The sequence below is a fragment of the Rhipicephalus microplus genome, chromosome 6, assembly GCF_043290135.1.
Source record: "Rhipicephalus microplus isolate Deutch F79 chromosome 6, USDA_Rmic, whole genome shotgun sequence".
Taxonomy (NCBI): Eukaryota; Metazoa; Arthropoda; class Arachnida; order Ixodida; family Ixodidae; genus Rhipicephalus; species Rhipicephalus microplus.
In genome coordinates, this window is record NC_134705.1 from 73065275 (window position 1) to 73137363 (window position 72089).

Here is a 72089-nt window from a genome sequence, read left to right on the forward strand (position 1 = left end):
TGGGCATAGGGCTCGCCAGGGCAGCAGAGGTAGGGTGGTCATTTAGAGGCTGCAGCAGGAGATGAGACAATGACGTTGGGTTGCGAGGGGTCGTGAAAGCAGCGATTGGGCAGGAAACCAACCATCACAGGCTGTTGCAGATCCCTGCCCTGAGGGGCCGCAATGATCGGGATGCATAACTATGAACACAAGTATGAAGTGCCTTTCCTAACATACTTCAACAGCCCCGTCTTGATGAAGCGCTGAGCTTTTTCAGACACCTGAATACGCGAATAGAAATACCAACATCAAAATAAGTTCTAAGCACTGCAGTATAACATATAGGTGAGCTAAAACAATGAAAAACAATGACAGCAGACGTTATGTTGTACTATCCAGATCAATGCCGTATGTCCATCATACAAAAATGAACAAATACTTCCGTGGGCATTGTGCCAAAAACATCTGCCACAGAAGAAAGTATTTAAGTATAGGTTTCAATGAAAGTTAATTGAAACAAGCTTGTTAAAATGATTTTCAAATAAACATAAGGTTTTCATGATTTCCAAATATGATTTGGTTGCAAGCTAGGTGAACTGGTCTGCAGTTATGGTCTATAGCTGTATGAATTTATAACAGGACCACAAGACACACTTCCACACGAACTTTAACTCTGGATTATTCTTGGGCAAACGTCAACTAATACTACGCAAGAGGATGACTGACCACCAGATAGCCAACACAAGATGAATCTATGCAAACCCCATTTCAACACTGACCCTTGTTGATTATTGCAAGGCTCCTGTGGTAATATTAAAATGGTATCTACAAATTCTATGAAAGATATGTGCTCATGTGGTTTCTTATGTTGTTCTTTTCGCAATAAATAAACCTCCGAAATTTCACGTACTTTTTGGGACTTGCATCGATGCGAAGTCATGGTCTCATAGGAGACCAGGACTGGATAGTTGGCTCGCCAAAAAACAGCACTTGGCAGACAGTCAAGACACAACTCAGCCACTCATACCTAAAAGACCGTTTGCACGGGAGGCACGCACGTTTGCCGCTGCCATGCTTCATTTTGAAACGAACAGCTAGCTCTAGAAGCCAATGTGCCAGTAATACTGCATTGTAGTTTAAAAAAAGACTTTGTCCGAAGACTTTGACTTGGGCGCGTTGGTACATAAAGGGATAGGCTTCAGTCTCTGAGGTTTCCGAGTCCTTGGTTCAAAAGTCTGAGTGATTTGAAAGAGAAAACGAACGAAAGAATGTGAAGAGGAAGGTACGAGTGATTCCCTACATGCATAAAATTTCGCACAACTCTAAGAAGGTAGGGTCGGAGCACAGTGTTCAGGTTGTCTACTCAGCACACTGTAAGTTGTCGAAAATGTGCATCATGACTAATCGGCAAGCGTTACTCCAATGCTCGACTCAGCACAAAAACAGGTTGACTGGGTGTGAGTCGCATGTGGTGTATGACATTACCCTAAGCTGTGAACGCTGTTGCATAGGGAAAATAGGTGAATGTTTTAATGAACGTGTAACGGAGCACAACCTGAATATATGCAATAAAGCTGGTAGCCACTTATGCGAACACTGTAAGCGTTGTGGCTGCATACCATATTTCAACGGCACCAAATTTTCGAAAAGAGCGAAAGATAGTACTGAACGAGAAATTGTTGCAACAATTTTTATTAAAAAGGTTGTCATCAGTGTGTAGGCACGGTTTTTGTCACCCTAACGGACGCAGAGGTTGACTTTTTAGATGGTTTTATTTGAAGTTTCGTCTCAATCTTGCAAGTTTTTTCGTGTTTTGGCATTTTATTCTACCTGACGCTCGTTTTGCTTGACACAAATTATTTCGTTTTCACAGAGCATGTTTTGACGCCCTGTTACGGGCTGTTTTAATTCACATGAGTTTGTTCTCGTTTGTCTCTTTATTGCTTCCGCATGCTTTTGGTTTGTAGAGCGCTTGTCATCCGGGAGCGCAGGAAAGAGTTGTTTTAGTAAGTAAGACCGACTTCTGTTCTCTAGGTTGTCAAGTATTGTTGTTCAATCCCTAAGTACTTTTCGTGTTTTTTATCTTATTTTAAACACTCACTTGAATTACCGCAAGCACACGTTAAACATTTCACGCCCTGCTCCTCAACACATTTTATTTTGAACGTGCCGTTTTTGTAGTGTATATCATGTGCCGTCTTTTTTCCGAAGTTTAGTTTGCCTTGTGTGATGTAGCTGTGCATTATCTTTGATATTTCATCCAACTGTAGCATATGCAATTTCTTTTTGCTTATAGATCTCGAGGACCATCCATATTGTTTTTTTTATTATGCACCTTGTGTATTGGTAATACAGGCAGGGTTCGGTAAATAAAAAGACTGGTTCAAGTGCAAATAAACTCATTCGTAAGTCAGTGCTCGTCCGTGTTTTGTGTGTCTCCATTTGTCTTCGTCTAAATTACGCTGAAGTCTATCCAATTTTGTCCAGAGGCTGCAGTCACATAAATGGCACTTGAAAACGGAGAGAAGCTCTGCAAAGCGGACTGCATCTATTCACGTGGCATTGAAGAGACAGTGTTGTAAAGTGATGGCAACTCTATCGCGATAATTTTCTGGTTGGGATTTCATGCTGTGGTAGTACCGGCTTATATGCCTGTGCGGCGACGATACCCCACTGCGCACTTCTGTAGCAAAAAAAAAAACGAGGAAGTAGTAGCTGTGGCATCCACTTGTTTTTGTGGCGCCTTATGTATGCCCTTTCTGCGGTGTATATGTACGTGGACGTTGATCAAGCAAACCACCGTGACAGCATAACACGGGTAGTGTCGCGCTCCTGTGCTTGACTGTGCGGGATGGATCTCCAACCACAATGGCTGCATTAAGGCAGGGAAAAAATATAAAAAATACCCGTGAACCAAGGAATATGTGCGCGTTAGAGAACTCGAAGCAGTCAGAATCTTGATACGCACACTACGGCGTACCTCGGAATATCTTGCTGGCACACTGAAGCCTGGCAATTTTTGATGTTGAAAAGACATGTTCATTTTGTAAGACACAGGCAGGCGGAAAAAACTGAAACTGTGTGTCAGGTGAACTGAACAAGTAAACATCGAAGACATTTGACACTTCTCTAACGATGCATAAATTACGATGTTACTTAGCCACGGCAGCCAGTGAGAAAAACTGTTACCACATCGGCTGGATCAAGAACGCTAAGCTTTGAGTATGCCGCTGCTTTGCTCGTAACAACAACCCTGGGTTTCACACAAATTAGGTTAAACAAAGGCACTTCAGCATCGAGTGTTTACCGCTAGAGTACCTTTTTATAACAGCTCAAAGGCGTATAAACGTCTCCCCGCACAAGTGTTGTGGGCAAAGCAGCGTTCCTTTAGACGCCACTTTTCACACACACAAAAACAAAACTACAAGCCTATAGTTTCGTTCATTTCACGCGGTGGCAGCAGATAAAGTTTGGTGGTGATGGTCAAATGGATGTACGCATGAAAACTTTGTTAGTCTTGAAGTTCACTATTCAACACTCAGTGAGCCAGGTAAAAAGAAGTTTACAAAGCCTTTTGTTGCATATTATGCTCGTTTCATTTCCGGCAAAACACCCTTCGAATTCGACTGTATGGCCCTGGATCCACTGGTGGCTGCCTTCACTATCGAATAAATAAAGCAGACACGTGCCATGTGGTTTATAAACGAGTCCGACAGCACTACAAAGTAGAGCGAGAACAGAATTTCGCTCAGCTGACCGCTTGGATGCAACGCTGCCTCCGCTTTCTACGCCCTCCCTTTCCTGTAAGCGTGCTCCTTTATACATACTGTTGCACTTGAATACGCAGCAGTGCCGCCAGCGCCCTTCGGTTTTGTTACGGCGATGCGCGCACGCTCCTCCTCTACCAGCTGCCACTCTCGTCTGCGGGAGCAGCTGAAAAGTGGGCGCTCTCACCACCAGGGTGGTCGTGAAAACTCCATCGCTGGTTCCTATATTAGCAACGTTTAGGATTCGAAGGTGTGGGTTCTGGAGAAAAAAAACCTTTAAAAAGAACTTCGACATGATAAACTTTAAACGACCACTTTACCTTGGAGGAGCGACAGCAGTGAAACCTGATAGGCACATCATCAGCACTACGGGTAGGATCCAAAATCACTGGAGCTGGCCGGACTGCGAAGATGCAATTTTCTACTCAAAAGAAACCATTCTGTACTCAATTTAATCACTAGGTCAGTAGGTAAATGGCATGTCTTTGAGAGAAAACATCTTGATTGAGGAGGTACTTGTATGAATATATTTTCGTACAATTGTGAGGTTGCTAGATGAGAAACCAGTTCCAGATAACTCAAATGAACTTCTGATGGTGTAGCTCTGTGCTAGACTTTATTTTCCCAATCATATTCAGCCGAAAACAATGTTGTCACAAAGTCACCTGACACGATGTGGCAACATTGTAACAGTATTTACACCAATAGAGCAACTTGTAATAAAAATTCGGATCAGTAGAACACTCCGTCGGGCGACGGAACGTTTAATAAACGTTGTGCCACTATTCATTTGCCTTTGCATTGTCAGTTCTCCAGCAAGCAAAGGAAAACATGCCAAATCAGTCAGAAAGCAACCCCATTTTACTGTAGTACAGGTCTTCGACATCTAGGCTAAATTCATTGCATATTTCTGGATCTTCTGCAGCCGAGATATCATGATAGCCCTTGAATTGGGTACAAGAAAGGAATCATATAGCGCTACGTCTTGCCACAAAAGGAACTCATGACCACTGTTAAGTCGCTAGAACACGAGGTCAATGATGCGACCAAGTTCAATGAAGTTATAGGGCTAAAATATCAGTGAACAGCTTCACAGAACCTCTGATGTTTTCTTTGAAATATACTTTGGAAAGCTTTTACAATCAAATATTGCTTCAAAGCCGTGTTTGCAGTTACTCGTGTTGCACCAGCACTTGGCAATATTTTCTTAAAGGTAGACTAAAAAAACCAATGTCTCAATTTAGACGGACACGCTGCACACCGTGACCTCTCATGCCTCAAGTTCATTATTAGATGAGAACATTAGGTTTAAAGTTCATTTTTATATTTTGGGATGTTCAAATTTTGAAATGGTATTGTATTTTCGCTACAACGGCTTGGTGAATATTTCTGAAACTTCATACCTTAGGTCCATCACACAAATAGGTGACAGTGTACTTAACTTTAATGAATTATTAGCTACGTAAGACCAAGTACACGCGCTTAAAGTTCATGATGTCACAAGGTTTCGTGCTAGATAGAGGTGGCATCACCACCCACATTTTCTTTTCGCGCGTTTTCTCACTTACCAAGCGTTGTGGCCCGATACAAATTGTATTTCTTGGATTGAAAAATTGTACTTGACAAAAATTTTTTTGGCTTTAGTGTCTTTAAAGATGTACCGAGACGATTTTAAGACATCGCAAAAAGGCACATTTTAGTTTCCTTGGTATAGAAGTAGGATTATTACTTACCACGCAATAGTCAGCCAGCTTGCACAAGATAGTTACCTTGATTTTAAAGTTTTTGTTGCTGGGCATTGGCAAGCAATGGAGTGTACATTATCATGACGAGTCAACAAGGTTCCTTCGAGTTTGCAAGCGGAGTCTTCCTTGCAGCTAAAGTCACAGAAATCACTCTCATGCTCAATAGGGACAATGCACTCATCATTTATATGTACCACGAGCAGATCACTTATCCACCATCAGTACGTAGCGAGCCTAGTTCCCGCAACGTCACATGGCCTTATAATGTCAACGAGTACCCACCCACTTGATATTGAAACTGAAGCGTCTTTTGAAGGTAGAGCTATTAAAATATATGCGATGCTTTCCTAGGCAACACAGAACTCTCTTTTTGATACCACTCCTCTTGTATACAACAACCATTTATTATTATTAAAAATTCGTCTCGGTACTCCTTTAAATGTTGCCAACAAGATGAATCAAGACTTTAATATTAGATGGTTTGGCAGTATGTATTTTGCTTTGGTACATGCACGGTTACTTGATCAGTTGTGAAGAGGACAATATTAACGAATGTATGGTAGATCACGGCTGGTCTATAGGCGCTCATTCGCTCTCTCCTTTTATGGCTTAAGCAGCCACTGCGAGTAAATTATAGTTGCTTTTATACAGTGTCAGCGCACTCCGTATAAGGGCGTCGAGAGACAACTCTTCAATACGCCCTTTGTCGCATAAGAATTGCATTGTAAATCAGCTGCCCCGGCCACTTTTGCGTGCCACATACTTTTTCTTTTGTAGGAAGCACTGAGAGTAGTAGAGGTGTGTGTGGGCACAGCCTGAATTTTTCGGCACACATGCATTGTGTATTGAATACGCACAAGCAACAGCACAAACATCTTTTTTTTCACGGATTGAACACAATCTATTCACTGATTTGAAATAGCTTAAGGCTCGTGTGGTTATATTTATCAGTTAGGTGCACGTTAAAGAACTCCACATAGTGGAAATTTCCAAAGCATCCCACTATGGCGTCCTTTTTAAACATATCAGTGTAATACCTTCCCTCGAACAAAAATCCTTGACAATCGTAGTTCATTCTTGAGCCATACATTGACGATTCCCTGCTACCGGCCTGTCTGGAAAGTGTGGACAAGAATCACGCAGAAGGGTGCGCGCTAATTCTGAAAAGTTTCTCGGGATTCTTCTAGTTAATTGTATAAATGATAATGGATAAAATGACATGCTATTTGGCTTTGTTGACATGCCCACACAAAAGCATTTCTGGTTAGAAATAATGTCGCTAATTCAGCTAAAAGCATCAAGACAAAGTTATGCCAACAGCGCTTTTTTTTCAGGCGCAATGAAAATATATTAGTTCTAATGAGAACATGTTCTGGTTCTCTGAAACTGTATTGTTCCCCTGCATCTCTGGCGAGCCATATTGCATATCGAAATGTTTCACATTTCTTCATCGGCACTGCAGATCGCATCTGAGATTGTGTGAGCTTGGGGTTGTTTTTTTTTCTTTACTACAACGACTTTCCAAAACTTTATTACTACAAGCTCTTTCATGTTTCTAACTTTTGTGTTTTCATTTTGAACAATTTTCATTTTCATTAATATTCTTATTACTATTTCTATTACTCCTACTAATGCAAGTGCTATTCACACCTACTTGTGAAAAATAGGGACCATCCCTTTTATGCTTTTACTTTCACCTTTTTGAAGGACTTCTTTCAATAAACACGAAATGTGATACCTTGAACAAAAATGTGCAACATTTATTATTTCTATGAGCACTGGCTGCCAGCATGTGGAATCGAAGTAAACGTTCCCAAAACTATTTTTCTCAGAAAAAAATTATTACGTTGTCTGTCATTTCGTCTGTCAGTTATTGACGCATCATGTGGCCGAGCCTTCTGAACGCGACGCACAATGGTACTTGCGTGCAAAATGGAATATTTATCAGTCTCATATGTTGTCTCATATGTCTAAATGTCTCATATGTCTGTTTATCAGTCTAAAGAGTTGTCTCATATGTTTCCCAATATGTTTTGACTGCATTGGAACCAACAGGAAGTGCAACAGTAGAATTGACCCTGAGAATTATTTGAGTGCGCTAGCCTTTTTTTTCTAATAGATGACGGCGAGTTAGTTTGGAGTGAGACTGCGGCGATAGGTACATGTACAGTCTCCTTCCCGTACACAGGCCGTGAATAAAACGAACGTGCGCCTCCAGATCGGCCGCAGGTAGATATACTAGGGACTAAAAAGAGAAACAATGGCTTGACTCAGATTAACAAACTGAGCTCTGAAAGCTCCAATGCTACATGTTTCACTGTCATCATTTCATTATCATTAAATAAATATCATGGTCGCCGTTTCGATGGTGAATTTTGTACTTGAAAATTTGCTTGGAGGGAAATAGACGAAACAAAATTCGGAGCAACTTAGGGAACAGCAAAATGTTACTTTTGGAGCACTAAAACACAAATGTGGAGCAGGTTACGAGCAAAAAACATTTTTTACCCCAAAAAGACCTCCGTCCGAGCAGCTTAGAACGCTTGGATTATATATATATATAAGTATATATATATATATATATATATAAATATATATATATATATAAATATATATATATATATATATATATATATATATATATATATATATATATATATATATATATATATATATATATAAGGGAAACACGTGTATACCTGATGGCTCAATTTTTCCGTGTTTTGACACAATAATGACATCCAACAGACAATAATGCCAAGGAATCCATAGAGAAAGTTATTAAACCCAATGTAATGTATATAAATACAAAGAAAAGAGGGTAAAAAAATTACGTGCCATCAGCAAGAATCGAACCTACGACCTTTGAATTACGCGTACGATGCTCTAACCACTGAGGTATCACGGCGGCCATCCTCCATCCACTTTTTCGGTTTACATGCGAATTGAAATGTGGAAGTGTCAGTCAGCGCCATCTGTAGCCAAGCGGCGAGTGTGGAACACCCTTTTATGAGCCTGTATGGCGTCAGGTAGCACGTGAACCTATTAAAAGCGGGCAGCGGATCAATAAACCCTCGTATACAACCTAACGGCACCAAGTCGGCCAGTACGAGACCCTCGTTAATGAATAAGGGAAAATAGTGTATACCTTGGGGCTCGTTTTACCGTGTTTCGACACAATAATAATGACATCTAACAGACAATAATGCCAAGGAAGGTATAGGGGAAGTTATTAGGCCAGTTGTAATGTAAAGGAGACGAAAGAAAGTGGGTGAAAAAATAATAAAAATCTCTTATTCATTAACGTGGGTCTCGTACTGGCAGGCTTGGTGCTGTTAGGTTGTATACGAGGGACTATTCGTCAGCTGCCCGCTCGTGATAAGTTTACGTGCTACGTGACGCCACACAGGCTCATAAATGGGTGTTCCACACTCGACGCTTGACTAGAGATGGCACTGACTGACATTCCAACGTTTAAATTAACATATAAATCGACTAAGTGGATAAGGGGATGGCCGCCGTGATAGCTCAGTGGTTACAGCATCGAATGCGTTATTCGAAGGTCGTAGGTTAGACTCCTGCTCACGGTAGGTTGTTTTTTACCCACTTTTCTTTGTTCTTATTTACATAACAATGGTTCTAATAACTTCCTCTATACAGTGCATGGCACTATTGTCTGTTAGATCTCACTAATACTGTGTCAAAACACGGAAAAACGAGCCCCAAGGTATACACTATTTTCCCTTATTCATTAACGAGGGTCTCGTACTGGCAGGCTTGGTGCAGTTAGGTTGTATACGAGGGACGACTGATAAACTGCCCGCTGCCAATAAGCTCACGTGCTACGTGACGCCACACAGGCTCCTAAAAGAGTGTTCCACACTCGACGCTTGGCTAGAGATGGCACTGACTGACACTCCAACGTTTAACTTCACATATAAACCGAAAAAGTGGATCGGGGCGTAACCGCCATGAAAGCTCAGTGGTTAGAGCATCGAACGCGTTATTTGAACGTCGTAGGTTCGATTTCTGCTCACGGCAAGTTATTTTTCAACTCACTTCTCTTTGTTATTATTTACATTACATTGGTTCTAATAACTTCCCCTATATATTCCTTTGCGTTTTGTGTTACTTTTGTTAGTACTCATTATGTATATATATATATATATATATATATATATATATATATATATATATATATATATATATATATATATATATATATATATATATATATATATATATATATATATATATATATATATATTATATAAGTATACCAAAAACAAAAGTGATGCTGGGTCCGGAAAAGATTATTCGTATAGGAAAGAAGACGCACGTACGAAGTGATTTTATTGGCGTTTCGGCCGTGGATCCAGCCTTCATCAGAATAAAGTTTATGGCTCGAGTGCTGGTTATCATACATGTGCATATCAGTAAGATACAAATATGAAAACCGGCATGAAAGGCGATATATGGGCATATATATATATGCAAGTCACACAATATGAAGACCACCTAATCTACGAGTAAAAAGATATTGCTTCCATGCACAAACACGTGGCGAGCTCGTTCTTTACAAATAAAAGATAAAACATAAAACGCATAAAAGATAAAGCACATAACATGAAGAATAGTCCGACCGGTAAAAGCAAGAAAAAAAAGAAAAACTATAAAATAATAATAAAAATGACAAAGACGTTACAAAGCTGCTACGTAATCAACGGATACAGACAATAAGTGTGACTTGCTGAGCAAGGTTGAAAAAAGACTGACAGGGTGATACAGGTTACGCAGATAGGCAACTAAGTTTTCCTACGTTTTCATTCAAACCAGATGCGACGGCGTTGAACTTATAGATGAGGAATGATTCACAGGCTTTTCTATCATAATTTGTGCGGAAACGAGATTCTAGTAATGTGGCCTGTAGATTTTCAAAAGAGTGGCCAGGGATATGCACGTGTCTTGAAATTTCATTTCAAGACACGTGCACCTCCCTGGCCACTCTTTTGATATATATATATATATATATATATATATATATATGTATATATATATATATATATATATATATATATATATATATATATATATATATATATATATATATATATATATATATTGTGTCAAGGAGCCGTGACGCGGCCCTAGACAGGAGACTTTGCGTTGGAATTGAACTGTTTATTTGGGCAAACCTGTGCAACTGAAAGTCCGATTACAGTAGCAGTTGGACTGATAGCGGCGAACGGAGCGTCGGCCGTCAATCAACTACTGACAAGCGGCGAAGTGCGTCGGCATTTATACCCTTGCCATCGAATGTTCTAACGTTAATGCTGGCGGTGGCATAGGTTCCAGAATAATCTGTACAGTTCTCAGAGTGGGCGTGATGTTATCGAAATCATCTACTAAAGTCCGGAAGCTTCTCGAAAACTGCACGCGCGTTTTGTGCTAAAAATTGTGTAGTGTTTTGGGGCGATAACAAAACTTGAGAAATGGAACGTGTCATTGCTTCTCTCTGAAAAGAGGCATCATCCCGATGCTATAACTAAAGATGTGGGTACAACAATAATGCAAGAATGTACAATGAATAAATTACCATACAATAATAGCACAGAAAACAATGTTTCAGTTTGTTAACGCGCATGAAACGGCTTGAGGCGCGCGACATGGACGACTTCAGGTCGCGATCGGCGTCGTTGAGAGTTCGTGATGCCATCGGGGACAACCTCGTAATCAAGTGGGCCGAGACGTCGAGCCACTCTGTACGGCCCGAAGTACCGTCGCAGAAGTTTTTCACTTAGTCCATGTCGGCTTATTGGCGTCAACACCCAAACACGTTCACCTGGCTGGTATTCCACGAATCCTCGTCGAAGATTGTAACGGTGGTTGTCGTTCGTCTGTTGATTCTTGATGCGGAGACGTGCGAGTTATTAGGCTTCTTCGGCGCGTTGAAGGTACTCACTCACATTGAGTTTTTCTTCGTCAGTGACATTGGGTACCATGGCATAGAGCGTCGTTGCCGGACTCCTTCCGTAGACTAATTTGTATGGAGATATCTGCGTCGTGTCCTGCACCGCCGTGTTGTATGCGAAGGTCACGTATGGAAGAATGGCGTCCCACGTCTTGTGTTCGACATCGACGTACATTTCCAGCATGTCGGTAATCGTCTTGTTTAGCCACTCGGTGAGGCTGTTGGTCTGTGGGTGGTACGCTGTCGTCCGGCGGTGGTTTCTCTGGCTGTATGCCAAGATCGCTTGAGTTAGGTCAGCAGTAAATGCCGTTCCTCTGTCTGTAATAAGGACCTCCGGGGCACCGTGACGTAGGACGATATTTTCGACGAATAACTTAGCTACCTCGGATGAACTGCCTTTTGAAAGGGCTTTTGTCTCGGCGTAGCGGGTGAGGTTGTCGGTAGCTACCACGATCCATTTGTTTCCGAAAGCCGACGTCGGGAACGACCCTAGTAAGTCCATACCATTCTGCTGGAAAGGTCAGTGAGGTGGTTCTATTGGCTGCAGACGTCCCGCCGGCCTTGTCGGTGGTGTTTTGCGTCGTTGACTGTCCCGGCATGTCCTCACATAATGAGTGACATCGGTGGTAAGACGTGGCCAATAGTACCTTTCTTGTATCCTCGCGAGCGTGCGAGAAACACCGAGGTGCCCTGCTGTTGAATTGTCGTGCATGGCCTGCAGGAGTTGATGATAATATGTGGGGTGTAACGTCCCAAAACCACTATATGATTATGAGAGACGCCGTAGTGGAGGGCTCCGGAAATTTAGACCACCTGGGGTTCTTTAACGTGCACCCAAATCTGAGCACACGGGCCTACAAAATTTCCGCCTCCATCGGAAATGCAGCCGCCGCAGCTGGGATTCGAACCCGCGCCCTGCGGGTCAGTAGCCGAGTACCTTAGCCACTAGACCACCGCGGCGGGGTGCCTGGAGGAGTTCTGGTCGCAGAGCTGAAGGCACCACAAGGACGTACTTGGCTCGAAGCGGTGAAAAGTTTTTCTTTTGGAGAAGATGGTTTCGCGAAAGAACGACGCAAGTGCGCGCTTGAATACCTTCAGGACTTAGGTGGTCCTGCCTTCGAGGTATTCTATTAGGGCCTTAAGTTCTGGGTCGGCCCGCTGTCGTTCAGCGAAGTCGTCGGTAGTAATCGTTCCCAAGAAGTAGCGGTCATCCGGGCCGTCGGGTGGTGGTTCGTCGACGGGCGCACGAGAGGGACCATCGGCGTCGAAGTGTTTCTTGCCAGACTTGCAAACGACGGCAATGTCATATTCTTGAAGTCTCAGGCTCCATCGTGCGAGGCAACCTGAAGGATCCTTCAAAGTGGCTAGCCAACACAAGGCGTGGTGGTCGCTCGCAACTTTGAAGGGCCTGCCGTAGAGGTAGGGGCGAAATTTCGACGTAGCCCAGATGATGGCAAGGCACTTGTTTTCGGTTGTGGAATAATTGGTCTCTGCTTTGGATAGCGATCGGCTGGCGTAACTAAGGACCCTTTGACGTCCGTCAGCCCGCTGCACAAAACGGCGCCAAGACCTACGCTGCTTGCGTCAGAGCGTATTTCTGTCTCGGCGAAATCGTCGAAATAAGCAAGTAACGGAGACGTCTGGAGGCGATGTTTAAGCTCCTGGAAAGCGTGTTCCTGTGGCGTTTCCCCCTTGAACTCCACGTGAGCCTCGGTAAGGTTAGTGAGTGGATCGGCGAAGCGGGCGAAGTTTTTCACGAACTGCCTATAATAGGCACAGAGGCCCAGAAATCGGCGCACCGCCTTCTTCTAGGTGGGCGGCGGGAAGGGGGCAATGGCGGCTGTTTTCTTTGGATCGGGACGAGCTCCAGAATTGATTATCACGTGCCCCAGAAACAACAGTTCTTCGTACGCCAATCTGCATTTTTCTGGCTTGAGTGTGAGTCCGGACATCTTGAAGGCTTGAAGTGCAGCTTCAAGGCGCTGAAGATGCTCATCGAAACTCGAGGAAAACATGACGACGTGGTCCAAGTAAGGCAAATCTGCCACTTCAATCAGGCCAGTAATGTATCCATAACACGTTGAAAAGTTGCAGGCGCTGAGCAAAGCCCGAAGGGCATCACCTTAAACTTGAAGAGGCCGTCCGGTGTTATAAACGCCGTCTTCTCTCGGTCTCTTTCGTCGACTTCGATTTACCAATAGCCAGTCTTGAGGTTCATTGACGAAAAGTACTTGGCGTTACGGAGCCGATCAGGTGCGTCTTCTATTCGTGGGAGAGGATAGACGTCCTTTCTTGTGATTTTGTTCAGGCGACGCTAATCGACGCAGAAATGTAGGGTCCCATCTTTTTTCTTCACTAACATAACGGGGGACGCCCATGGACTCTTGGTCGGCTGGATGATGTCATCCCGCAGCATTTTATCAACTTGTCTCTTTATGGCCTTATGTTTTCGCGTCGAAACCCTGTACGGACTCTGACGGATTGGTCTGGCACTTTCTTCGGTTATGGTGCGATGTTTCGTGATTGGGGTCTGCCGAATTTTTGATGACGATGAAAAGCAATCTTCGTATATCAGGAGCAGGGCCGTGAGCTGTTCTTGCTTATAATTCGGAAGTCTGGGATTGACGTCAAATGCTGTGGAAGGGACTTCGTTCCTTTGAGCAGGTTCCGCAGAATCGGCGAGGGCGAAAGCACTGGTGGCCTCCATAATTTCTTCGATGTATGCGACCCATGTTCCTTTGTTCACATGTTTGTACTCATTGCTGAAATTCGTGATCATAACCGTTGCTTTTCCTCCCCACAGCTCTGCAATTCCTCTTGCGACACAAATATTTCGGGTGACGAACAGATGCTGACTGCCTTCAGCGACGCCTTCCAGGTCAGGTGATTTAGAAGCGCCGACTGAAATAATGACGCTGGAGCGAGGCGGAATGGTGACTTGTTCTTCCAGCACATTCAAGGCATAATTTCCTGATAGCGTGGGCGGCGGTATTTCTTCTTCCGTGGATAACGTTATCGACTTTGTTCTTCGGTTGATGACAGCACCATGGAGGCATAAGAAGTCCATACCAAGGATGACATCTCTCGAGCAACGCTGTAGGACTATGAAGTCGGTAGGATAAATACGGCCGTTAATGGTGACTCTCTCTGTGCAGATTCCTGCAGGCGTTACGAGATTTCAGGGCCTTCCCACGCTGTCCTAACTTTCTCTAACTAAGCGGCGAACGACCCACTGATGATGAAATAGTCGGCTCCAGTATCGACGAGAGCGGTCACACGGCGGCCGTCGATAAGAACGTCAAGTCGCTTGTTCGCCGTCTTGCATTACAGTTAGGGCGTGGCGTCGCGTCACAGCTGCGTCGGCTTGTTCCGCTGCTTCTATGTTGCGTCGTCCGGCCACCTTCGGTAAGTGAGCTTTTGCCGTCAGGGCTTGGCCTGGTTGGCGTTGTGTTCGGAAAGCTCCGTCGCGGCGTCCTCGTCGTCGGAGGATCTTCGGTAGTTCGTCGCACAGCAACCGCACCTCCATTGGTTGCTGCCCTGATTTTCCCGGATACGGGCTAGGAGACCGGCCCCGCATTGGGCCAGAGTACTGCCGGGGGTGTTGTGACATGTGGCGGCTGGGCGACGGCGAACGAAAAGGACTTCGTGGTGTCCATTGAGTTCTTGTCAGGTAGTCGGCGATGTCACGTGGCCGATCTCCTGACTGCGGACGCGGTGCATTGACGGCGAAGCAACGCAGTCCCATTTGTCGGTACTAGCAAGAGCTGTATGTGTGCTCGGCCTCGCCGCAGTGGTAGCAGAGTGGGCGGTTGTCAGGTGCACGCCAAACGTCCGTTTTCCTCGGTGCACTGTGCTGGCCCGCTGGGGAACGGTAGGACGTCGGTAGGGGTGGTGGCGGCGGTGGCGTCTGGCGACGAAAGTGCGACGGGGCGGCGTTTTGGCGTGGACGGGGAGGAGTGTTGTGGTGCACGGCAGCGGCGTAGCTGATAGTTTCTGGCTCGGACAGCGGTGTTTGGAGAATTTAAAGCGATTGCCGAACTTCTTCTCGCACAATGTCGGCGATCCAATCCACTTGAGGCTGCGCCGAAGGCAACAGTTGGCGCAGCTCTTCCCGCACAGTTGCTCGGATCCTTTCACGCAGGTCTTTGGATTCTTTGGCTTTAGGAGCAGCGCACTCTTGAGTCTGGCGATGATTATACTGTCTGGTGCGCATGTCCAGGGTTTTTCGATGGTGGTCGCCTCGGATACAAATTCTTGGATGATATTCGGTGGATTCCTTATTACTCCCGTGAAGAGTTCCTGTTTGATCCCTAGCATGAGAAAACGAGCTTTCTTCTCTTGGGGCATGTCTGGGTCAGCGTGACGGAATAGGCGGGTCATCTCTTCTGTGAAAATTTCAACCTTTTCACTTGGTAACTGAACTCGGGTGTCTAGTGGAGCAGCGGCCCTCTCTTTGCGAGTGACGCTCGCGAACGTTTGCAGGAATGCGCCGCCAAAGACCTCCCACGTTTGAAGCGCGGACTCACAATTTTCAAACCGGGTCCTTGCGGTGTCTTCCAGGTAGAAGTACACACGACGGAGCTTTTCTTCATTATCCCAGTGGTTGAGGGCGGCCACGCGGTCGTATGTTTTTTTCCAGGTCTCCGGGTCTTCGAACGATGACCCAGGGAACGTTGGTGGTTCCCTGGGTTGATGAATGACAATCGCGGGCTGGGACGCTCCGGTTTTCATTGTCGCTGCAGTCGAGGTCATGGCTTTGGTCTTCCGCGCCTTGTCTTGTAGAAACCCGTACTCCAGTAGGATACCTTGTTGTCAGTGGCTTGTTCACTGCTCTTGGTTTGCGTCGGTGTCTTATCCGCGACGTGGGCTAGGTTCACGGCTTGATGGGGGCGTCTGGTACATGAACGAAGCAGCACCTCCACCAGATGTCACGGGTTCGTGACATGGCCGAAGACAGGAGACTTCATGTTGGAATTTAACTGTTTATTTTGGCGAACCTGTGCCCGGTAAACGGAAAGTCCAATTACAGTAGCAGTCTTGGACTGATAGCGGCGAATGGAGCGTCGGCCGTCGATCAACTACTGACATGCGGCGAAGTGCGTCGGCATTTATACTCTTGCTATCGATTGTTTTAGTGTTATTGCTCGTGGTGACTTAGGTTCCAGAATACTCTGTACAGTTCGCGGAGTGTGCGAGAGCTTATCAAAATGATCTACTACAGTCCTGAAGCTTTTCGAAAACTGCAGGCGCGGTTTGCGCTGAGAATTGTGTAATGTACCGGGGAGACAACAAAACTTGAGAAATGAATCGTGGCAATATAGTACACCTTATGTTATTTGCTGGGGAAGTCTTTCGAATTCCTGTGTACTTGGGTGTACGTGAAAGACTCTCTAATAGTGATATACGTAATTGTGCTTACAAGTGGGCATAAATGGTTAGTGCGTATGTCACTACACTATTACATGGACGAAATTAGGGGAATTTGGTCATAGAATATGTAAGTGCATCTCTTATCAGTACATAACACACTCCCTCAGTGACAATTGTGGCATCCATACTCTCATGAACACAGCAGATGTCAAACATATCAGAGACATCATAGGAGCTGTCAGCATTGTCATTGATGCCACGTCACATAGCCCAATAATCATGTGTATCTGTCCAAGAGAAATATACACCTTCAAAAAGACGCAACTGATTGACATGACAACAAACTCTGTCATCTGAAATTATTATAAGCTTTGACGCTGCTAGACATTCGGTGGTGCAGAGTCATTTGCCAGTAACAGGAGACATATTTGCTTCAACACATTCTGTGACCTAAGAACTGACCATTTATGCCCACTTGCAAGCACAGTTAGGCATATGGGCATGACTGGACTGTCTTTCACGCCAAAATACACGAGAAATCGAAAAGCTTCCCCAGGCAGAGAACGTGAGATGTATGGCATGACGTGGGAGTACGCACCGCCTGTGTCGAATGCTTTGCATCACTTCAAGATTCAGTCACAATGTGACATTGCTGGATTTGTTTTCAGGCCGGAGCAGTTGATCTAGCGACGTTTCCGAGGACCTTATCGGGCCATTGACTATACTGCTGCTTTGCAAAAGACAAACTTGTATGTTTTCTGTTAATTGCATGGTTCAGCGTTGGGTAGAATATATTCTTACTCCACTTATTACTAGGTTACGCGCTGTTACTCCTGCATTTGTAGCTGCTGACAGCATCACTCATGTGACCCTGGGTCCCAACAGATAGAGAAAGCCAATATGGAACGAGAGTATTTCACCAAGCCCTACCTCCCAATGAGCAATGGAATTAACGAAACGTATATGCATGATATTCATGGCAGACATTGGTTGCAGCACTGTAAAACTTGCTTTAGGCGTGACTGTAGGTCAACCCAGTGACCAGGTTCTTTTACTCTGATCGACACGACGCCCACGTTCCTTCCAGTGACTACACACCTCGTCTATTGTACATCATAAAAATGCTTCTACCAAGAGCTGTGTGCGAGCGCATTAGAAAGCACATATGGTAGTATTGAACTTTACTCCTGTACACGCAGGCATAATAAAATGATATGGACTAACCATTCCTCATCAGTGTCGTGCTGCCAACTTTAAAGAAACCTTTCCCTCAAGTAACTTTTACTGAAGTTTTGTAAAAGAAAACAGATGATTCACTTTCTATGCAAAAATCATCATTAACGCACAAATGGCCTGAAACAGCGAAAACATCTCCCTTACATAGCTTAACTAAACAATCCTCACAGTTCCATGATTATTATTGCATGTTAAGTTGTTATCAAGTCAGTATAGATAATAATGCTTCTACTAGTATCACACTTCCAGGCAAAGTGAAAATACTTTTTCCATATTTTATACATTTATTATATGTGAAATAGTAATTTAGGGGCAAAACAAAGTGCACCATTGAATTTTCGACACCTGAGTTATGATAAATACAAAAATAACAGCTGTGATTTTATCATATGATTTAGTAAATCTATCCTCTACACGGGTTTGCAATTGTGCTAGTCCTCGAGTGCCACAAATAAAAAGTGAGAAAATAATTTAAAGTTTCTATTGCCTGGTACTTATACTCAAGTGCTATGAAAAACAAAGTGTAACATCATGTTTGCTGTGAGCTTGACTCCTTCAAAAAGACCTCACCTAAAGAACGTTCAGAAACTATTCTACATACCTGAATTTTCAATCACTTCGAATAAAAGAGGGGGTGGCCTTCTATCTTGAGCTTTGTTTTAAATGTAAATCAACAAGCTCGTGGTCGTAAGTCATGCTTAATTGTCTTTCATAACTCATTCACATCAAGAAAGCACTGAAGGTAAAACCATATTTGCAAAAATGATAAAGGTGGTGCATGTGCCCCTGAACAGCAAAAACCAATGTTCACGTAACCAATGTGATGAATGCTCTTAACCTTGCCGTACATTAAACAGCCCTCCAAACATTTTGAGAGGTGTGCTTGGTGATAACTCTGACATGGTTTAGTTATACCAGTATAGGAACCAGAAAGCTTGAATAAGACTGACAGATTGAGTCGGTATAGATTTATTATATTAAAACAGTTCAAGAAAGAAGATTAGGAACAATTGAGCCACAGACACACAAGTGCCAATTTACGGCTAAAGTTTGTTCAATAATACAGAAGAGAACTCTACAACCACATGACAATATGCAAAATTGACCAGCAATATCGAAAAACTTGGCAGATCCAATGTACAGTGGAATTCGATGAAATGCGAAGCACGAAGAAAAAATGTTGACATGCCATCTTAAAACTAGCGCAACGTTACAAGCTAGAGGTAAATTATGCCTTACATGACTTCCGTGTCATAATTATCAAGTTTCGATGTGTTGTTTACCTTTGTTATCTATTAACGTCACGTGATACCAAATTTAGTATGTGTGGACCTAGCGAAACTGCCGCGAGCCCACTATTAGCATAGTATGTTGTCATGTTTTTACTTACAAGCGGGTCAGGATTATCGTGTTTGCACCATTCATATAATTTGTCATCCCTTTATGTCACCTAACACTGAGTTTGGCACATGCAGAGCCAGCAAAACGGCCGCGAGCGCATCATGAAGGGACCGATATACACCAATGTAGCGTTTACGCGCGCGTATGCTAGGCACAGCGACGCTAGGTTAGCGGAACGTGAGAACTCCATAGTCTGACGTCAGGCGCGACCGGCGCGACCAGCGTCCGTCCGCGCCGCCCAACGGCAACCGGTGCGAAATTCAAGGCGATGCGTTACTCATACACAACACTGCGTCTCCCTCTTTTCATGACGAAGAGACGCCAGATGCGCTTAACCGCGCTTACGTCAAAGCAACGCAGCGCGGCGCACGCCTGTTAGTATATGGCGAAAATGGCTCCTGCCGTCGCAACGCAAGCGTGATGCGACGAAATGAACATAGGCGAGTGCGTGAAACGCCTCTCGTCGAAATATAATGGCACCTTGACTGTGGCATGTAGTCATGTTTTCTCAAGTCCTGCATGTCAAGATTATCATATTTGCACAAGTCACACAGCTTTTCCATACGTTGACGTCAGGTAATACCGAATTTGGCAAATGTGAAGGTGGCGAAATGGCCGCAAGTGCATCAAAAGGGTGTCATGTAGTCATGTTTTTACAAGGCGCGCATTTCATGATTATCAAACTTGGATGTTCCATTCACATATCTCGTCCGATCATGTCACGTAAGATCAAGTTTGGTACATGTAAAGCAAGCGTAACGGCCGAGAGCGCATCATAAGCGTTTCATGTAGTCGTGTTGTTACATGACACGAATATAATGATTATCATGTTTGCACCAGTCACATACCTTCGTCATCCATTCACGTACCATAATACCAAATTTGGTTTATGTGACGCTAGCGAAGCGGCCGTAGGCGCATCATGAGCGTGGCATGTACTCAAGTTGTTACAAGTTACGCACATCATGGTTTTCGTAATAGGGTCTGTCGCTATTTTGCCTTGCAATCATGTCATACCATACCAGTTTTGCAACGTGCCATGTAAACGAAACCACCATAAGAGCTGCAAGGCCAGGAAATATATGACATTCGTGACGTACATACCTACATACCATAAAATAATTTTCATGCAATGACTAGTCAAATATGTTCTTCATACAGTCACGTTGTGTCATACCAAGTTTGGTATCGATACATGTTCGAAACGGCCAGGAGCAGGAGAGCTAAAAGTTGTAGGCGGCTAGGTACACAGACAGACAGACAGACAGACAGACAGACAGACAGACAGACAGACAGACAGACAGACAGACAGACAGACAGATAGATAGATAGATAGATAGATAGATATTCTTAAAGATGCCGAAGTTATGTAAGAAATACTTCGCATTTAAAACAAAAATCAAGTTGTACACAAGCATGATCGAACCCTTCAGTGTAATTGAAAGAAAGCTGATGCATGATTGTTTTTCATTTTTAGTGTACCTTCTCAATTAGTCCTTTCTTTATTCCATATTTACAGGACAACTCGGAAAGCTTGTGCTCACGCACGTGACTCAATAGTCTTTTTTCTTCTTTGTCCTGCCAGTAGAAAAACCTGAAAGCTTACTGGATTTCAAGAATACATATAGTAGTTCTTCGCCGACTTGTTTATGTGACAATTCACTAGTATGAATTCTTTTCGACTCCACTGTTGCCATAATTGGTGTGTATGTTCTGCCTGATTAGTTTTTTTTGGTTAACTCTAGCACCCTGAAAAATGCCATTATTGAGACTCCCGGCAGCTTTGGTGCAATTGTCACTGAATTAGTCGCTGACATTAAGTCAATGCAGTGAATATGCCTACTGTTCTCTTAATCAAACACACATTCTGGGCAAATCAAGTAAGAGGACAGCTAGTGAAGGCTTTTTTCATATCGAAATCGTTTCGGAGCAAGGGACAGCATTAAAATATAAAAAAGGCCGTATAAATTGAGGTACGTGTGAGCCCTATCTATATGCATTTAAATAATAATAATAATAATAATAATAATAATAAAAATACACATGACAGCCGAGTCTGACAAGAGCTATAGAAGAAAGATCGTTTATCGTCATTCTATGATGAGCGTCCAAGCCTCACTTTAGCTTAAGCAAGCCTGGCTTTATCCACTCATTGCATGTAAAAGAGACAGCTCGAAGACAGTACCAGTATCTCTAATATATACACAGTGTGATTAAAGCAACAATTTTTCTAACACAGTTCAAATGCTGCAATATATAAAAGACATCTCACAGTTTACATGCCTCTCTTGCTGATATTTATGTTTTTCATGCCTTTCATTAGGTGCAGCTACTACACTAACATGTCAACATGAATATAATGAAAGACTCAGAAGTGAAAGTTGGTCAAAGATGACCATGCAGGTCACTGCTCCGTTATACGAAGAACATTATGTGCAAGCAGCCCCACCAGTGCCCCCTGTCTCCTTTATTTTAAACGCCCTCACAGCAACGGCGAAGGTGGTCAGCTTATTAAAGAGAAATTGGCGAGACGGTTTTTATAAACGTGGAAGAAACAGCTTGTTAGGCCTGTAAATATGAGTAGCTTGTATACACGCCTGCTTGACATCATGGAGATGGCAGCAGGTCATCGGAACAATCTTATCTTGTTTAGGAGGAAGAGATTTCGGTTGAAAACTTTGAGTTGGAGCCAGTGTTCAAGATTTCATGTGGCATCCACTCTAGCATAAAATCATGGTTGGTGGTTGACGTATTCATTGTGTCACATAGTAGTCTGCCTTTGTCTCTTGTCCACTTGCAGTCAGCACTTTCGAGGGTATCTTCAAGACTTGTACTGAAGTCATTGCTAGGAAACTAGGTCCAGGTATTTTGCATCGGTGCATAAGAAAGGGGTTTGAGTAATGGCTTTCTTCTTCATCATTGTGTTTTTTTTTAATGTTCTTGTGCAAGAAAGACATTGAAGGTAGGTTTTTAAGAACTTTGATTGCTGTGCATGAACTGCTGACATGACTGAAAGGCTTTTCTTCTTGTTGTGATCTTATCTTGGTGAGGGCCACACAGCCTCCTGTTGCTTTCTAATATTTCGCTTCATAGGATTGCTCTTTGCATACTTTTTCAGTACTTTGTACTATTATGAAAGCAGGTACTAGCAGGTGTTGACTGTGATGCCTTTATTTGCTGTTCCACATACTTCTCGCTAGATTTATTTTCACACCAAGCAAGAAGCCAAAGTATGGCGGTAACATTGGCTTTGAGTTTTCTGTTGTTCTTATTGTATTTTAGCCAGGGTCGGTGCCAGGATTATTCTATACCGGGGATGCACCCACGATAACCGAAGTCCTTCAGGGGGAGCAGCAAGGCGAGGAATTTCCTTTTTACGGCCCTTGCGGGTCGCGGGATCGAATACCGGCTGCGGCGGCTACATTTCCAGTGGAGGCGGGAAAGTTGTAGGCCATGTACTAAGATTTGGGTGCACGGTAAAGAACCCCAGATGGTTGAAATTTCTAAAGCCCTCCTGTACGACGTCTCTATTATTCATATGGTGGTTTTGGGACGTTAAACCTCAAATACCAATCAAATTAATCGTTTTATTACAAAGAAATACAAGCAATCAATTATATTTTTTTATCGGCTGAACAATATTTCGATGAAAGGAAAAGATATCTTGTCGACCCAATTGAGATGCTAGGATTAGAGACCAATGTAGCACTAATTTTATCATCTTGAGGAATTATATTAGGTTATAGCCCCAGAAAGGTTGGCTCTGCTGTGTATGCATACATAAAAAAAACTATTACCTTGTTTCTCTATTAATACTTTTATTTCTTGTTCTGAGACTACGTGATTGCCTGACCGCTATCTCGTGTAGCATTTTACGACAGTTACAATTTGTTTCGTATCTGACTGAAACTCCATTGGATGCTTTGAAATACAAACCGAACTGACCCTACGATCCTGCCGCCCGGTTCTTGACCGCTTTCCCTCTATGGGCGAGTGCCGCCAATACAACAGGAACATCATGATCTACATCATAATCAGAAAGCGTGCCAAGCCAATGGTAGTTTCCCGTGTTTTCCCCCTTTTTATTGTTTTATTTTTCTCATGTACGTCATGTCTCCTTCTAATCTAATTTATTGCTCCGTCTTTCTTTCGTATAGCATTGTCTTTCAATATTATCGGAGGTACGGCGTGGCCAATCTTTTTTGTGGGTGGCATGAGCCATGTTTTTTAGGCGACAAAACAAAAGTCTCTGTCTCCTCTGCTTGACGTTGTGAAAATCTTGGCAGCTCCGCTGTGGAATGCAACAATAGCTGCAAGGGAAATTAGAATCCGGATATTTACACAGAGATTGAAAATGGAAAACGTAGATGTCAACAAATCATCTCCTGTTATTCGCGATATCTGTCATAACTGCTCTCGCACCGTTCAGAACAACGGAAATATTTATTTTGGTGAGATATACCATTACTTGATATGACTACATGCGTAAATATACAAATCAGGCATGTTTTTATAACAAAGCGAACACCGCAACATATAATAAATGCATCCGCCGCGAGGAGGCTGATTAGAAAGAAAGATGTATCAGTCGTCAATATTAAATATCTTTGCCTGAGCATTTGAGGGCTCCACTTCAAAAAAAAATTCTCAGAATACCTGCAGAGTTTTCCGCTGATGTAAACAATTGTATATATAGTACACGTGTTCTTTTGTCACCCTTGCAGGTCATGTTCGGAAACATCCCCAGAAAGAAAGTATAGAACGCGCAGCTTCCAAATGATTTGATGGAGCTTTGAGCTGCGGCAACTACAATAGTTCAAAACGTACCCAGCAGGTAATCAATACCCAAACTGAACATTTCATTTTGTTTCAATAGTTCTGGTAATTTTCTGTACTAAATGCTCTGGTGGTGTATGGGGAAAATTATTCGTAAGTTTACATCGCATGAAGCTATAACGTATTACGTGACGCCAAACGGGCTGGAAAGAAATTTTGTTTTACTTTCGCCGTAACGGCCAATGGCCCCGCTCGCAGATGCTCCTAGTTTTAAACGCACATATGTACCCTAAAAAGCGAAAGTGGGTATGACCACCACCGAAGCTCCCTGGTAGAGCATCAGACCCGTTACTTGAAATTCCTAGGTTCCGTCCCGGCCGGTTGCAAGTTATCTTTTCGATAACTTTAATTTTTCTTCTTTACACTGCCATTACTTTTATTAGGATTCCTCATACAGCCCTTGGTAATGATGTATTTTATTTCTCACTTCTATTGTGTCGAACAAAGAAAACGAGTGCCTAAATTTACCCTTTCATTCTTTTTGCTTCGAAGTACAGAGTGTTAGGCACTAAAACACCTTAAATCGAAGTGGCAGGGTACAATGCCAGCGTTTCAATTCAGCTCAGTTCAAATTCATGGGCAATTGGTGAAGTGAACGGGCGTAGCACCACACTGGACGGCACAACCCGAGGAAGTCACCTCGGAACTCGTTATTCTGAGTTGGCGCCGCTACGCTTTCGTGGTAGGTGCATTCGTTTCACATCATTAAGCTCTCACAGAGAAGAGAGCTCTTCAGTCTGCCTGTAACATGGCAGCAGGAAGCACGCGTACGCGTTTAAGAGAGTAGATAGCCGCGATGTCGATATTTGTTACAATATTTACGCTTGAAGTGGCTTGAATCATTGTGGCAGGCGTAACGTAATCAAAATAAAAAGAAATCAGTATTTGGTGTTCGCTTGAACTTCTTCGATAGCGATTCTTTGAACATCGTTTTACACCTTCCCTAAAGCCTCCTGTCCAGCGTCTGCATTCTTACGTACCGGGATTTCCCCCTGTCTTGTTACTCAGTTCATCTGCTAGGCAATTCCTTCGTAACAAAAAAGCAGCTGTGAAGATCTGTGGTATGGAAGTCATGTCACCATGTGAATCATATAACAATTGATGATAGATAACTTGACCAATCATATATATGAAACAACTGTATTGTGAAAACCACTATCATAAAAACAGGTAACACTCCACTTTGTATGCACATAGGCCTAAATAAGTTCGAAGTTCTAAGCATAAACACGGGTATTATCACCTTCGGAGACAACGCGCAGACACAATGGCATCCACATTGCAGTACATCATATATCACTCAGTCATGCTTGACATATCTACAATAAGCAAGTACTTTTGAAAAAAGATCTTCCACAACAAATTCGTCAATGATGTTGACACAACCTCGAGCGGTTAATCAAGAAGGGTAATAAAAGTAATCTTAAAGAGAATAAATGAAGCGAGTACAATTAACAGAGGCTGTTAATCACTAATATTTCACTGCTGTCAGCCAAGTAGGCTCGATGGCCTGTCGTTTACTGTTCCGACACGCGTCTTTTTGCCTGAGCTTTCGATGAGTGAGTGATAAAAAGTTATTTCATAAGCATCAAAGAGTTTTTGCACGCACTACAGTGATAATTGATGTCACTAATTACGGCATTGTGGTTCAGGCAATGCTTGTATTCTTTTTTTTTTGATTCCGAAGCATTTCTTTGCTCAGTGTAAGCACATTTAGGCTCTATCTATCTATCTATATATCTACCTATCTATCTATCCATTTATCCATCCATCTCTCTATCTATGTAGCTATTCATCTATCTATCTATCTATCTATCTATCTATCTATCTGTCTATCTATCTATCTATCTATCTATCTATTTATCTATCTATCTATCTATCTATCTATCTAAATGTCTATCTATCTATCTGTCTACCTATCTATTCGTCTATATGTTATCTATCAATTTATGTATACATCTATCTTTTTATCTATCTATCTCTCTATCTATCTATCTCTCTATCTATCTATTTATCTATCTATCTCTCCACTTTCACCTCTGTGCTCTCATTATCAACCGCTTAACTCGAGGTAAACTAAAATTTGTATGAGAGGGTAAAATGGTTTTGTATGAGATGGCAAAATAAAGTTATGTGTTTTCTGTCCTGCATCGCATATGCAATTGCCTTTCTCAGTACCCTGTCTGTGAACAAAAAAGGTGGAAGCAAAGTTACCGATCGCAGAAGCAGCTGGTGTCACGTTTAACTTAACAAGTGTCCCCGTTTTACACCTATTAATATCTCGAGCTGCCTCTAACTAGGTGCTAGTTAGAAAAAATGCTACTGTTATACCTGCAGGTAGGCTATCATTCCGTCCTGGGTGGACATATATTGTGTAAAAAGGAAGAACTTTATGTTCCGCGATGGGTCACGCCTTTAGCGAGAGGAGGCGAGCGCGAGCTGTTGCCCCGAGTGGTGTGATTCCAGGGTTGGTAGCTGCCGCCCACTTTCCGCATCAATAGACCTCTTGTGCAAGTACTACTTACGCATATAAACCCGTGTCAGAGTGGTGGAGGTGCGGGGTAACTCAACCTGAAACTCCGCAACAGGAAACTACCTGCCATCCCAGAATTGGCTCAAGAAAACACCCAGCAAGGTTCGACCCCGCCTTCGATGGTCATCGTGCCCACTGCGCTACGCGTGCGGGATCCACCTTTTTTCGACGGTACTGATGAGCAAGATATAGAAGATTCATTGTCGACATTTGAAAAGGTAGGTGGAAAAAACAAAGGGGATGACCCTTCTAAGCTTCAATATGTACCCTTCTACTTGAAAGAGGTAGCGAGGATCTGTTTTAACAAACGCCACTTTGCCACATGCGGCGCTTTTAAGGTACGCCTTAAAGATGTGTTCGGTCGCCTCGAGGTACGCAAGCTTCGTGCCGAACAGCGCCTACGGGGACGCGCACAGTTTCAGGGGGCCGGTTTCACAAGCTATATCGAGGTTGTGCTCGAGTTGTGCAAGCGCCTTGACCCTTCAATGATCGAAGCAGACAAGACGAAACACATCTTGAAGGGAACAGACGACGACGCCTTCCAGATGCTGCTTGCCAAGGCCCCACATACCATGTCCAAACTCGCCTTCTTAGCCAGAGCTTCGAGGAGTTGCGCAAACAACGGGTCATGAAACGGAGGCCAGCTACTACGAATAAACTCTCGTGGCGTTGACCTTGAGTGAAGACCACAACACATTATTGTCGGAAAACAAACGATATGTGCGCGAGGAAGTGGCTCGACAACTTTCGTGCCTGTCGTATCTACCAGCAACGAAACCCACTTCTGAGTGTCTCGCGCCCACCATCGCGCAGGTAATACAGGCGCAAGTTGCTAAGGCACTGCCGTGTGATTCTCAGACAGCACCCGCCAACACACTTTAGGCTTACGCTGCTGTTGCAGCTACTCCACCACGACCTCAACTTTGGCCGACTCCCCAGCCTGTACGAGTAGCAATGACACTATTTTTAGTAACACAACAGCGCTATAACGGCAACACTTGGCGCACAGTTGACAATCGCCCGATATGTTACGCCAGCTGATATCCAGGTCACGTGGCGCGCTTCTGTCGCCGGCGCTTCGCAACGGGTTTTGATGCGGCTCCAAGGTACTCTGACTATTTTTTCCTGGCCCCGTACAACGCGCAACAAGAACTGCCCATCAATGCGACCAACAATGAGTGAAACGCGACCCATCACCTAGCCGTCACCCTTATAAGGACGCCGAATCCATGGCAGATGACCTGGCGCATCGGGAAAATAGCCTGTCAAACCATACTTCTTCCGTACGTTTTCATGCATCACCGTCCGGTGCACACACTTTCGACAGTAAAAAAAGGCTCAGATGCAGAGAACGTCGCACGCTACGAGGTGCAAGAACCACTCGCAGTGAACAGCGAACAAGAAGCTAGCTGCTCCGTGTCATTTATGTGCCACCGAAGACTTGCCAAAATCTGCAGTTCAAACCTTGTAATGCCACGTCACCTGTGGTACCTTCATGCAGAGCTCACCAATTCAAGGATCAAACAAATTCAGAAGTACGTCAGGCATCAAACCTCGTACACAGTTGTCTTTCAGAAGCGTTCGTAATGAACCATGTCTCTGATGCCTCTGAAGAACATGCTAGCAATGATGACGCAATACCAACTATGCCCGACAAGCAAGACACATGCTCACCATGCATTAGCTGTCTGCAGGACGTGTCAAACCTTGAAGGAAAAGAATACCCAATTCCAGTCGGGGTGCCACTACTGCCATCTCCTGAGCAGCATCAGCAAAGCAAAGCTAAGTTCACAAACACATGCGACAACAAGAGAGACTGCAACGAGGGCATCGACGAACGAAAAATTCAACGAAATCACACTCACCGATTGAAGAACATCGGAAAATAAGATCTTTATATCAAAGACCCATTCATGACATCAGATAATTTCACACAAAGAAAAGCCACCAGAGACACTCCCTGGACCTGCTATTACACAAGCTGCACCACTAGAGTAAACACCGACAAAGACGTGGAAGCCCTGCTTGCATACCTTAAGCACACATTCAGGGTCGGTCGAAAAACACGAAAACAAGAAGCACTGAGATTGCACCATTCGCGACAAAAAATACATCCTCGATGACATCCGAGCTGCCGATGCAACAATGCGTTCCAACCTTGCTAAGTCGCCAGAAGAGTTCAAGCAGTATTGTCAGTATCCATGAGTAGCCGGCTTCGTCCGTAACGCAACATTCTAGCTTGTCCAACAGAGCCGCCATACAAATCACTGGACTTCTCCCTCAGCCTTGAAGATTTAGTGAGATTGCGGAACTCCTATATATATATATATATATATATATATATATATATATATATATATATATATATATATATATATATATATATATATATACAAATCACTGGACTTCTCCCTCAGCCTTGAAGATTTAGTGAGATTGCGGAACTCCTATATATATATATATATATATATATATGGGGTAATCATTCAATGGGCCAGTTAGTCTTCGTGAAGGTATGGAATATGGCACAACGGGAGCGTTGTCAACAAGGATAAATATATTTATTTCCCAACAGGTTCGGGAGAGGTCCTCACTTCATCACGGGATGAGTTACACTGACTTGAGCTTTCAAACTTCGTTGCTGCCGCGTCCCTCTCGCCTTGAAAGATGTTGGCGAGAGTGAGAGGGAAATAGAAGAAGGAAAAAAACAAAAAAAGGGGGAGAAAAAAGACGAAAAAAGAAAGAAAAGAAAGAAAGTAAAAAAGAGGAAGAACCACTGTCAACACTGAGAACGAAACCAACTGTCCGTCTACATCCACATACGGTTCATATCACGTGCTGTTCAGTTCTGGACGTGTGTCGGGCCACCCAAGATTGTCGCCGCGGTGCCGGGAGGGTGCGTGACGGCGTGCGTAAAGAAAGGGGTTTCCCCGTAAAGGGTCGGTCGGCGGGCGGCGGGCGGCGTGCGTAAAGGAAGGGTTTCTCGTTAATGGGTCAGTCGGCTATTTACCTTTAATATTCGTCCGTTTCCCTTCAATGGCCATCAAGTGGTAGGCGAACGTAAACACTTTGTATGTGCATATGGAAAAAAAGGAAGAAAAAAAACAAGAAAGGACAGTGTACACGTACGAGTCAGTCAGAAAAAAGCGTGGTCTCCAGCTATCAATCTTTGTCACCAATTTTCTCCTGGGTTACTTCTCGGAGGCAGATGAGTTTTCCGGGGTCCTCGTTGATGCTGGCTACTAATGTACGAAATTTGAAAATACAATATGCCTCACGCTGTTCGCGCTCGCGTCTGTTTGAGAAACCGGACTGCGAAAGAGTTACGCTGATATTTTCAAAACTGTGGTTTGGCAGGCGCAGATGTCTAGAATAAGGTAGCTTCAGCAGTGAAGTGCCGTGGTACCGGTGATTATTGAACCGCAGCCGAAATGGCGTGTCTGTTTGGCCGATATATTCTTGTCCGCAGATGTTGCAATGTAGCATGTATATTACGTTACTGGAGTCACAATTAAGGCTTTCACCTATGCAAAATTTGAAATCCGAGAAGTTGGCTTTGTATTCACGCGTTGTGACCATCTGTGGGCATACCTTGCATCGAGCTTTTCCGCAGGGATGGCACTCTGATTGAATTTTGGGGGTGTTTGTTTTTGCTCTGACAAGAATGTCCTTCAGATTTTTATCCCGGCGGTACACCACGTGAGGTGGCTTCGCGAAAATAGAAGTTAGTCGTTTGCTTTGCCTGATTATGTTGAAATGGCGGGAAAGTATGTTGTTGATTCGTAGCGCTGATAAGGAGTAAGTTAGTACAAGATTCGTTTGGAAAGTCGTTTTAGATACTCTGTTGGGTCCCTTAATTATATACTTCCTGTTCACGTTGCGAGCACGTAGTATGGCATCGTCAATAATGTCTTCCGGATAATTTTGTTCCAATAAGGAACGCTTTAGGTGTTCCGCGTGTCTGTCAAATTCCCGCATATTGGTGCATATTCTTCGGTACCGGTAGGCCTGAGAAAATGGAATACCCGTTTTGCAATGCTTTGGGTGGCTGCTGCTGAAATGTAGGTACAATTGACGGTCTGTAGGCTTTTTGTAAAGGTTTGTTGACAAGAAGTCATTTTTGACCTTGACCGTGACGTCCAAAAAGGTAATGCTAGTTTTGGAAATTTTGTGCATGAATTTTATTGACGGGTGGCATTTGTTAAAATCCTGTAGGAAGCGGAAAAGACGTCCCTCATCATGGTTCCATATCATAAAAATATCGTCTAAGTATCTTCTGTAGTAGAAAGGTTTCAAGGTGCGTCCCTTAATAAATGGGATTTCAAGGGAAGCCATAAAGGTGCTCACGAAGTTTGGGGCCATTTTCTTGCCCTTTGCACTGCCACTTAACTGAAGGAAATGCTTGCCGTTGAATTCAAAATGGTTATAATTTTGTACAAGTTCAAGAAGTGTAAACAGTACCTCGCCACTTACACTAGTTGATGAGTCAGATTTTACATATTCAGAAACCATAGCCGCTAATCCGTCATGGTGGGGTATGTTGGTGTACAGTGAGCAGGCGTCCATGGTCACCAGAAAACTGCCGCCTGGGATGTCGAGACTTGAAGTTTCGCAGATGAAGTGGTTTGTGTCCTTTAGGTAATAGGAAAAATTCGGGGGGATGTTTTTTATTAAGGAATTGATGAATTCTGATATATTTTCTGTTGATGTGCTGTTACTGGATACTATCGGACGTCCCGGACTAAGTGCCTTGTGTATTTTGGGCAGGAAATAGAATCGACCGGGAACAGAATGCGCCGGTAACATTGCTTTTAACATTTTGCCGGTAATAATCTCGTCCCGGCGGAGATTGTTTTAGGGTTACTTTTACCTCATTTTCAAATTTGGGAGTCGGGTTCGTTGGAAGTTCTTTGTAGAATTTTGTGTCTGATAGCTGTCGTTCCCCTTTCTTTAAGTAGTCCGACGTGTTTAGAATTACCATGCAGCCCCCTTTATCAGCCGGTTTGATAGTAATTTCAGTGTTTTTTTCATAGTTCATCGAGTGCCCTTCATTCTGACTTTGATATGTTGTTTAGAAATGGCCGATTTTTTTCATACGCTCTGATGATATCTTTTTGAACTGCTGATATATACATATCGAAGTGTTTGTCCCTCTGCTCACCCGGACACCATGATTTGTCACCACCAATCACTCTATTCTCGTCCGTACAGTCCTTGCGATCATGAAAGTATTCACGGAGGCGGAGATTACGCGCAAAGTTATCGAGGTCTTGGTACAGTTTAAATTCATTGAATCTACCAGATGATGGACAAAAGGTCAAGACTCTCGACAAATGTTGAAGCTGAGCGGGTGTGAGTGTTGAGTTTGACAGATTGAGGACATTTTTCTCATAAGTTTTCGGCTGCTCTTGGCTATCACGTGGCACAGGAGTGTCAGCGTCATATTCAAGAGTAAGGATGTTTTGATTAGGATTGCACTGTAGTTTTGAGTTCCCATTTTCTCCTCAAAGTTAGGTTGTGGTACGGGTTGTCCCTGGCATTCTTGTACGGCCTCATTCCTATTTTCCTGTTTCAGAGCAGTGGAGCTACTGCAGTCCCGCTTGAATTTTCTATCTTTTACTACTGAAATTTCGCCTCTCTTCTTTAGTTCATGTCTTTCCAGTTCTCTTGCCTCATGCTCTCCGAGATTAGATACCAATTTCTGCGTGGCCTCCGTGACACTGTATTCGGCGGCCTTACGCTCACTATGGTCCGCAATGACCCGAGTCAGTTGCAAGGACGCTTCTAGTAATATTTTTTCCCACTTCCCCCTTTCTGCTTCACTTAGTGTAGACATTGAGGGGTTGCGCTAGGCGGAGGCCCTTAGGGGCAATTTCGTGAGATAGATATTTGGTTAGTTGTTCCGCGTGTTTTTCGTATTGCTACCGCTTTTGAATGATGAACCGTATGTGGATGTAGACGGACAGTTGGTTTCGTTCTCAGTGTTGATAGTGGTTCTTCCTCTTTTTTATTTTGTTTCTTTTCTTTTTTTCGTCTTTTTTCTTCCTCTTTTTTGTTTTTTTCCTTTTTCTAGTTCCCTCTCACTCTCGCAAACATCTTTCGAGGTGAGAGGGACGCGGCAGCAACGAAGTTTGGAAGCTCATGTCAGTATAACTCATCCCCTGATGAAGGGAGGACCCCTCCCGAAACAGTTGGGAAATAAATATATTTATCTTTGTTGACAACGCTCCCGTTGTGCCATATCCCATACCTTCACAAAGACTAACTGGCCCATTGAATTATTACTCCCACTGACCTGAACCATGGCTGCCAGTACATCATCAACGGAGCGTTTGTCGCGGAGATATCCAAATTACCCTACGAAGTGTGCCATCATCGGGGACTCAATCCTGCGGTACGTCCACACGCACTTCAGCCCGAACGACTCATCGACGCCGTGCTTCATCTCCTATGATGGTGCTATGTTTTCGGACAATCCGGCGCTACTTGAGTACCTACCTTACCGGGTGGACACGTTGTTTCTGCATGTGGGCACCACGGACATCCTTAAGACCAGCTCTTTAAGATCGCTGGATTTGTTGAGGGAGGCATTGAAGCAAATGAGGCAGATGCGCCCGAGCATCAAGACACTGCATCTTAGTCTGCCACTACTTCGCGCACCCAATCGCAGACGGCGGGACTCGAACTGGCGATCAATGAATCGGTTTAATATGGAGGTACAGCGATTCAGCCGAGAGGCCCGCCGTCTCTGCCACTACGGGTTGTTGGGAGCAGGCGTCTATTACGTCGAACATGGTTTCTCAACACTCCCGCTGCGCCGCTTCCTGGCTGCTGACGGCTTACATGCAAGCTTCGAGGGAGTCGCGCTGCTGGCACAGCACACGAGGGTGCAGCTGCGATGGACGTCGGCGGCATGGAGATCGGCGGCAATCGCTTGCACGGACAACTCCAGTGCCAAGCCCCCTCAACAACAAGGAGCCGAGCGACACACAGAGCCATCCAGGGCACCAGCAGTGACGATGTCGCCACTACCATCAGCGAGGCCAGCGAGCCAGCGAGTCCCACCAGTGAGTCAGAGATCGGCGGCAACGGCTTGCACGGCAAACCCCAGCGCCAAACCCACTCAACAACAGGGAGCCAAGGAACACAAAGAGCCATCCAAGGTCCCAGCAGTGACGACGTCGTCACTCCCACCAGTGAGGCCTTACAACACCAAGCGGATGAATGCGGCGAAGACCAAGGCGGCGGCTTCCAAATGACACGGGGAAACAAAAGGTAAGGGCAGTCTTAAACACGCATGGTCCCACTCATTTCTATCGATGAGAAAAATCATTGAAAAGCGGGTGCAATACGAAAAACACGCGGAACAACTAACCAAATATCTATCTCACGAAATTGCACCTAAGGGCCTCCGCCTAGCCTGCAACCCCTCAATGTCTACATTAAGTGAAGCGGAAAGGAGAAGTGGGAAAAAATATTACTAGAAGCGTCCTTGCAACTGACTCTGGTCATTGCGGACCATAGTGAGCGTGAGGCCGCTGAATACAGTGTCACGGAGACCACGCAGAAATTGGTATCTAATCTCGGAGAGCATGAGGCAAGAGAACTGGAAAGATATGAACTAAAGAAGAGAGGTGAAATTTCAGTAGTAAAAGATAGCAAATTCAAGCGGGACTGCAGTAGCTCCACTGCTCTGCAACAGGAAAATAGGAATGAGGCCGTACAAGAACGCCAGGGACCACCCGTACCACAACCTAACTTTGAGGAGAAAAATGGGAACTCAAAAATACAGTGCAATCCTAATCAAAACATCCTTACTCTTGAATATGACGCTGACCCTCCCGTGCTACGCGATAGCCAAGAGCAGCTGAAAACTTATGAGAAAAATGTCCTCAATCTGTCAAACACAACACTCACACCCGCTCAGCTTCAACTTTTGTCGAGAGGCTTGACCTTTTGTCCATCATCTGGTTGATTCAATGAATTTAAACTGTATCAAGACCTCGATAACTTTGCGCGTAATCTCCGCCTTCGTGAATACTTTCATGATCGCAAGGACTGTACGGACGAGAATAGAGTGATTGGTGGTGACAAATCATGGTGTCCGGGTGAGCAGAGGGACAAACACCTCGATATGTATATATCAGCAGTTCAAAAAGATATCATCAGAGCGTATGAAAAAAATCGGCCATTTCGAAACAACATATCAAAGTCAGAATGAAGGGCACTCGATGAACTACGAAAAAACACTGAAATTACTATCAAACCGGCTGATAAAACGGCTGCATAGTAATTCTAAACACGTCGGACTACTTAAAGGAAGGGGAACGACAGCTATCAGACACAAAATTCTACAAAGAACTTCCAACGGACCCGACTCCCAAATTTGAAAATGAGGTAAAAGTAACCCTAAAACAATCTCCGCCGGGACGAGATTATTACCGGCAAAATGTTAAAAGCAATGTTACCGGCGCATTCTGTTCCCGGTCGACTCTATTTCCTCCCCAAAATACACAAGGCAGGTAGTCCGGGACGTCCGATAGTATACAGTAACAGCACATCAACAGAAAATATATCAGAATTCATCAATTCCTTAATAAAAAACATCCCCCCGAATTTTTCCTATTACCTAAAGGACACAAACCACTTCATCTGCGAAACTTCAAGTCTCGACATCCCAGGCGGCAGTTTTCTGGTGACCATGGACGTCTGCTCACTGTACACCAACATACCCCACCATGACGGAATAGCAGCTATGGTTTTTGAATATGTAAAATGGACTCATCAACTAGTGTAAGTGGCGAGGTACTGTTAACACTTCTTGAACTTGTGCTAAATTATAACCATTTTGAGTTCAACGGCAAGCATTTCCTTCAGGTAAGTGGCACTGCAAAGGGCACAAAAATGGCCTGAAACTTCGCGAGCACCTTTATGGCTTCACTTGAAATCCCATTCATTGAGGGACGCACCTTAAAACCTTTCTACTACAGAAGATACTTAGACGATATTTGTATGATATGAAACCATGATGAGGGAAGTCTTTTCCGCTTCGTAGAGGATTTTAACAAATGCCACCCGTCAATAAAATTCACGCACAAAATTTCCAAAACTAGCATTATCTTTTTGGACGTCACGGTCAAGGTCGAAAATGACCGCTTGTCAACAAACCTTTACAAAAAGCCTACAGACCGTCAATTGTACCTACATTTCAACAGCAGCCACCCAAAGCTTTGCAAAACGGGTATTCCATATTCTCAGGCCTACCGGTACCGAAGAATAATCACCGATATGCGGGCATTTGACAGACACGCGGAACAACTAAAGCATTCCTTATTGAAACAAAATTATCCGGAAGACATTATTGACGATGCCATACTACGTGCTCGCAACGTGAACAGGAATGATATAATTAAGGGACCCAACAGAGTATCTAAAACGACTTCCCAAACGAACCTTGTACTAACTTACTCCTCATCAGCGCCACGAATCAACAACATACTTTCCCGCCATTTCAACATAATCAGGCAAAGCAAACGACTAACTTCTAATTTCACGAAGCCACCTCACGTGGTGTACCGCCGGGATAAAAATCTGAAGGACATTCTTGTCAGAGCAAAAACAAACACCCCCAATATTCAATCAGGGTGCCATCCCTGCGGAAAAGCTCGATGCAAGATATGCCCACAGATGGTCACAACACGTGAATCCAAAGCGAACTTCTAGGATTTCAAATTCTGCATAACTGAAAGCCCTAATTGTGACTCCAGTCATGTATTATACATGCTACATTGCAACAACAGCGGACAAAAAAATATTGGCCAAACAGGCACGCCATTTCGGCTGTGGTTCAATAATCACCGGTACCACGCCACTTCACTGCCGAAGCTACCTTTATCTAGACATCTGCGCCTGCCAAACCACAGTTTTGAAAATATCAGCGTAACTCTTTTGCAGTCCGGTTTCTCAAACGGACGCGAGCGCGAACAGCGTGAGGCATATTGTATTTTTAAATTTCGTACATTAGTAGCTGGCATCAACGAGGACCCCGGAAAACTCAACTGCCTCCGAGAAGTAACCCAGGAGAAAATTGGTGACAAAGATTGATAGCTGGAGACCATACTTTTTTCTGACTGACTCGTACGTGTACACTGTCCTTTCTTGTTTTTTTTCTTTCTTTTTTTCCACATGCACATAGAAAGTGTTTACATTCGCCTACCACTTGATAACCATTGAAGGGAAACGGACGAAGATTAAAGGTAAATAGCCGACCGACCCATTAACAAGAAACCTTCCTTTACGCACGCCGCCCGCCGCCCGCTGACCGACCCATTACGGGGAAACCCCTTTCTTTACGCACGCCGTCACGGACCCTCCCGGCACCGCGGCGACAATCTGGGGTGGCCCGACACACGTCAAGAACTGAACAGCACGTGATATGAACCGTATGTGGATGTAGACGGACAGTTGGTTTTGTTCTCAGTGTTGACAGTGCTTCTTTTTCTTTTTTACTTTCTTTCTTTTCTTTCTTTTTTTCGTCGTTTTTCTCCCCCTTTTTTGTTTTTTCCTTCTTCTAGTTCCCTTTCACTATCGCAAACATCTTTCAAGGCGAGAGGGACGCGGCAGCAACGAAGTTTGGAAGCTCATGTCAGTAAAACTCATCCCCTGATGAAGGGAGAACCCCTCCCGAAACTGTTGGGAAATAAATATAATTATCCTTGTTGACAACGCTCCCGTTGTGCCATATCCCTTATATATATATATATATATATAAGCCGAATTCACACAACGAACGTTTCAGCCGTGAGCCAGGCCTCGTCTCGTCTCCCACTCTTCATAGCCTCACACACACACACACACACACACACACACACACACACACACACACACACACACACACACACACACACAGAGAGACACACACACACAGATATATATATTGTGGTAAAGCCTTTGAACAGTGGGTCGTCCTCTTCAGCGCCTTCTAGTGGGTCGCCCTTTTCATAAGAAGAAGAGCAGCTCGCGCAGAGAGTCGATCCCCGCATTGACTGTCGCTGTCGATATAATCATCGCTGAGTGTCCGCCAATAAACCGCTTAACAATTTGGTGGAGAGTGCTGAGAGTGCTTTGCCCTTCAAACACCTTCGGTCCGCATTCGATGCCCTTGGAGCTTCGATCCCGTACCGTGCCTTCAACCATGTACCAAGACGCCGCCCAGCAAACGCTTCCTGCTACGCCGACGCCATGTCCCGGTGTCCCCCGCATCCGCGACCCTCCTGTCTTCACCGGAGCGGATGGCACCGACGTCGAGGACTGGCTGGCCATGTACGAACGCGTGAGCGTCCCCAACCATTGGGACGAGGCAGGTAAACTCGGCAACCTGTTTTTCTATCTCGCGGGTGTGGCCGGCATGTGGTACAACAACCACGCATCTGATTTCCCGACATGGTCCGCTTTTAAAACCGCTGTCGTCGACGTGTTCGGCCGCCCGGCCGTTCGTAAGCTGCAAGCTGAACAGCGTTTACGTGAACGAGCCCAGCAGACCGGCGAGTCCTTCACAAGTTATATCGAGGACATACTTGACTTGTGCAAGAAAGTCGACCTGAACATGTCAGAGGCTGACAAAATCACGCATGTTCTAAAAGGCATCGCCGACGATGCCTTCACCATGCTCCTGGCAAAGAACCCCCGCACTGTGGCAGAAGTCATCATGTTATGCCAAAGTTACGACGAGCTGCGGCGGCAGCGCTTGATGACCCGTCGCCCACCACCACGTGATGCTGATCTCTCGGCCTTGTCAGCAGTTCCTGACCACGCAACCTTGCTCGCCGAAATCAAGTCGTTCGTGCGTGAGGAAGTTGCCCGCCAGGTCTCTCTACTGGCTTTTGCTTCCCCACAACATGCTCAACAGCCATCAAGTACACTTCTACCTCCGCTCCGCCGAGCCATTCAGCAGGAAATCGCGGAGGTCGTCCCTCAATACCACCAGCCGCCTCCTGCATCAGTGCCACTCAGCTACGCCCAAGTTGTTGCAAGGCCGCCCCCACCGATTTCTGCAACTGTTCCCCTAAATTACACCGAAACCGTCGCAAGGCCCCAGGCCTTTGGAGAAACGGTCTCGCCTACATACGCCGGCGTCACCCACGTGCCCCGAGTGCCACCTACCATACACTCATATCAGCAGCCGGCTCGCCAATCGCGTTCTGCGACATGGATGCGACCCGCAAACCAGTGGCGCACTGCTGACAATCGCCCCATCTGTTTTGCTTGTGGTTGCGTCGGTCATGTAGCACGCTATTGCAATCGTGTGCAGCAACTGCCGGTCGCCTCCAACTTTCCCAGCCAGTCAAGCCGCTCTTATGACCAACCGCCGCCTATGTCACCGTCGTCCCACCCCGTTCCGTCTACCCGCCGTTCACCATCTCCACGACGTCGCTCACTGTCGCCAATGCGGCCACGTCCACTCGAGGGCGACCAGGAAAACTAGTCGTCGCAGTCCACGAGGCAAGGACTGCGACGCTGTCGAACTGCGGAAGCCCTCAGGAAAGCCCGTCGAACGTGATAGAAGTGCTTGTGGATGGCATTCGTGCATATGCCCTTGTAGATACTGGAGCCGCCGTATCCGTGATGGACGAAAAACTTAGCCGATTACTGCGCAAAGTGACCACGCCGCTTTGTGGGCTCTCCCTCCGTACAGCCAGCGCCCAAAGTATTCACCCTACGGCGATGTGCACAGCCCGCCTTATGATTCAGGACGTGATGTATGCGGTCGAATTCATCATAATTTCTTCATGCTCTCACGACGTCATCCTAGGATGGGATTTTCTCTCCCGCCACGACGCCGTCATTCATTGCGCACCAGCAGAAATAGAACTCACGCCATTCTCTTCTTTGACGCCGGCCGACAGTCCATCCGCTGCAAGCAAGTTACTCGTCAGAGACGACACTCAAGTGCCTGCAAACTCGTCCGTTGCGGTGTCGCTCTACTGCGCAAGCCTTTCTGACACCGCTGCACTCCTCTCACCATCTCATCGTGTCTTCATAAAAAAAAGCTTGCTGGTTCCTTTCGCGACCGTGCAACTCACTCACGGCAGCACCACTATTTTTGTTGTGAACTCATCTCCGTACGGCGTTACGTTGGTGCGAGGGGAATGTCTCGGCAGCGTGGAACCCATTGAAGACGCGCAAGTTATGGATCAACCCGATGAGATGCACTGCTCAAGTTCCTGTACGCTTGGTGCTGTTTCGACATCTGCTTCATCATCCGATGATATATTCGGTCCCTGCATACCCGACGACCTTATGCAGGGCCAGCGTTCCCAGCTTTTGGGCCTGTTGGAAGAATTCCGCTCTTCTTTCGATGTCGCTCAACCTTCTCTCGGCCGCACATCCACCGTTACGCATCGCATCGACACAGGCGCACAGCCACCGCTGCGGCAACGTCCATATCGCGTATCTACCACAGAACGCCGTGTAATCAACGAGCAAGTCGACGACATGCTTCGCCGCGATGTTATTCGCCCCTCTAGCAGCCCCTGGGCATCTCCTGTCGTTCTCGTCACGAAGAAGGACGGTTCTGTGCGGTTCTGTGTGGACTACCGACGCCTCAACAAGATCACTCGTAAGGACGTGTATCCACTGCCGCGGGTAGATGACGCGATTGACAGCCTGCAAGGAGCAGAATTCTTTTCATCCCTCGATTTGCGCTCAGGGTACTGGCAAGTACCTATGGCTGAGGACGCTCGACCGAAGACCGCTTTCGTCACTCCCGACGGCTTGTACGAGTTCAACGTTATGCCGTTTGGGCTGTGCAATGCGCCCGCCACCTTTGAGCGCATGATGGATACAGTTCTGCGTGACTTAAAATGGCACACGTGCCTGTGCTACCTCGATGACGTCGTCGTTTTCGCCCCTGACTTCTCGACGCATCTTCAACGCCTTCGGCATGTTTTAACGCGTCTGAGCAACGCCAGTCTGCAACTGAACCTAAAGAAGTGCCAATTTGCAGCTCGGCAGCTGACAATACTCGGCTACGTCGTGTCCAAGGACGGAATTCTCCCTGACCCAGCCAAGCTTCAGGCCGTGACTGAGTTCCCCAAGCCGACATCCGTCAAGGAACTGCGCAGTTTCGTAGGACTGTGTTCCTACTTTCGGCGCTTCATTCGAAACTTCGCGACTATCATATCGCCGCTGACGAAGCTTCTCGGAAGTAATGGGCCTCTCCATTCGTGGTCATCACAGTGCGACGACGCTTTCAGAACACTTCGTCGTTTGTTGACGTCGCCTCCCATACTCCGCCACTACGACCCTACGGCCCCTACAGAGGTACACACGGATGCCAGTGGTGTCGGCCTCGGCGCTGTCCTTGCGCAGCGCAAACCAGGGTTCCCGGAATATGTCGTGGCGTACGCGAGCCGTACGCTTACTAAAGCCGAGACTAATTACACAGTCACCGAGAAGGAATGTTTGGCAATCGTCTGGGCCCTTGCAAAGTTCCGACCTTATTTGTATGGTCGCCCATTTGATGTCGTCACCGACCATCACGCACTATGCTGGTTGTCGTCATTGAAAGATCCCTCAGGCCGTCTCGCCCGGTGGGCACTTCGCCTGCAAGACTATGACATCCGCGTGCTATACCGCAATGGAAGGCAACATGCTGACGCCGACGCCCTGTCGCGCTCTCCCTTGCCTGACGACAATGCCAACAACTCAGTGAATCACCTTGCCATTTCTTCGATTAGCATTCATGCTATTGCTACTGAACAGCGCAAGGATCAGTGGATTGCATCACTGATAGACTTGCTGACTGATCCATCCACTCCATCCACTCGCGCGTTGCGTCGTCAAGCCCACCATTTCGCCGTTCGCGACGACCTCCTCCACCGACGCAATTACAACGGTGACGGCCGCCAGTGGCTACTAGTCATACCTCGCAGTCTGCGCTCTGACATATGCGAATTCTTTCACTCTGATCCGCAATGTGCACACTCCGGGGTATCGAAGACTTACCACCGCATTCGTCAACGGTACTTTTGGCGCGGCATGTACCGCTACGTGCAGAAATTCGTTCGCTCGTGCATAGAATGTCAGCGCCGCAAAACTTCAACGCAACTGTCACCGGTAGGTCTGCAACCTCTACCTTGCCCTGCCAGGCCGTTTGGGCGCGTTGGCATCGATTTGTATGGGCCACTTCCACTAACGTCAGCTGGTAACCGCTGGGCCATTGTCGCTGTGGACCACCTCACGCGATACGCCGAAACTGCCGCTATCCCCGCGGCTACAGCGAGCGATGTGGCCTCCTTCCTGCTCCAACGATTCATGCTGCGACACGGTCCACCTCAGGAACTGCTCAGTGATCGAGGCCGCGTCTTCCTGTCTGAAGTCGTCGAAGCCATTCTCAAAGAGTGCAACGTTGTTCACCGCAAAACTGCTGCTTACCACCCGCAGACGAATGGCCTCACGGAACGCTTCAACCGTACGCTCGGCGACATGCTTTCCAAGTACGTCGCCGCCGATCACACAAATTGGGATGACATTCTACCCTTCGTCACCTACGCATATAACACCGCCCCTCAAAGCACTACTGGCTTTTCACCTTTCTTTTTATTATATGGAAGGCACCCGTCGCACACCATCGACACTATACTTCCGTACAAGCCAGATCCGTCCGAGTGGGCGCCTATTTCTGCTACAGCCAAGCTTGCTGAAGAGTGTCGAGAGCTTGCAAGGACCTTTACAGCGCATGATCAAGAGCGGCAAAAAGTCATTCGCGCTGACGCCAGCACTACTGCGTCCACGTTCCTCCCTGGAGCGCTCGTCTGGCTCTCGATCCCTACTACTGCAACTGGCCTATCTTCAAAACTATTGCCCAAATATGAAGGCCCCTACCGTGTCATCAAATGCACTTCCCCAGTCAACTACTTGATTGAACCCATCGAACCATCTTCGGACATGCGTCGTCGAGGACGCGACATTGTTAACGTGGAGCGCCTGAAGGCCTACCATGACCCGCTCATTGTAACCACCTGTTAGGTCGCCAGGCGGCTCCCTTTTCGTACCCGGGGTAGTTGTGGTAAAGCCTTTGAACAGTGGGTCGTCCTCTTCAGCGCCTTCTAGTGGGTCGCCCTTTTCATAAGAAGAAGAGCAGCTCGCGCAGAGAGTCGATCCCCGCATTGACTGTCGCTGTCGATATAATCATCGCTGAGTGTCCGCCAATAAACCGCTTAACAATATATATATATATATATATATATATATATATATATATATATATATATATTGACGCAAGATACATTTATTGTTCGCGCACCAGTCGCTGCCACACCCTGAATGTTGCTTGTGGTGTGCGTACAAGAGAGAACAAGTGAAGCGCCCGTGAGGACTACCAGGATCGATATTTACAACTCAGGCACGTGTGACCTGCGCGGAATAAGTATTGATGACGAGGTACTGAACTGGAAAGAAGCCAATGTGTTCTGAACGTTGACATCTTTCTTTAGCTCGGTCGTTTGTGGGACACAAGTTCACCCGAATATCTATTTGTATAGAATTATCTTTTTAACTATGCGTGACAAATCTGGTGGAGGAGCCGGGGTGTCAATCCAACCTCTTCTCAATTTGGAGTAGGCAATGCGGAGCAAAGGAGCCTCGGACCCACCGAGCTGACCCCTGTTCACCAGCGCAGCAGCCGTCGCCTACGTGGTCAGGACCCCGAGTTTTCCTTTTGCATCATGCAAGAACAGTTGCAGTCCCCAGCGGAGGTGCTGCTCAGATGACTTCACTGGCCGCGCACACACAAATTGTAGTAGATCCGCCGATGACGCCCGAACTATTCCACGGTCACGCACACGAAGAGACGGAGGACTGGCTCGAGCAATTTCAGCGAGTCGCAAGGGTCAATGGCTGGAATGCTGCTCGGAAGCTACGGCGTGTTTATTTTGTGTTGGAGGATTCTGCAGGAACGGGGTTCGCAACCACGAGGCTGCCATCTCGACCTGTCTTGACTTCCGACGGGAGCTACTTGCCGCCTGTCTGAATCAGGATTGCAAGGAGAGGCTAGACCATTCTCCAAGCTCAAAACCAGCGGAGCAATGAAGCTTGGCCTTGTATGTAGAGTTCATGTCTCGTCTTTTCCGCCGAGCAGACCTTAACATGAGCGAGGACAAAAAGCTCCGCGATCTAATGCTATGCATAGGAGAGTAATCTTATGCCGGTTTGGTTAGGAATGCGCCATCCACCGTCGCGGAGTAGTGTTCTGAGGCGGCCACAATGGAAAAAAATCTTCATCGACAAGGCAGAATGCACAAGTGGTATCTGGGCATCGCCTCCGTTGACGCAGCACCGACTGCCTTGGGAAACAGCATGGAGTTTTCACTAGAACTTGTGAGGTATATGGTGCGAGAGGAGCTCCAGAGGCAACGAGTTCATCAAAATGCTCCAGCTGTGTCGTCACTGGCCGACGTCCTGCATCAGAAATTCAGACTGGCGGTTAGGGATCCTCAGTCTATTCGGGAACGTCAGCAGTATGCCCAGCCAGAAGTGTCATCATTGTTATCGCAGAGACTCTCATATACCTTTCCTCTAGTGCAAGGACCCCTCGTATGTAGGGACTGCTGACTGTGTGAGTTTGCGCATGGTAAAATGATATTGCTTTAGTGCAGCTCAGTTTGAGCGTGAAGGCACTTACACTGTAGTCTGTTTTTTTCTCCTTCTTGACTGTATAGTATATTTTGTTCGTGCTCCACCTGAGCTGCGCTGAAGCAATATCATTTTATCATGCGTAAGAACGTAGCAGCCACTTCGGTGTACAGCACTGCACCTCCAAACACATACCCGCCACCGGATAGGTGACCAAAGATGACTGATATATGGCGAGCTCCTGACAGGGTACCTCTTTGTTACCACTGTAGAGACGCCGGCCTCCTGTATCGAATGTGCCAGTACCACAAGGCAGGGCTTCGGGGATTTGCAAGGATTGCACCTAAGCCTCAGAACTGGGACCGTCCTTTCAAGATCGAGCAGTACCTGTCGTCTCTTCAGTACTCTCATGACCATCAGCCACATCAGCCTCGCTATGACACCACCATTGAGGTATCGGTCACTGAGTCCCCATCAATCACCAGCCTCCCCACCGCCAAGCGCCGTTTCCCAAGCCCGCGTCAGGAAAACTAATTCCAAGGACCTGTTGAGGTAAGGCTGCCACCGATTCTGAAACAGAACCTTCATCGCTGACTCCGCGTGATAACGACAAAATAAGAAGCCAATACAGAAATCATGACATCGCCTCCGACATGCGTGTAATTGTTGACAGCTATGAATTGAATGCACAAGCCAATTAAGGTGAGGACTACTCACTAATTAGTAGTGAGCTCGCCAGAACACTCAACAAGGTACTCACTGTATGGGTTAGAGCTCAAGTTCCCACCACGGGGGGACACCTCTTCGATCAGAACGGAACGTAAAAGGCAAGAATCAGAATCAGTGGTTTCACATACGTCACCAGTTTTATTGTTATGCCGGAATGCTCTCGAGACGTAATCATTGGTACTGACTTCCTGAAGGATAATGGTGCCGTAATAATTTGCTGGAATCATGCGTCTCATTTTCAAACAACCATGCAATGGCGATTTTCGAAACGGAAGAAAAAGTCAATGATCTGTGTATATCGCACGACGACGTGGTGGTGCCCCCCCCCCCCCCCCCCCAGAGTCCAGGGTAGCCGTACGGGTAAGGAGCAATGCGTTTACTGACTATAAAGGGCTCTCTGACAGCTACACTGCGCTCATACTCAAAAAGGGAATCTGCATGGCAAGGGGCCTTGTGCAGCTTAGTGAAAGATGTGCTAACGCCTTGCTAATAAACTTTGCGAATTTTTAAAACCCCTTACGAAGAAGACCTTTATTGCAAGTATTCATGATTTCATCCATGTTGCGAAACTGAGCACCTCTGTGACGTCACCACCTGATTTCAAAGACGTCAATGCTGTACTGGAATCTATGACATGGACCGACGACTGTTCCCTAGCCAGAAGAGAGAAATAGAAAACATAGTAAGAGAATTCGCCGCGTGCTTTTCAATGTCATTCAAAGTACAACGAACGCCCATTACAAAACACCACATCATTGTCGACAAATCAGTCAGACCCCTCTCCCAGCCACTCTCCAAGGTGTCACTAATGAAACGAGAAGTGATTAGAAATCAGGTCCAAGAAATGCTCAAAGACGATGTAATTCATCCGACAGCGAGTCTATGGGCGTCACCGTTGGTACTTGTAAAGAAGAAAGACCAGTGCTTACGATCCTGTATAGACTACCGAAGGCTGAACTCGGCCACTAAGCGAGATGTTTATCCTCTTCCCCGGATATACGATACTCTCAATAGGCTACAAGATGCGAAGGTCTTTTCTTTCCTAGACCTTAAAAGTGGGTGCTGGCAGATAGAAGTGGACTACCGCGATCGTGAGAAAACTGCTTTCGTTACACTAGACGAGCTATTCGAGTTTCAAATATTTTCATTCGGCCTTTGTTGCACTCCCGTGAAAGTTCAGCTTATGATGCACATTGTGCTCTCCGCACTGAAGTGGCAGTCTTGGCTTGTTTATCTTCACGATGTTATAGCTTTTGGCGATCTTCATGCAGCATGTTGAACGACTGTGATCTGTGATTGAAGTTCCTAAAGAGTGCTTACCAGACCGTTTTTGGGTATGTTGTCACTGCTGAAGCTATTCACTCAACCCCTGAAAAGACCGCAGCAGTACGAAAATTTCTGAAACCAACGAACAAAAAAGCAGTTAGATGGTTTTTGGAACTTGGGACTTAGTAGCGGTGCTTTGTAAAAATTTTTTTCAAAGATCGCCGAACCTCTATTGCGACTTACAAAAGAAGATGCACCTTTTATTTGGTTGAAGGAGCAAGAGGATGCATTTGATGAGCTGCTAAACCGTCTTTAGAGCCATAGAGTTCTTGCAAAATTTTACGAGGAAGCCGAGGCTGGTATTCACAGAGACGCAAGCAACTTAAGTTTCGGGGCCGTCTTTGTTCACTGGCAGGAGGGTGTAGATCGGGTCATTGCGTACGCTAGTCGTGCATTTTCGAAGGCTGAGACCAATTACTCAACGACAGAAAAAGAATGCTGTGCGGTGGTTTGTGCCATAAGTAACTTTAGGCTATATTTATACGGAACACCTTTCCGATGATCAGTGATCACAATTCACTGTGCTGGCTGGCAAATCTCAAAGACTTGTCAGGAGGTCTTGCGAGATGGAGCCTACGACCGAAGGAATGCGACATAACGGTCTTCGTAAAGTCTGGTCGCAAGCAGAGTGATGATAACTGTTTGTAACGTGCACCGATTGATTTCAAACTCCAGGAAAAGTGAATTGGATGCTCCTTTTTTGGGAGGTGTCACTGCATCAGGGATGGCACACCAGCAGAAATACAATCCTGAGTTGGTGCTGCTGGTCAAATTCCTACAGGGACAACCCCTTGACCTTTCTCGTTTTCATCACCGAAGCCTGCCGTCGTTCGTCTTCCAAAATCACGTCTTGTACAAGTGAAATTGTGAACCTAGTCCGCAGACCTTGTCGTTCTCACAGCGCTACGACACAAGATCTTGGAAGCACGCCACAATGACCCATCAGCAGGACATTTGGGATTGAGCCGAACGCTGACACTATTCGCACAAAATACTACAGACCTAAGTTGCTGAATTCTGTGCAGCACTACGCAATAACCCTCCGAAATTGGCAAAGGTGCAAAACATCATAAGTGAAACCAGCGGGTGTCCTACAAGTTATCGCACCACCAGATGCCCCTTTTCCACAAGTGAGAATAGACTTACTTGGCACATTTCCTATGTAATTATCCGGAAAGCAATGGATCATCGTTGCAAGTGACTATATAACTAAATATGTGGAGACAGCACCACTTCTTCGGAGAAAGGCTCTGGAAGTTGCCGAATTCTTCGTGACCAACACTGTGATTCGGCATGGAGCTCCTACTGTGCTAACCTTGGATTGGGGAACAGCATTTACAGCTGACCTTGCAAATCCCATTATGAGATTGACATACGCAAGTCACAGGAAAAGAACGGTGTATCAAACCCAAGCGAACGAATTAACAGAACGGCTCAACAGAACGTTACCTGACTTGTTAGCGATGTTAATCGACGTAGGGCATCGAACACGGGAGAGCATACTACCACACTTAACATTCGCATACAATACTGTTGTGCAGGAGACAACACGAATGGCAGCTTTAAAATTTGCCTTTGGCCGAACAGTCACGATGCCCCTAGATGCAATGTTACCTGACGATGATAACTCCGACCGAGACCATAGCACCAGTGACTTCACGCAAAGAGCTGAAGAAGCAAGGCAACTGGTAGGAGATCGCATTCAGCAGTAACAAAAAGGCGATGCTAATCAGTATAATTTCAACGAAGAGACCCCAAGTACGCCTGTGGAGAGAAAGTATAGGTATGAACTTCGCTAAAAATTCGTCAACACCATGATCGAACACGATCTTCTTTTTCACTGAGTGGCTGCGTTTCTGTTATCTTCAACAACCTGCAGCGCTCCAGAAGTTGTATGAAGCAAGTCTAGTCTACACTGCTTGTACGGGGTTCCCCTACTGAAAAAACGTCCACCACAGGAATCATGCATTCCATCATTCCCCATTTTAGTGGTATATGGTGGCGGAAATGTTGGTGACACTTGGTGCATTAAGGCGTATGGTGAAATCGATGTTGGATAGCGCACTACAGCAGGCAGTGCTGGAGCGCGAAGCAGCGTCAGAACCACCGTGATGAGCTGCAAATGAAGAAATATAAAAATAATTGTACAAAAACGATATAGAAAGCACTCGCAAAAAAATAGATGCGACAGTGCGTCATCGAACTTGCTACCATCGAATTCCAAACTGAGCACCCTAATCACTGCACCACGCCATCTTTTATTTATTTCTGGTTAAGCTAAACAAATGGGTTGCTAAGATAATTATAGTAAAATTCTCAATGAACAAAACCAGAAACTAAAAATAACTAAGGCCGTCAAGCATTGCTCTAACACATCAGGTTCTAGAATTCCATCATGGTCAGTAGGGCTTCTACCCTTTCTACCCATAAAGGTACACATTCGTCTGTTCTTACTACCTCGAGTAATCTTCAGATGCTTTCTTTAAAATACTCTCCTGCTGGTCTCCTGTCTGGGTCACAATGAAATCCAGCCATTCTAGGGCGCCATATACTGTGCAAGGCAGTCATTATGATAAAATTGAAAGGTAATCCATCCTCATTCTCTATTGCGAAATACCTGATCCCATGAAGGTATAACGTGAACTCTTTTTTGGTTGTCCTTTTTAATACGTCTCAAAAATAAACTCCTTCCCAACAGTGCAGGAAAACATGGTCAATAGTTTCCGGTGTTTTAGAGATTGTACAGTGAGATCCCCAAGACATATAAAACCCACGCTCCTCCAGAAAGGTTCTTACAGGAAGTGTTTTGGTGTGTCTTTTTAAAAAGAACGTTTTTGCACTTGGAGCTGCTGGCATTTTTTCAACTCGTTTAAGTACATTCTTACCATTGTGTGCGGTATATAGCGCTCTGTACAGTCGGATGTGGAGCACCGTGTCACATCAATCTTTGTATAGTTTTTTTCTTTCCAACAGATCTGGGGTAGTCAGTCGAAAAATGAACACACAGAAACCGCACGCTGGCCACAACTTTCTTCATGTATCCTTGCGCAGCCCCTTTGGTAACATAAGTGCTCACAAGAAACTTGGGGAACAGTCTACTTAGCCTTGTTTGACACACTGTTAGTAGGAAAGAATCTCTTGTCTCGCGGAAAAAGAAAAACTTATTTACTAACTGCTTGATAAACAGATGTCCCAGCCGAAGGCCTCCATAATTCAACCGTCCAAACAAATTCGTGCCACTGCACCTTTCCCAGTTAGACCCCCACACAAATATTGCAAACAGCCGATGTATTTTTGCACATTGACCCGGAAACAGTACAGCACTTGCATCACATACCAAAGCTTAGACACAAAAAACCAGTTGCATGCAGTAGCCCTAGCAAACATGGACAGATAAGTTGCATTCCACCTATTCGCTTTCTCTTTAATTTCTTTCGTTTTCTGTGTCCAATATTCAACACTTCTTTTGCATTACTCGAGCGGTACTCCGAGATATTTAACTGGTGTTCTTGTCCAATTAATTTCTGCAAAAATTCTATTGTTGAAGGCCAATATCCGTGCCAGAAGCCGAGGCATTTACTCGAGTTTATGTGGCTTCCTGTAACTTTGGCGAAATATTTAGCAACTCTGATTCTTGAATACCTTCATAAGAAGTGCTACAAATCGCCGCATCATCAGCGTATGCGAGTAGTTTGACCTCTGAAGATTGTACTCTAAACCCAAAAATGATGTCATTCTGCAATATCGACCTACATAAATTTTCAACATAGATGCAAAACAACAGTGGACTAACAGGGCAACCTTGACGCACTGAGCACTCAATTCTAATGGGAGGGGTGCAATGTCTTTATGATAATTACTCTCGTACTACGATTTCAATAAGCCAAGACTACACCGTCGATAGTTATCTTACCTACATTATAGTGCTTCAATACTGCAAAAAGAGAGGGCGGGCAACGCAATCAAACACTTTCTCCAGAGTCAGCTGGAACATGGACACACGAGATCGACTGCTGCCAACTGTCGGCGTGGCGCAGTGGTTGCCTTTTAACCACTGCGCCACGCCGACAGATGGCAGTTTGGTGTTAAAGAAGTAGTTAACTCACAAACTCAGTGTTTAACTTCAGTTTTGTTTGTCGTTTATTCGAGATTTACGGGATCTGCACCTACTAATAATATTTGCACATTTGGTAAACATGAACAAATGCTGCCTATAACGATCGCCACTGCGATAGTGGCAACAGCGCTATGTTTTCTTTACAATATACACCCACAAGAAAAAAAACAACCCAGTGGACTGAGGAGTAGGTAGAGTTTATCGGTGGTTACTGCCAAGTTTAATATCCGTTTCTAACTCCTTTCATAGGGCGATATCTGTTCCGGCTTTATGACGCTTCTATGCTCATTTGATAGATACGCCCACAAAACTGATTTTGACGTTTTTCGCGTAAAGCACAGCGCAGTCATGCCAGCGCACGGCTGTTCCTCTGTCGTTCGGAACAACTACATAACGGCTTGGCCAAACAAATGAAGTACGCCAGAAACAACATGGTTCAGTAAGCATTTGATTTGACGAGTCTGCGTTCCCACATAAGAGCCAGCGAGTGCGACTGGCGGATGTTGGTGAGGGAAGGCGTAAATTTGGTGGAAGTTCTCCAAGCGCATCGCATCAATACCTTTTGCTTCTTGCGAAGACACCGTACACAGTAAACAAGGCTTCGATTAGGCTGAATGATGCAACAGCTTTGCTGTATTGTCATTCTTACTCGTCAAAATCGTGTATTCTGAAATTCAAAATCCCTGATAACACTTGCACAAATCAGTCGTTCGGATTAAACTTTGGTAGAAATTGTGGTGGTAGAACAGATTGGTGAAAGTCAAAGTCGCTGGGGCTTGTCTCGACGCACGTAGAAATTGAAAATGTATGCATAATTTCACGCGTTTTGTTAACCTAAAAGTACGGCTCTATCAATAGAGTGTGCAAGAATTGCCAGGGTTGCGTTTCTAGCGTGGTGACATGAAGTGACCGCTGTATTCTGGTCTAACATTGAAAGGGGCAATAGTGAACTGGAGCTCTTTTATTTCTCGGCAACTGCGCGCCGATTTAAAACATTTATTGTCACTTATCACAGTGACACCTCTAGTTTTATAAACATCACAACCAAGAAACAAATCGTTGATGTCAAACTGATGTAAGTACGTGCGCAAAATTTAAAAATATTCACGGCAGCATATTGCACGCCCCACAAAAACTGAAGCGCTGTTGAAACCACTGGAAAAAAAACGTGCTAGGAAACGTAATGAGCAGCGTTTGTTTCTTTTGACCACAAACATATATCTTTGTGCATACAAGAATTAAACACTAGAAATATGTGAATTCAAGCACTGTTACGTGCTTTTTCATCTTGCCACCATCATCTACCAAGCTTCCATCATGCCACTGTCATCCACCTTGCTCACCGATCCTTCCGCCAAACAGGTGTTGCCTCGCAATCATCAGCCGAAGTTTTCCACCGTCATCAACACTGGTTCGCCATCACCACCACCATCTTCTGCCATCATTTTTCCCCTCTAGCCGTCATCAGGCGAAGTTTTCCTCCGTCACCATCATTTATCACCACCACCACCACCATCTGCCATGATTTTTCCCACTCCCGCCATCATCAGCCAATATGCCCACTAAAGTTTCCACCATATCCACTATTATTTTCCCCTCATCCACCAAGGATTTCAGCATCCACTAACCCAGGATTTTCAATAGGGTCCTTTGTACAGTGCCTACTTTTGTTTTGGTAAAACAAGACCATGCTAGTCCAAGAGGACCAGTATGTGCCTGCTTTACTCGAGGCAGAGACGAAAAGCTTCGGGTCTTGCGGTCGTGTTGCACTGTAGCCTCATAATCTACAATTCGACTTGGATTGGAAGTTTGACGATACCTATGCGGAGGCCACTATACTTATATATTCTATTTTCTTCTTTCCCAAAGACGATACGAAGCCTGTGATAGTAGCACGGCTGCCCGAAAGAGTCCTTCCTGGTAGCTTATGGTGAAAGCTGACCGCCCTTTGGGCAGCGTTCCAGAGGAGACAGGAATAAATTTTAGACAAAGAGGCACACAAGATGTAGCGAAAGGAAACGTGTGGCAGCCATTAAAAAATAGAAAAAAATGTGTTATATCATGGCGATAGTGGCTTCTGGCTGAACTCGTCCGCGCCAGTTAACGTCGTAGCGTTCTCATTTGTCTGTGTGTTGTCTGGTGGCCGGAATCTGCTCTGGCACTGGGGTCGCTTTATTTCATGTGTGAACTTGTGAGCAATTGCCAACGATATCTCCAATGAGTGGTGTTGGCTGCAACTGGGCAGTTTGTCCCGGCCACGCTGCGCCGCGGCGTTTTCTTTCTCTGTGTTTTCCGGACGGCGGAATCGTCTCTCTCGCTGCAGGTGGTCTTTTCAACAGTATGATGTCTTCTGAATACTTGCGAATAATGTTTCCGGCAGGCGTTCGTGACTGTGTCGGCATCGCCGCAGTTCCACTTCACGTCTGTTCTACCGTAGTTGTACAGACACTACAACACACTGCGCATTCGCAGCAATTGAATGTCGCAATGAGTTGAGTTTACAGCACTGTTCGTGAAGGGTTGAGATGCCGTAATAGGATTTCCCACGTGCTACTGAAGAACCGGCGACGAGCATCTGCGCTAGAGATCGATGGTCGTGGTAGCTCTGGAGTGTCACCCGAGATGTTCGAGGTGGTGGTCATCGACAAAGTGCTGCGAACACAGGAGCCATAGCACCGAGAACACAGGAGCCATAGCACCCCATAAAGCAGTCGATGACACTGACCATAGTGGTTACAGGCACGTCAGAATCATCTATGGAGGTAATGTAGAATGCTTTGCGCATAACAAACGTCTCCGTACTGGTCTTTCAATAACTTCCGTGGCGGCTAGGCATATTGGCGCTCTTGGTGAAGGCCCGCTTTTTAAAAAACTTCTTATACGCCTGGATTGTGTAGTTATAGGACACTCATCTTCTTCGCTGGTTATGTGAAGACATACTTGTTCGCTGATAGGGCATTCAGCACGATGGGTGCCGTTGGCATTAAGTGTTCAAGCAATGACGAGCATGGGGGAAGATTTCCCGATGATTGTGTCTGGTAAGCACTCTCAAGCACTGGTAATAATGTTTGGCGTCGGTTGCTGAGGCCGAGTTGGAGCACACCTTGAGTATGGGGTCTGTGTTAGGCCTAGCTGCACAGGTGCCTGCTTGTCGACTGCAGTTGGCAGTCGCGACCTCAGGGAGATAGCCCTCTCGAGTTTAGATGTTTGTAAAAGACGTGTAAGGCTCAACCTTGATGAGATGGCCTTCTCGAGTTTCGCACTCTGTAAAAGACGTGGCTGGTTGGTTGGAAGCGCTATAGCTTAGAGGGCCCAAAGCAGCACGGTGAGCTGAAATCGATTCGCCCATCACTGCTGCTTCACGCCTTTATAGCGGTGCCACGCCGGGACACTTTCCTTAAGGCCGTGTACAGCCACAACCCTTTCTGGGGCTGCGTCCAGGCACCGCCGCTGCAGTAGCTTGGACATATCCCTAAAGCTGTCTGCGTCGTACTCGAACCCGTGACGGCACGTGAAATCGAGTGTGCCGACGCAAAACCGCAAAGCTCCTGAGAGAACTGTGTGAGAACACGCTTGAGCTCGCTGTGGTTCTCGGCTGAACTGGATACAATGTATTGCGGTTGGCTGCAGTGAGCAGACCGATCATTGCACAGAGTGTTGGTACTGTAGCAGGGCATATCACGGAGTTCCACGCTATCTACGCGTTAAGCTCAAAGTGGAGTCGCTTGAGGGTACGCCGCAGCTGCGGGGCGCCATTCGATGAGCCCAACGCAAGGCCAGTGGCCATGTTGGGGGAGAGGGAAGTCTTATATGTTGTCACGGTGGCGGGTTGCTGGTCCGACGGAGCTGGGGCTGCATCCCAAAGCTCCTGAGGAGTTTATGGAGCATATACCAGTGGTGATGAGTACGAATTACAAATTTAAAATACGAAGCATTTCTTCACTAACCGTGGCGACATTCAACGTATCTAACTATCTATCTATCTATCTATCTATCTATCTATCTATCTATCTATCTATCTATCTATCTATCTATCTAGCAGTCTCCGACTTTTAGCTCTTCTTGCAATTTCGATAACGGTATCGATACCAAATTGGTACGGCGTAACATGCATGACGAGCATATGTGACTAGTCATAACATGTAAATCAGAAATTTACGTCATGAACGTCATTACTCACATTTCATATACTTTTTTCCTCTTGCGGGGGTTCTTTTCACATCACATGTTGCAAAACTAGTGTGTTACGATAAGATTGGAGAGCGAGCGCAAAGGGCAAACCCTAACATGAAAGTCATTACATACGTGTCATGTAACGACATGATTACGTGCCACACTCATGATGTGTTGGAGGCGTTTCGCTAGCTTAATATACACAAATTTTGGTGTTACGATACGTCCATAGATGAAGGTATATGACTGGTGCAGCTGCGACTATCTTTAGATGCGTGTCATGTTACAACATGAATCCGTGCCACGCTCATGATGCGCTCACGGCCATTTCTCCAGCTCCACATATATACATTTTGGTGTAATATGACGTCAACAGATGACGAAGGTATATGACTGGTGCAAACACGATGATAATGACACGCGTGTCCTGTAAGACCATGACAACATACCATGCTCATGAACGCTGGCGGACGTTTAGCTGGCTTGAGGTTAATTTTAAGGATGTTGTAGGTAGCCGGCATATCTAGCCTTGCAAAATTTGCAGGCAATTTCCCCACCCATTTTGCTTTTTGCTAATTGTAGCTAATGTCCTGTGTTTTTTATTAAAGCACAAGCAGGCTTTTAAAATAAAAATCGTGCATAGCGCGACATAAGCCTGCATTGGACGGCGTCCTCTGTGCTATTCCACGTGCAGTATTGTGCCGGTACACTATCTCGCTGCACTATACCCCAAATATAATTGTAACTTATCACCAGTTACGTGCGAGGTCTTTAGCAATCAAAAATTTCAAGAGAAGTCGCGACACCTGTTTCCTGCAGATTGAGGAACCACGTGGAAACGCAATATAAGTCACGCTGTCACATGGCAAGCCTAACTGTTGCAGTTCCTCTAATAAACCTTGTCGTTCCTTCTTAAACTCATGACATTTGGGCGAATAGTGTTCTATATCACAGTTTTCCTTGACATCAGGATGACAAGACTCCAGGATCAATTGGTGACGGGCAGTAAACAAGACAGTGTAAGCGCTGTCACCCCGTGTAAACAATCTTTGAAGGATGGCAGGAACAAGCTGGGGGAGCCACCCCATATTAATGGTAAAGTTACACGAGGCAGTAATTGTCAATCATGTGTTTTCCAAATGCCTCTGATCTCTGCGAGTGAGTCACAGTAAGAACGGCTGAAAAATTTTATTATAAAGGCCTCAGAGTTACTTTGAGAGTGTCGAAATTTGCAGCAAGCATAAAGGTGCTTCATAAAGCTCGTCTTCCGCCGTTACGTCTTATCGCCTCTCAACGACTGCTGACACAGCTTTGCTGACTTGGCGAATCGAGCCGAGGACGAGCGCGTACTCAGTCGCTTTCGGCGACGCACGGAATAGCGAGCTTTCATGGCCTTCACCACACTTCAACATCTTATCATCGATTTTTCAAAACAAAGACAACTTCGACAAGACCCACCTTGGTCACATGAGGATGATGACGGTCAGGTGACAATTTAACGGATGCACAGCAAGCTTTTCACACCCACAGCAAAAGTATGTTCTTTGGTACTTGTATATTTATCTAGCTTCACATACACCAAATTTATTGTTACGTGACGTCAATTGGTTACGAAGGTATACGACTAGTGCAAACATAGTAATCCTGTTATTCGAGTCACCTAAAATTTGCCTACGCGCTACAGGCTCATGGCATGGCTGCCTTTTTGCTAGGTCCACAATTACCGAAATTAGCATCAGGTGATGTGAATGAATGACGAAGGTAAATGACACGTCAAGGATGATTATCACGACATGGAAATCATGTATTGCATTGTATACCTCGATCTCATAACCTTGTGCTGATTTTATAGTGACATATCAAAATTCCTAATTATTGCTTCGCATATCTTCGATTCCAACTATACATGGGACCTACCAGTATTTCGTTCATAATAACAGTTTTTATGTTTGACCGCTTGCCCACAACAAGCCGGGGCGACATTAGACGGCCGTAAGATGTTTTGTTACGTATTGATCACGTCAGGTGTGCGCAACAAATCTTGCCGATGAGGTGAGGAAATGAAGCCTCTATAGTAAGAAGTCAGTGCGTGATGTTAACTTTATCACAAGTCGTACCTACATGGAACAAGGAGACGACGACAAGCCGAGCCGCTAGGGGACGTTGCAGATATTAGACAATACGGCTCTTAAAAGCCAAGGCAAGCTGGCTTGCTGCATTTCCCTGGAACGTTCTAACTCAAACGCAAATTTACTAAACACGCCCAAACTACACTCACTTCATCGCTAGGATTTCAAATGACACCCGTAAGTTGCTCAGGCAATGCACTTCACTCGCTATTTCCTCGGTGCCCATTCCGTGGAAAGTAATGCAGCACGACTATTTTTGGCAGAGCGTGTCCCGTTCCTCGTCATCTTTGCTCGAGGTGACAGTGAATACGTTAGCGCCTGCTGCCATCAGTCTTTAAAGTTCTAAAAAACGAACAAGAGTATGTTGCAGCAGAAGCTTATTCTTTGTATTTAGGTGATATTGTCGCGCTTCACCATAAGGACAACACCGAGGCGTTCAGTCTAAGAGCCGACGGCCTATTTTTATGCAGCAGCCGAAAAGAAACATATACACAAACACGTCGTCTTTTTATTTGTCAGGGACCCTTTTCACGAGACTGTTGGTGCGCACATCGTCTTTGTTGTCTGCCCATTTTGAACGCGGCATTTGTCTTTATTTAAAAGTGCATTGCCCCGATGCTGAAGCCGAGCCAACCATTCGCGCAAGTTCTTTGGCAGAGTCACTCAATGACGTAAGGTTCAATGCGCACTACGTGCACGAGGCCAGCTCTGTGTTGGCGACGCCTTGTACAGTTTGGACTATCCTGGAAGACCTCGTAGCTTACGTTACTTAGTCGTCACAGCATTCATTTAGGTCCGAAGTATCTCCTGAGCAACGTTTCGGATACTCCCCATCTTTGTACAGGCGTACACACCAATACGATCTCCCCAGTTTCGTACGTTACAAGTGTATCACGTAGATTACAGCGACATGCTTCGGTCGTATTCTTGCTGTAGGTTTATTCGTAGACATGCGAGCAGCCTGGCTTGCTCTCCACATTGATTGAACACGTAGGCACTCGTTTCTTTGTGATCGAATTCGTGTGTCAGCATCGCGTCCAACATCGTCCGTACTCATCGTCTGTCATAAAGGCTGAAAGGGGTCTTTGGTGTGCTTTCTTATTTAGCAGTAATATATGCAACCGTTATGCAAGGTAGAGTTTCATTCCAATATTTGTACTCAAGTCCACATATATTGAAAGTATGTCTTCGAGAGCTTTGTATCCGACCGGTGAAAGCGTTCGTTTGTGGACGGTAGGCTGTCGACCTACGATGAATAGTACCGCTGAGCACCAACACAACATATCAAGCGTGCCCATGAATGCGGTTCAGTGATCTGTTATAATGATTGAAGGAGCAAGCTGTCTCAGCTAATGATATGTGAGGTTTAACGTCTGAAAACGACCATATGATTATGGGAGACGCCGTAGTGGAGGGCTTCGGAAATTTCGACCACGTGGAGTTCTTTAACCTGTACCCAATACTGAGCACACGGGCCTACAACAATTCTACCTCCATCAAAAATGCAGGCGCCACCGCCGGCAATTGATTCCACAACCTGCGGGTTAGCAGCGGAGTACTTTAGCCACTAGACTTCCGCGGCGAGGCCATATCTCAGCGCAATGTTTTGTATGAAAAATCAAGGAACCTGCTCTGCTGCGCCTCTCTGGATGGCTTTTGTCTCGACGTAGTGAGTGAGGTAGTCAGTCGTCACTATATTCTAGCAGTTACCAGCAGCAGAGGGGAAAGTAAACCCAAAGGTACCTTCCTATCTGGCGAAATGGTGTTGGCGGGGTCTGGACAAGGTATAACTAACCGGCTAGTTTCGTCCGAGTTGACATGCGCCGCTGGCAATCGAAGCAGATGTGAACACGACGTTTCACGGCAGTGGCAAGTCTAGGCCAGTAATAACTCTATTCAACTTTGCGCAGTGTTTGCGTGTAGCCGAAATGTCCAGATTTGACCTCGCTGCGGCAAGTGTTTATTACCTCAAAACGAAGAGCGGTAGGGACGACACGAAGGTAGGTTGACACGTCCGACGAGAAGTTCATTTTGTAAAAGGCACTGTTTTGCAGACAGAATGACAACAATCCTCTTGCAAAGACTTTAGCTTATCCTTGCTTCATCCTTCTAAATATTTATTCAAGCCAACTAGTTCAGGTATAACATGCTAGAGATCTGCGATGATGGACGTTTCGACGATTCTGACAAATGGTGTCTCCTCATCAAGACAAGCAGCCGACTCTATCAGTAATCGAGAGAGGCAGTCAGCGTTCGTGCGTCATTTTTTCCGGATTGTACATCATCGTTATACTTTCATCAAAGTGGGCACGACCCTCGTGCTTGCCCACTTTCAACGAAGTGGGCCAGCACGAGGGTCGTGCGTAAGTGTTGCCAAAAGTAGATGAAAGGAGCTTCTTGTTTTTCGCCCAAAACAAATGCAACGTCTTCTGTCGTGTGGTGAATTAAAGATGATACAATGTGCGCGAAATCGGTAATAAACCGTCGCTAATATGGGCAGAGACTCAGAAAACGCCTCATTGCCTTTTTATCTAATAGTGTTGGAAACTGCACGACAGCAGCAACTTTATCGAGATCTTGACGAACTCCTGCGTAACTGACAACATGGCCAAGAAACTGTAGTTCCTCAAACCAGAAGTGACACTTTCCTGCTTCGAGCGTCAGGCCTGCGGCCCGTATGGCCTGCGAGACCACCTGCAACCTTTCAAAGCGTTCGTTAAACGTTCAGGAAACACAATGATTGTCATCAGTGTATACGAGGCAGGTGCTTCATTTATATACAGAGAGCACGGTATGCAAGAGTAGCTGAAAAGTAGCAGGCGCGAAGCACAAGCCGAGTGGTAAGACTTTAAATTCGTACACTCTGTCTGGCAATTCAAAAGAGGTTTTTCACAATCATTGGAGCCATCTTCAACACACAAATAACCACTTAGGTTCATGGAAGAGACGTAACGTGCGTATGGAAGCCTCTCGAGCGAATCCTTTATGCGGGGAGTGGGTGCACGTCTTCTTTGTCACCTGATTAAGTTTTTTAAAGTCCGCACAGAAACTCAGGCTGCCGTCGTTCTTCATGTCTAGAACAATAGAAGACGCCCAGCTCTCTGACGGCGGAATCACATGTTCAAGCAGTTTTGCTACCTGCTGTAGTATCGCTTCTCGTCCTTTTGAAGCCACACGGTAGGCATTTCGATTCATTGGTCTCGCTTTGTCTTCCTGTGATGATTCGGCGCTTGGTCGAGGATGTCCGAGCAACTTTCAGTGTGTATGCAAAACAGTCTTGGCACTCGGCTAGCAGTTCAAGAAGGCTTTCCGATTTCGCTGAGTTGCAGTAAGTTGACCTCAAGTTTAGGTACTAGGTCATGTGCGTCTTGTATACATGTTGCTTGGAGTGCATAAAAGCAGTTGCAAACATCTGCCACCTGTTCAAAATACGCCAAAGCTGTGCCTATGGAAAGGTGCCCGCACTCGGTGGTGAAATGGGTCAACAGCAAGCTCGTGCGGTGGTCACTCACATGAACTCGTGCTACTGAAATTCCATGAGTGAAAAGCAGCAAGGTTAGTTGGTTGGCGACTCTTCGGCAATTAACGGTATGTCCCATGTTTTTGAAACAAGGAAACATGATCGAAGTAACATAGCTATATCGTGGTCTTTGAGACGAACTGATTTTTGCTGTCGTGAAAAAGAATAAGTCAAACAGCACTCTCGTGTAACAAAACGACGTGGTCAGGATTGCGATTACTGCACCATGCTTCCTCAGAAAGTGCACTCATATAATTAAATCTTTGCAGCACTCTTCAAGGACGGTGAAAGTCACGACGAAAGAGGAATGTCCTATGTTATTTCTTGCTGTGCATCTTTCAGTGGGGAGCAGCAACTGACCACCCGTTGTTCTCATCTGTGGTCCTGTGGATGGCGTTCTTACTTTTCTAAGACGAGCTGCCAGATCTTGACTGCTTATGGAAAAGTCAGAACCTGTATCAACTGACGCCAATGCATGCTCTCTATCAATAAATACATTGAGGTTGGTGCTCACCATTTCGTCGCTGTTACTTGACGGCGTTGCGTCGTTCCGTCGTGGTAGTATTGGGGACAATTCATCATCTTGTCGTCGTGCTGTGACTTTTCCCGAGATGTCGCCACCTTTTGTTTCCCTAAGAATGGCTGGGCGAGCTTATTCCACAAAGGTCAGCAAATGTACGTATATTCGGTAACGACGCCTGTGCAGCAGATGGAAAGCGTGACCGGTGGCCAGAGTTGAGCTGGTGATTGGGGAGCGACTCTTGATAGAGAGATGACGTCGTTGCAGGTCATTGAAAACCAGGGTCGTCATGGTGAACAATGTAGTCGGCGTTCGCAAGGTGACCGTTGTACGCTGGCTGGGATGGGCGATTTGATGCATCGTGGTGCCAACAATACCGAGCCAAGTGGCCGGCATTACCACAGTTGTAACAGAAGGTACGCCGATCGACATTGCGCAAAGCGTACGTCAAGCAAAATTGTGGGCGTCCCATACTGTGCTATTCTTTTGGTGAGTTGTGGTGGTGAGTTGCCTGCGGCAATGGTTGTCACAGGTATATTCTCAAGAAGAGTTCAAAGCTTCTGAAGTTCATCATGAACAATATCCATGATCCGGCCACGTAGGGAGCCCTCATTGTGCAGAGTCACTGAAGCGGCATTGACTGCCGTGGTATTGGGCGTATGATTGTTCTACCTCGATCGAGTGGATTCTCGTTTGAAATTGGCCATAGTAGCTGGACCCTTGCACACAAGTCCGACGAACAGTTGTTACTTCACGCAACACAAAAGTTAGCGCAACTTCTCTTTCTGGAACATATTGAGATGAGCCCGACTCACAGGCGCGGCGTGTCCTTAGCAAACATTGTCACTTTCTTAGGGTTTCTGATGTCTTAATTTGAGCAGATGCTGAGCACGTTCTCGATGGTTGCTGCTAGCAAAGGTGTCGATTAGGTGCTGACGAAAATTTTCCCATGTCGATATACGGCCTTCTCGACTCTCAAGCAACGTGTGATTGCTCTCATTGAGAGTGAAGTTCATGCGGGCGAACTTCTGCTGAGCATTCCACTGAATAATGTCGGCAACGCGTTCGCAATGCTCAAGTCAATCTTCAACGTCTTCACGGGGCGCACCGCTGATGCGATCAGGGACAAGTGGCTTAAGAAGCGTTATGTCTTCTGTATATTGAATGGGGCTGCCTTGTACTTCTTGCACTACCTGTGGCTAGCAGGCGGAGGCCATTAGCAGCGTTACAAAATGCCTGGTATATTAATTGTGTAAGGGGCTCTCCTCAGGAAAGAGGCCTAGCGATCGCCGACTGCAGCGATGCACTGAAGCTGTAACAGATGACTGCATGTCGTGACTCGATGAACGGCTTCAAGATGGGGCCTAGAACATCAGCAGACTTGCAGTCCAGCACTCCACCAGTGTCGCAGTTTACCGTAAGCAGAACACTGAGCAGTTTTGTCGTCGATAAGAGCTGACGGTGTGTTTTTATGCAGGACTTAAGAGCAAAGACATAAACACAAACACGTCTTCTTCCGTCAGTGTTCATTACCTCGAGATGATTGGTGCCCACATGATCTTCGTTGTCAGCCCGTTTTTAGGGCCGCAATATAATTTCAGCTATAGCAAAGAGCTACCACTTCTTGGTGGGAGGCATACCAGGATATTTTTACAAGTTTTCTATGAACCTCCGATGACCTTTTTTGTTTAAATTTCAATGTATTCTGTGTACACGACCAAATACTCTCAGCAATCCTCGGCGTAGACAAAGCCTATGTCTTAAACAAATCTCTCGCGTTAAGCGAGTAGCCTAGCTTGCACAAAGGACAACTACATCATCGGAAAGCTTGAGAGTCGGAAAAAATCAATTTTTCTGTGTAAATGGGTCATATTTTGCTGAAATTTCGATTGTTCCACAATTTTACATCCCTTACCGCTATCGCGGTATATTTTGTGTTCTTTAGTTTTCTTAGTACATGTGCCCCCGATAGGATGACTTGTTTTTAACAACCACACTACCACCTATTCAAAGTCAAAACCCCCTAAGAATAATGAAAGATCAGCCTCGAGCGACAAGCCTTTCTCAGTCAAGCCCGAGGCACCTGCAGCGATAACTGTTCGAAAAAAGTTAACCAAATGTGCATATATTACCTTACGTAGAACGAATCTTATGGTTCACTAGTCTTAACGAGGAGGTATCATCATTTCAAACATTTCAATTGTTTACCGAGTGTTAATATGTTCTGCTATTTAGCAAACGTGTTGTCCTAAAGTCTCTGTGCTTCTTTCCTTGCGCTCTTTTTTTTCCTTTTTAGCAACTCTTCTTTCGTAATATTTTTGTCGAGTTTCTTTGAGGCTGAGCCACTTTGTTGTAAATCTCGGGTGCTCATCTAGCAACGTTTGACGTCGCTTGGCACCAGGACTTTGAGAGGACTTCTCTGTGATTTCGTTGAAGTTACACAATTAAATTGTTTTTTTTAAACTGCTGTCTTCAGCTTCACAGCAACCGAGGGCGATACGCAACCGAATTAGCTTGTAGGAAGGCGCGCTCAAACCCGCTTGTACCAGTGTGCAAGTACCAGGACTAATGAAATGTTACAACAGACCATTGTTTACAGTAATAAATTAGACAAAATAAAGAAGGAGAAGGCGCCAGTTTTTGAAAAAATTTATCAGAGGAATTATTAAGATACCACTTCTAAAATATTTTAATTCAGATTAGGTGAAGGAAGATGGGAGACACAAAAAGATGACAAGGACTATGTGTGACGCATGGCAGAAATAACTATCTAACATATGCTGAAGAACCTACCTACCTGCTTTTCTGCCAAACACCTCCACTTATCGGTTGTTGGTGGATTGGTGGCGGTTACTCAAAACTTGTTTTCTGCGAAAAACGTGCAGGATAAAGTCGTTGTGGCTGACTAGCACACATTCGCGCCTGTCAACTTCTCCTTTTTGTCCCTCTTAACTTCATCTCCGAAGCAATATAGTGCAGCATATTCACGTAAACTTAATGATTATGCTTTGCTTAGAACACGAAAACAATGCAGCATCCATCATCCGTGTCTCTCAAGGTCGAGCTCAAACGAACACATTTGTAGATATTAGAAAGTGTAGTCGAACATAGAGAAGAGCAGATACATCTGCCTTGAAATAGATGTATCTGCTTTAGATTGAAAGTGTCTTCACACAAAGAGTGAGTGTTTTATAGTAGGGAAAAGCACTGTCTAACAAGTACATTGTTAGAAAGAGAGATAGTATCATTTATGTATTGTTCAAGTCATAGAAATATGCCTTTGAACTACGTGAAGGTTGGTCGCATATTTTTGATAACAACGTTAGGAGCTGCATAGTTTCGCACCGTTCCTGCACTCACTCATGAAGCAATCGTCGAAACATCTGTCTTTGTAAACGCAGCACTTCGTAGGGCTAGATACATTGACAATATATGATCAATATATGGTCGTCAAGTAACGTCTTAATTACTGTTTTATTCTATTGTGCTATTTTGTCCGAGTGCACTAATCGACCACGTTTGATGCAGCAATCACTTCGCTCATCTGAATGTTGTTTTTTAAAGAGATGTGGCGCGGGACCTAATCCATCATTACTTTTTATCTCGCATTCCATCTTTTTGATCTCTTTCTCCGTGTTTCTTGCTACATTATGTTGTCGTATACATTATATTTTCCTAAGTCAAATGCTCCTTTTTTAGTCGCTTCTACTGCTTGACTTTTTTTCTTTCTCTTCTTGTTTTTCCTTCTATTTCTTTCGCCCTTTTATAGGCCTTTTTTCAAATTCTGTGTCTCTCTTGCGCGATCTATCATTGATTTCTCCTTCAACTTTATCCTCTTCATTCCTTTTCCTTTTTGTCGCTGTGTTACTCGTTTCGTCTTCCTTCCTGCCTTTCTCTTCCTCTCATGCTTTGATTCTCAGTTTTTTCCTTTCCTCCTTTTTCTTCCGTCTTTTTGTGACTACTTTTTTACCATCTCTCTCTCTGGCTACTCTTTTTCCCATTTTTTCCCCTTTTTCTCGCACTTTTGACCTGATTCTCTCTTACTGTTTTTCCTCGTGTAAGTGTTACTATTTTTTATATCTGAGTTTTTTTCTGCATTCAAGAATTACCCCGCATCGCCCTTGGGCGTTACAGCAGGGGGGTTTACAACAGAGATACAAATACACACTAAACGAAAATGACCTGAAATAACCTCAAAAACTGTGTAAACCATTTGTCCCCTAGCGCACTACCTCTCCTGGGTTTTTTTTATCACCTACTATCGAAGTAACAATTTACTCTCGTGCTAACTGAGTTTTTGAACGTAGGGAGAGTAGTAATGATTTACCCCAGTGAGGTTTTGAGCGAGTATAGAGAGAGTAAATTTTTACTGCCTTTACAAGGTTTTTGAGGTGATTTCTGGGAGGTATTTCTGATAGTAAAAAAATAAAAATTGACGGGTGAATTCGCTTAGAGTCGACAAATTTATCAAATAGCAGAATTGATTCAATTTATTAAACGGCAGAATTGGTGACACATAGATTCACATACAGACAAACACGCACACACAACAAATGCAGAATAATACACCACTAGAACAGACTGCATGCGTTGCTAAACTACACTTTGACAATCCGCTATATATAGGCATGACTTTTTGACCGGCCCTGTAGTACCGGTAGGAGAGCTCTTTTTTGCATTGATTAACAACAACGGTTGAAGGTGCAAGCGTAAACTTAAGGTGAGCTGCAGGGCACTGAATGTCACACTGACCTTTTATTTTAAATCTACCCGGTGTCACCTTTACGAGTATCCAATAATTACTTGGCACACCGGGCTCATGGCCCCACGCGTGTTAGCACTGCTGATGCGCAAGTCCATGAAATATACCTAAGTATGCAGAAACCATGGTAGCTCAATGATTGTCATTGAGCAACGGTACACAAACGCAGTAGCAGCACGTATTCATCACAACAGGCGTAGAGGAGCGGTGCACGCCTGCACACAAGCTTCTTACCGACGGCGTACTAGGCCTTTTCGAGGAGCACGACTATCCGATGAAACACAGCTGGCGATCACAGAACACATATCCTGTGCGAATTTCGACGTCATTTCAGACACGAATGAACACGTGACCGCTATTTTATGGGGACGGGGCGGTGTATGCATACTTCCAACGAAAGACCACCGTCTGGGTTTTCTTCGGGCTCACCGGCAGCCGCTTGTTGGTTCCGTCTGCCTCGTATCGGCTTCGCGCTACATGTTTGAGAACAGTTGGTGCATGAGGTGGGCGATTCCGGCAGCACTTTACTCATGCAGACATCGCCTACTGTGGAACAAAATATATGCGACGCTTCTTTCACCTGCCCCGGCGACACACTCCCACTGGTCACTGGCGGCCGCGGCTTGGTGCCGACGACAGAGTGATGTATTTCGCTTATTGCTTCTCCAGTAGACAAGCGCGGACGATGACACCAGATCGAATTTGTTACCACTGGCAGATATTCGCGATTCGGCTCGGAAGCGAGATATCCACGACGTGCAGGTTCGGAGGCGCTCGGAAGCGCACTGTCGTTTGACGATGTAGGAAACACGTGAGATCCATCAGCCCAACCAGACACACAGATACCGAGCTTCTTGCACCGTCTGTCTCCAAGGCCGCCGCCGAGCAAAAGACAACAATTTGCGAAAATATGCAGGAAAACTTTCCACAGCAGGTTTTCTTTCTTTTTTTTTCTTCTTTTGAGATCCCCTCCCCCCGTATTTTTTTTTCTTTTTCGTTCATAGAATGCTGTTCTCGCTTGTTGTGCTTATGCTGCCCCCAGTGCCTGTGAAAGTGCGTTGACTCGAGGTCACTCCTGAGGCACGGCGATACAAAAAAAAAGATCTGTGGTCTTCGCGTACCTTCATGATTCACTGAGAGTGTCACAATGGGGGGCATGCGGCAAAAGCCACTGAAGCAGCTGCATCTTGCAGTCACGTGGTAATAAACTCTGAAACGCAGGTTAAAAATCACGTGATAGAAAACTTCCTACGTTGTAAAACTGGATTTTCACATACTTTTACTACTTGCCTGAGAGGTTGTGGTAAAACTTTGTCATGTTCTACCTTTTACTCCTACACGAGGTAGTAATTTTAAACGCGAGAGAGTTTTCAGAGGTCATGAGCCGCAAAAACCCCACACTCGGATAGTTTTTGCTTACAGTGTAGGTCTTCATTTACACAACAGACTTGTTCTTCAGAGAATTTGTTCCATTCGGCTACACACTTCGTAAAAAAAGAATTCACAAACATGCACGTCCTGGGCCGGTATTTGGGGATTTTGTGTTAATGATCATTAGAAATAGAAACATAAAAATGTGTATTTAAATATATATCTTTGTTTATGCCTACCTTGTTGTTATGCTTAAAAAAACTGTTTTAGCCTTAGCTTTCGTCTTCGTGAAGACATCGATTCTCGATTTAATTCTTTTTTCATCGTTTTGACACTGTACATTCTACGATACCTGCCCAGTTTGTACCTGGCTGCTCTGTTTTGGATACCTTCTATTTGAGAAATGAGACTTGCTTCTGATGAATTCTATACTTGACAGGTGTACTCTAATATAGGTCCAACACATGTAGTGAGTGGACTCCGTTTTGATTCAACTTCGCGGCATCTCAGGTTTTGTTGAACAAAGTTGTGCGCCCGTCCAGCTTACGAACTGTCCCACTGATGTGCTCCTTCCATTAGCAGTCAGCAGAAACCACGACGCCTAAGTACCTAGAGACATCAACTGTGCTAAGAACCTCCTTATTTATAAAATAGTTATTTACCATTGTTTTTTTTTTCTTTCTAGTAAAACACATATGGCTGCAATTTATCACGTTTGAACCCATGTTCCACTGTTTACACCTATCATATATTCTGTTCCAGTATACCTGTAACGCTGTCGCATCTTCTTCGTAAGATATACTTTGGTAAACCACGCAGTCATCTGCGAACAGTCCCATGGAGGACGTAATACCTAAATTTATATCAGTTATACACATCAAAAATAATACAGGGCCCAATGCAGAGCCCTGGGGGACTCGTGAGGTGACGTTTGCGTAAGTCGATATTTTGCCATTATTAACAACACACTGCCTGTGCTACAATAAGAAATTTCCCATTCATTTGACATCTCTGTGTATTCCTATTTGCTGTAGTTTGTAAATAAGAAGCGAATGCTTAACCGGGTCAAAAGCTATTCGAAAATCTGAAAACAAACAACCCATCTGGTCCTCAGCATCAATTTCACTCCCTAATTTGTGATATATTTCTAAAGGTTGTGTAGTGTAGGACAAGCCCTTGCGGAAACCATGCTGTACTTTTAATAGCATATTGTTTTCGGTGAGGTGAGCCCTGCCGTGGTGGTGTAGTGGCTAAGCTACTCGGCTGCTGACCCGCAGATCGCGGGATCAAATCCCGGCTGCCACAGCTGCATTTCCGATGAAGGCGGAAATGTTGTAGGCCCGTGTGCTCAAATTTGTGTGCACATTAAAGAACCCCAGGTGGTCAAAATTTCCGGCGCACTCTACTATGGTGTCTCTCATAATAATATGGTGGTTTTAGGACGTTAAACCTCACATATCAATCAATCGGTGAGGTGACTCATGATGGCTGAGTAAATTAGTGCTCCATTATTTGCACGCAATACATGTCAGGGAGACGGACCTATAATTCTGCACGTCTATTTTAGGCCCCCTTCATGAATTGGCAAAGCGTGGGCTATCTTGCAGTCGTAAAGCAAATTACGAGCACGAAGTTACTGCGTAAAGATAACGAAACAATAAAGGGAGACGGTCGCTGCGCAGTGCTTTAAGAGCGAGGTGAAATACCGTAAGGGCCAACTGCCTTGATTTCGTTTTTGCTTGTTCGTTTTTGCTTGTTCATTTGACCGTTTTAATTTGCTGTCATAACGTCTCATGCGATGTGCCCTTTCGACAGATATAAGCTCAATGGCCAGACAAGATTTAAACCCCAGGTGGTCTAAATTTACGGAGCCCTCCTCTACGGCGTCTCTCATAAGCATATAGTGGTTTTGGGACGTTAAACCCTAAATATCAATCAATCAATCAGACAAGATTTACAAACATCGTTATTCAGTTGCTCCGATTTGACCGAAGTTTCAAACTGATCATTATCCTATACACCATAGAATACATTGCTTCTTCTACGGCTTTGATTTTCTAAACTCACAACCTTCTGTTCTAATTTCCTCGCTTTATTCAAGAGATATTTATTTACATGGGGTTGATCGGAGACCAATTTATTTACCTCTTGAAATTGTCGTTGAGTGTCATCTAGGTATTTGCTTATTTCGGTCATTAAATTTTTACGTTCCATACGTCTTGGATCGATGAAGTCTAGTTTACTCGAAATGATAGTTTGGCCATCCTGGATGTTTTTCAGCAAGTTACCTGTTTCACGAGGGCCAGGATTTGGCTCAACGTCACGTGATAGCAACCACAACAACGCAAGATACAGCGTTCTGCTTAAGAAAAGAGAACAATTTTTGCCACCCCTGCCATACACCCGCTTGTAACAAGGCAACGTCACACTTGCCGGAGTGAAAAGAGCCGGCACAGCTAGTAGGAGTTTACGAGTCGTAAACGGACAGTTTCGACTAAGCTGCACAAGCAGCAAAAGCGTCAGCCGCTTGTCGGCGAAGGTGCCGGCTCCAAATCCCACGGTGGCAAAGTGTTGCTCGCTTATGTAGACTTCTTGGTGATCACGTGGTTCATCACGCGGTTCCCAGCCAGAAAAACGTGGCGGTACGATGCTTCCGATGTCCTTTAGTCTGTCGTTCCTGGACAGTGACTGTTCGTCGACGTCACCGACCACCGGCGGGAGCCAGGTGACATCAGATGCTGCGGACAGGCCGGTCATGGAACACAGCGTCACCCCTCCAACTTCGTCGAACGTAGAACCACGGAACGAACACCAAAACAGCGCAGTTACCTGCACAAGCAGCAAAAGCGTCAGTCACATGTCGGCGAATGTGCCGGCTTTCAATTCCTTACCAATCCAACGCCGTCCAAAACCCGCAAAAGAGTCAACGGAACGAAGCAAAAGAACAAGAAGACATGGTGAAATAACATGAGAAACAGAAAGCGTGTCATTCAATGGTTGTTTCGAATGATTTTCCCCTTGTCACTTTTTTACTTCTTCATGTACGTCACGTCTCCTTTTTATTTGATTTGTTCTTATCTGTGTCTTTCTTTCATATAGCATTGTGTTTCAATATTCTTTGAGATACAGCGTGTCCAAATCCTTTTGTGTGTGTGAATTATGCTTTTTAGGTGGCACAAGAAAAAGTTCTGTCTACATTGCATGATGTGATGAAACGCCTGACAGCTCTGCTGTAGAATGCAACAATGACTTCATGGAAAATTAAAATCCGGGTATTTACGCGAACATTGAAAATCGAAAACGTCCACGTAAACAAATAGTCACCCGTTAATTCCCGTATTTGTCATAACTGCTGTCGCCACTGTTCAGAACCACCGAAATATTTACCTTGCCGTAATATACCAATAATGTGAATGACTACATGCGTATATATACAGATCAGGCAACCCTTTAGAGCAAAGCAAATGCCGCAATGTGTAATAAAGACATGCAGAGCGAGGAGGTGGTATCGCCGGAAATACATGTGAACTGTCATTTTTAAACGCCTTCAGCTCAGCATTTGAGGGCGTGACTTCGCAAACCTTTCTCAAAAAGCCTTCAGAGTTTTCCGCTCAGCTGAATAGTCGTACATATAGCCCACGTGTTCCTTCTTCACTCTTGGAAGTCATTTTCCAAAAACGCCCTCAAAAAAAAGTTTGCAACGTTCAGCTCCAAAATGCTTTGAAATAGATATCAGGTGCACCAACTACAAAACTTCTAAACGTATTCAGCATGAGGAAATTACCTAAAATGCCTAGAATGCACCTTTCCACTTTTTTCGTTAATTCTGGTAGTTATTTGTACTAAATGCACGGGTGGTGAATAAAGAGAAATTATTCGTCAGCTTCCATCACGTGAAAGATATCGGGTATTAAGTTACGTCAAACGGCCTAAAAAGTTGCTTCACACTTGCCATAACATCAATAGGCGCTGATGGCGGATGCTTCAAGATTTAAATGCACGTATATACCCTAAGCGACGATGGCGTAAAGATTACAGCATAAGCCTCCACAAGACGCCTGTGGCTGGAATCACGGTGCCGCACAGTTTTCAACCAGATTTTTAAAAAGTCCGCCTGGTGATGGGCCTGCACTAAGAGGCCTGGGTGCAGCCTAACAGGTGACCACCGCCGGTAACATCCGCCCTCACCAGAAAAGAATTGGCCACTCTGCTGCTGCATCTGGCCATGACCTCCTACATGCTTACGTTAATTAACTCACGGTGCTCTGTCCCCAGCGGCTGCGACACAACTGACCACGGCGGCGGTCTGATCTGCAACGCAGCAGAGGGTGCTAAGAATCTCTGGAACCGGAGAGGCCGCCATTGGAACCTCAACTTCGCAATGTTTAACGCTCGAATCTTATCTTGTGAGGCAGATCTATGTGTACTATTCGAGGAGCTAGAGGGTGATAAATGCGATGTAAAAGGGCTACGTCAGGTTAGGAAGACATATTAGGCCTATATGGTGGTGCGGAATGGGCACGTTCTTTGCAATAGTGGCTCGGCTGAGAGAAGAAAACTGGGATTTAGACTGATTATCCACAAAAACAGCTGGAAAGATAGAGGAATATTGTAGCACTATAGAAAGGGTGGTAGGTATCATAATTGAACTCATTAAAAGATACAAGATGACGGTGATACCGGCTTACTCGCCTATATCCAGCCATGATGACGCTTCAGTTAAAAGATTCTATGAAGACGTGGATTCGGGAATGAGCGTAGGTAAAAACACAGTATATTATACTAATGGGACACCTCAATGCCAAGGTAGAGAAGAAACAGGCTTGACACAGGCAGTAGGAGATTGTGGCATCCGTAGTAGAAAAACCAGAGGAGAGCTGTAGTAGAATTTAATGAACGCAAGAGTTTATGGATTCTCAATACCTATATTGAAAACGAAGGAACCTTAAGTGGACATGGAGGAGCATTAT